Below are 72,089 nucleotides of genomic sequence, written 5' to 3' on the forward strand. Positions count from 1 at the left end.
TGGTTCTAATGCTGAGGTTTTGTTCCTCAGTTGGTTCTTGATCAATCAATAAAGATGCCACGGGCCGATTGCTGGGCGGAGGGAAAGAGATTGGACTTACGGGGCCCTGCAGACGGTGTACAAGGTGCAGGAAGAGGAGAAATAGATTCACCACTCTTTGGAGGGAGAAGTAGCCACGAGTTACGTGAGATCTAAGGTGGAGTAGCCATGCATAGTTTCGCCGACTGGGCCTGGGGTAACAGGCAGGATATTAGAAACCTAACTAAGCTGAGGGCAGATTTAGGAGGCTGAACAAGAAGGTAACTGAACAACTGAAGTTGAGGGCAGATTTAGGAGGCCGAGCTGGGAGTGAAAAGAAGGGCGTGAGATAGCCAAGGAAGGCTTAGAGGAGCCTGGCAATTGTGCCAAGAAGGCAGGGTGAAATTGAGCTCTGTGTGCGTCTGTGCTTCTCATCCAAGGATCCAAGATTCTTCGTGCGGGGACCGGTAGGGCGGTACACCCAGAGCTTAAAGCCAGGTAGAAGGAACTACACACTACGGCTTTATGTTTATTTCCCCACTGTTCTGTCCAGCTGGAAGTCTGCTGTAATCGTTTTACAATCGCATGCATCTTCCCATAATAAAACTATTTAGTTTCCCTGAAAGCCTTTTGTGTTCTCTCCTACAGAACATTCTGTCCTACAGAAACAGACTCCAGAAACTTCTCTGTGCTTTCCATCACAAGCTCCTGGTTGACCAACCTCATTTCTTAACGTTTGTGCTGATATATCATCCTCCAATGAGAGAAAAGAAATGAACTCTGGTTATATTATTTTTAATGGACAGTTGCTATTTAAAATTTGTGATTCGAGATCATGGTTAGACAGGGTTCAGGGCCTCATGGGTAATAGTAAAATGTTGTTATGAGTGGATAAGAATCTATGTGTCCCAAGGACTGCACATGGAGGGGTCTGATTGTTCTGGCAGCATGTGTATAGTAGAGGATTGCAAATTCAATCATCAATAGGAGGAGAGGACCTCGGCCCTGTGAAGGTTCTGTGCCCCAGTGCAGGGGAATGCCAGGGCCAATAAGTGGGAGAGGGTGGGGTGGCAGGCATGGGGAGGGGGGAGGCAACAGGGGTCTGTTTTTGTTGTTTTTGTTTGTTTCTTTGTTTTTTTGGAGGGGAAACTGTGAAAGGAGAAATTTATATGTAAATAAAAAATATCTAATAAAAAAAAGAATCTATGTGTCTATGAAGACTGAATAGGGAGTTTACATATTCAGGGGGATGGTATGGGGACTGCGGAACTTGGGTATGGAAGACGTGGGTCACATGATTTTCATGTTTCACTACTGTGCTATGCTTCGTAACCTCCAGAAGTCATCAAAGAAAGAGACAGAGGAGAAAAACGAAGCAAGTAATTCTCACAAAGCCCCCTCCCTTAGCAAACCTTCACGGCTCTGTAACCTCAGAGTAGGCCCTGTGCATCTTAGTAACTTTCTTGTGAGCTTTTGCAATGTGAGTAGTATATTATTATTATTATTATTATTATTATTATTATTATTATTATTATTATTATTATTATTGCAATTCTGACTCTCTCTGGTTCCCTACAGGAAATGGCTACACCTAAACGATAGAATGCTGTCAGTCCACCGCTGTCCCGGAGAAAGTCCAGGTCACAGCAGGTAGAGCAGAGGAGCCCTGAGTGGTTCCTCTCTAACCTACCATCATGCTGGACAATGCAAGCCACCTTTTCCTGAGCTTGTCTCACAGCAATACACCAATGTAGGTGGATGAAGTTAACGAGGTCAATTGCCACCAAATAATAATTCCCTTCAATTGATTTGTAATCTGATTGGAAATCAAAACAGCCTTCCAAAGGAAGTTTTGGTTCTCAGGAAAATAATCTTAGTTTTTTTCTCAATTACTATACCTGACAGAAGAGATCTGAGAGCAGCTGGGTGTGAGGAATGAGAGCCGGGGAGTGTTCTGCACAATTTGCACTCAAGTTACTTCCAGTTGCATCTACAAAGCTGAGTTTTCACACAAAAGGTGAAGGGTTTGTATACATAAAACATGAAAATGTTTCAATTTCAAATAGCATCACAAATTATAACCTACATTAAGCACTTCATTCAACAAATATACTGAATAACTCCAAATGTACTATAATGTTTTATTCTACGTATTTGCTGCAGAAAGTTTTAGTACAGTATACTCTGCAAATGGACATTTTTAAGGTGTATACCACCAAACTTTGATATAGGTTTATTATGTATTGATTACCATATTCAAACTTAGCATCCAACCACTGCATATCAACCACACCATGACTTTGTGGTATAGTGAGAACACTGAAGATCAAATCTCTCAGCAAATTTTAACCATATAATACAGGATTATGATATTAATTATTACTATGTTAATCATTATGTATTAGTCCTACAGTTTTTTTTATCTTTTAGATAGAGTTTTTGACTTTTGACACCAACTCTTCTTCCCACCACCTCAGGCCTAGTAGGTGACAAGTGCATAATATTTGTATTTCTGGGCACAGCTATTTTCATTTAACATTCAGTTTCCTAATGACAACTGTGTGTTTTCAAATATACATGACACATTTAATAAAAAGTCAAGCATCCTAACACCTCTCACATGTTAGAATGGCTCCTAACAAAAAGAAAGTGACGATGATAGATGTTGGTAAGAATGTGGAGAAAGAGGAAGCCTAGAGACATATTGATGGGAAGGTAAATGATTGTGGCTCTGTAGACAGAAAAAAAAATAAAATTCCTCAAAAAACCTGAGTTGCCATATAACCCAGCAATCCCATTTTTTTTTGAGTGCAAATGGTTCCTCTGCTGTGATGTTCAGCGCAGGGCTTTTGACTTTGCAACAATGTGAGAGCAGGTGGCATTTAGTACAATCCACCTTGACCCTTGTCCTGGTGAAATGACACTGGAACAGTGCACAATTTCTGCCATTGCTCCTGGTCAGCCAGGCTACCATGAACACAAATGGCAGCGTTCTTTTAATATGGTGCTCGTTCATTATGTTCTGATTTGCAATCTTTTAAAAGTGTAATAGTTGCCGGGCAGTGGTGGCGCACACCTTTAATCCTTTAATTGTGAGGCAGAGGCAGGTGGATTTCTGAGCTCGAGGCCAGCCTGGTCTACAGAGTGAGTTCCAGGACAAGCCAGGACTATACAGAGAAACCCTGTCTCAAAAAAACAAAAAAAGAAAAAAAAGTGTAATAGTTAAGTAAGATTGTAATCTCACCACAAATCAAATAACCTTGTGTCCTTGTGTATATGCCCAAATGTCCGGTGGAAATGTAATTAGCATCTCAAAGGGGCATTATCTCCTGCCTCAATTATAGTGTTTTTCATAACTAGAAATAACAGAAACATCATTTGGTGGACAAATGTGATCTCTTGACTCAGTCTTTTACCCCTGCACATCCTGTAGGCAGGATAAATCATGGGTCTAAGGTTTTGTGGCTGAATTGGTGACCCAGTCCCTCCATTAGAAGTCTTACCTGATTATGTGAGATAATGATTTCTGCCTCCATATTCCCCACTGTTAGGAGTCTTAGTTACTAGGGTCACTCTCATAGAATCCTGGGTGTTTCCATTGTCCTAGCTGTCTAGCTTGTCCCTGAAATGTCCCTCCACCAATCCAGTTGTCTCTCTCAGCACTCTCTCCCTCTGTCCTCCCCCACCTCATCACTCTGCTTACCATCTCCACCCCTCCTGGATCCACTCCAGATGCCTAATCTATTTCCCCTTCTCAGTGAGATTCAAGTGTCCCCCTTCTGGCTCTCCTTGTTGCTTAGTTTTCTTCAGGTCTTTGTTTTGTAGCATGATTATCCTGTACTTGTTCAACTATGTTCATAGCAACTTCATGGGTAATTGCCAGAAACTGGAAACAAGCTAGATGTCCCTCAACCAAAGAGTGGATAAAGAAAATGTGATACATCTACACAATTGAGTATTACTCAGTCATTAGAAGCAATGACATCATGAAGTTTGCAGGCACAAAGATGGAACTACAAAAGATTGTTGGGAGTGAGGTAACCCAGACCCAGAAAGAATAACAGGGTATACACTCACAAATGGACATTAGCCCTAAAGCACAGTTCCCCTCCTTATAGAGTCCGCTGAGACCACATTACACAAACAGCTCTTATTGTCTAGACAGTAGGGAACAATCTCTGTGCCCTTAACTGTTTTAATTGCAAGGTGTCCACACCACGGAGCCTGCAAAGCCCAGCCAACTCTGGAGTGCTCCCCATAAATAAGTTGCTGTTTAGGGAGCTGTGGCAGCACTAAGGAGATAAATCTGGCCAACTGTCCTTTATCAGTCAATTAGAGAAACAAATGATGGTGACAGTGGGGGATTTATTTCCTGTGGCCACATTGGGAACAGGCACAAAGTGCCTAAGGAGCCATCCTTTCTGTCTTTCTGGTCCTGAAATGAGTGAGTTTAAAGGGCTAGAGGCATGCAGAGTTAAGCAGGCACTCTTCTTCCAGTTACTGTCAGTCATGGAGTCTACTTCTCATCCAGCCACATGCTCCTATGACGCTCTTCCACTGAAAGAGCCTTGGAACTGCATGAAGCTCCTCACTAGGGGTTGCTTACATGATCCGCATATGGACCAAGCAGTGGGAAACCCTTTCTGCCTGCAGCTTTACCTCTTGTGAAATTCAAACAGGACCATGACTAGGGAGACTTAGGGATATTTTCTGTCTTAATTTATATGAAATATATGTATGAAAACTAACAGATATCCCACAAATACTCTAAAAGACAACTGATGCCAGCAAAGAATGTTAGTGGACAGAGTGAAATATGAAAAATTAAAAATCACAGGAATGTGAAGAAACTATTATAAATGGAAGTGTTTATGTTTAACTTTTTGTTTTAGCTGAACTGCCCATGATAATAACACACACATACACACATACATATACACATATACACACACATACATACCCACATACACACACATACATACACATACACACACATATACACATACATGCATACACACACATATACACACATATACTTACACACATACATATGCATACACACATACACACATATACACATACACACATATACACACATACATACACACATATTCACACACATATACACACATATACACACATATACACATGCATACACACATTCATACACACATATTCACACACATATACACACATATACACACATACATACACACATATATACACATACACACATATACACATGCATACACACATTCATACACACACACATACACACCCATATACACACATACATACACACACAAGCAAACATACAAGCACATACATACATATACATGCATGCACAAAACATACAATCACATACACACACATACACGGACATACACACACAAACACATACAAAATACATTTACACATACACGTACACACATATATACACACACAGACACACATACAAAACATATACTCGCATGTACACACACATACATACACACACATGCACACATATTCATGCACACATACATATACACACTAATGGTATAATAGGGGTTTTCATTGTTATTGTTTGTTTTAAAATGTTTAAATTACAGGAGCAAATTTTATACCAACTGCCCTTCCTTCATTTTACTCAAAACACACTGAGAATAAAAAAATAATTCGAAAAAAATGTGGATTTCCAGTTCATAAGGTTAGTACACTCAGGACAGACACAGGACACTGCTCTCTGTATACCTCCCTGACACTGAAATACATGTAGCATTGATCACTGTGGTACAGCATGAAACTCAACTGGAATTCATATTTACTATGAGATATTGTTTTCCACTGCTCATTGCCCTGGTAATTACACTATTGACTGAAAGCTTAGTTTAATTTGTATCAATTACTGCCCCCTCCAACCATTTCAATATACCTCGCTTAGCCTTCTGAATCAAAGCTTGTTTGAGAACCTGTTAAGTGCGACTCTACCCTTGGGCTTTGTCTGTTAAGCCCATTGAAGTTGTGAGCTGTGTGTGAAGCAAGTCCTGCTGATGGGTCCTGGCTTGTGTGCAAGGGCTTCACTTCCCAAGGCTCCCATGGGCTTCACTTCCCAAGGCTCCCATGAGTCTCCCCTTTGCTGAGAACAGGCTCATTCCCCAGAATCTAACATATACAGGGAATACAAACATCACAGCAGGTATGCTTAGAATTAGAAACTACTTTTTTTCTACAAAGAACTGTGGATCTTTAAAACCATCTCTTTAATTTGTTTAATTCTCCAAAAGCAAGGATTCAGTCAGTAAAAACATTTGTATTGGTATCATGGACAATTGAGTTGTTTGACAATCTCTTAAAGCCTTTGTTTACACTGCAGAAGAAGGCATGGCACTTTATGAATGTAGAAAGAGAGGATTAGATTCGTTAGCTCCTACCACTGGCACTGTATAAGTTAGTAAGTGACAGATGAAGAATAGTATCTGTCTGCAAGCCCAATCATCCGGTCTTTTATAAAATATTTAAAAATGTTTATTTTCATTTTCATGCATATGGATGTTTTACTGCATATATGTAACGTGTGCATGCAGTGCTTGTGGACACCAAAAGAACGTTTGGATGCCCTGGTAATGGCAGTACAAGCAGTTGTGAGCAGCCACATAGGTGCAGGAATTGAACCCAGGTTTCCTGAAAGAGCGGCTAGTGCTCTTACGTACTGAGCCATCTCTGCAGACCCTAGTCTGGAAAACTGTCAAGCACCTATTCATAAGACAGGAAAAAAATCAAGCCTTTCAGACAATGGAACAAACCAATAAGAATTTCTCAATCTGGAGAGCTCTGTACTGAGGTCATAAAGTGCAAGGCAGCACTAGAGGACACACGCGTCTAAGGCTTTAGTTACAAGGCCTGTGCATTGTTGTTAGACAAGCTGAACACAACGGAGCCTTGATTGAGCCTGGACTCATGAATGACCCTCATTTCATGGAGAGAACCATCCTCTATGGGAGAAGTGGAAATGGGCCAAGGAGATTTTAGATGGAAGCCACTCACTGAAAGGACACTCATTAAGTGACCACTCTGCAGTCAAGGTTCGAGCTCCGTGATGAACTTCCCCTTCCTGTTTTCAAATCTCTGACCATATCTTTGATGTCCGCTTGGGAACTACTTCAGGACCAAGTCATGAGAATAATCCAAGCAAGCTCTTGCTTGTTTTATACTTAATCCTAGCCTGTCAATCCTATTCATTCACAGTGAAGATGCATCTCTTAAACCAGAACCTCGATGTTCCATCCAGAGGCCAGACATGACATGCACTTGTACTTAGCCCTTTTCATTCTTGCCTAGGAATCGGATCCATTCTCCTCATAGTTTTCCAACCTAGAATTTCCCTCACTACCTAGATATACCTTAATATTCTAAATCCATCCCTAACTCTGAACACCCATCAATATCCCTTATAGAGATCATTTAGTATACTTTATTAATGTGTGTCTTGAAGACAGACTACTGGTATTTGTAACTGACTTCTTCCACACTGTGCAATGTGAAACTCAATAGTGTCCAGTGCTCATTTGTTTCATGAATGAAAGAATGTCAAACATGTACAGGTCGGTCTCGTGGCTTTTTATCGATGTATATAAATCCCCTCTCCTTCCAGAGTTACAAGGACTACTCAGGAGAGTCAGTGAGCATGCCTGAGTTGCTCACTTAGACAACATTGTTTCCTGGTAAGACTCAGGGTTGTAATCTCCATCTCATATGCTGAGCTTCTGGGAGGCGTGGCTATGTTGGTCTTGTGTGGCTGCGCTGGTCGTCTTTGGTAGTTCCAAATCCAGCTCGGCGCTGCCTGCCTTTGCACAGGGCTGCTACCACTGTATAAAAGCTCTATATTTCGTGACTGTAAAGCACCCAAACTGTTATGTACTTGGTTGTGAGTCTAGCCTCTAATGGCTGAGAAAAGACAACTATGCTACGGTCCACCGACCCAGAGAGGCTACGTAATAAGAAGGGCTTGGGTGAGGGGTAGTGTTACTGGCTTACCTGGAATATGAAGTTAGAAAGAGGTAAGAGGAGATAGAAGGAGAGAGGAAGAGATAAGATGGCCAACACTATACCTACCCACGAGGAAGGTACCTTAGAACATTAGACAGGAGCCTTTATCACTCAGACAACTTGAATCTTTAATGAATCCCTTTGTTCCCACCAACAGGTAGAATAAGTCAGGCAAAACCACACCCCAAAAGTACGTCAGCACGTCAGTCCAATCAGCGACTTCCTCTTTTTCTCTGCAGAGGTGGAGTTTCCGAACATAACAGGAACCTGGTTAGAGGCGTGGCAAATAGCAGGAGATGGGCAGAGAGGTGTGGCTATGAAAGGCAGGCCTCAAACCAGGAGGGTAACAGGGCAGGCACAGGGATCTCCTTGGGAAGGGGAAATAAAATAGAGTTTGCAGGTAGGGCAGGTGGGGTTGAGAACAGAAGGATCGGGGCCGCGAGGAGGGAGAGAGAAAATCCTGGGAGAATCCAGCAGAATCATCATCAGAGATACCAGAGAGATTTCATCCAGCAACTGATGGGAGTAGAGGCAGATCCCCACAGCCAACATCAGGCAGAGCTTGGGGAGTTCTGTGGAGAATCGGGAGAAAGGATCGGAGGAAGCAGAGGGGTCAGGGAAACATCAAGAGAACGCACCCCACGGAGTCGGCTCACAGGGTCTCGTGGGAATCCGCAGAGATCAGGGAGCCTGTAAGGGTAGGACCTCATTGCTCTGCACATATGTACGGCTGAGTAGCGTCGTGGTCTTGTGGAAACCCTAGCAGTGGGAGCAGGGGCTGTCCCCGACTCTCTTGCTTACTTATGGGAGGGACCCATTTCCTCCCACCTGGTTGCTTTGTCCAGCCTTGATGTGATGGCATATGCTTGGTCTTATTTAAGCTAATGGTTTGCTGTGTTTGGTTGATGCCCTGGGAGGCCTGCTCTTTTCTGAGGAGGGGCAGAAGTGGGGTGGATCTAGGGGAGAGGAGAGGTATAAAGGAGACTGGGGTGAGAGGAGGGAGAGATAACTGTCGCTGGGGATGTAATATATAAGAGAATCATGATGATGATGACGATGATGATGACGTCAATGATGATGACGATGACCATGATGATGATGATGGCGACGGTGATGATGATGGTGGTACTACTTATAATAATGCACCCTCTTTGGGAGATGCCATAGGAAATTGGATGATGTCTTTTCTTTCTTATTTCTGCTCTGATTGAGGTCATCAAATAAGAGACTCTTGAAAGAGTTTTTCAGATTTTTTTCTTCTTCCTAGTTTCTGCAGAATTTAGACATTTGTCCACAGGGACATGAGCTAGAGAACAGATCTAAGAAGAGCTTCTCCTTTCTCATAGTCACCCCTCTTTCATAAGCTGTGTTCTCCTTGGAGCTCCCTGATCATGCCTTGCTACTTCTGCCGGGAGGGTCTGTTCTCTTCACGAGGGTCTGCATGCTTCCTACTCCAGCACCTCTCTCAGTATAGTGGAGGCAAACTCAGAAAGGGTCTCTGACCTTTATTTCACTTGAATTAGCCATTTTAATAAAGTGTAGGATAGAGCAGGGATCCTGAACAGGTGAGGCCCTGGCCAGCAGCATCAACATGGACAGGTTCAGGCGCCATCTGCCCCTCTTAGACAGGAGCCCAACTGCAGATGGGTGGAGTTCAACTTCACAGCTAGCTGCATTTGAGCAGGTATGCATGCCTGATGGGTCTCAACCGTGCTACAGTTCAGAACAGCTTGCTGGACAATGCTCCAGCCGTATGGACAAGCATCGGCCTTTCTAGTTAGCTTCTGAGACTTGGCCCTGTTATTCAATTTTTCTGAACTGCCTCTCCATCCATGTAAGATGATGACGGCAAAGCTTCAATTCAATTTAATACAGTGCACAGTACTGCAGTCAGCCCATGCCAATTGTGCTTGATCTCCTGGGGCACTCACTAGACCCCACCACGTGTCTGTGCCACAGATGCTGGTGACAGAACGGATGTCCTCATTGCTGTCCATCAGAGACATACAGAGAAATCATTGTTCCTCCATGAGGAATAGAGCCTGCCATTCTCTTCTTTTTCTTCTTGTCTCTAATCATAGCACCAAAAAGCTCTGTAACTTTTTGGTAAGGTGAAGGATTACAAGAATGAGTAATTATTTTTCATAAAAATACATGAAAGTTGATATTAAAGGATCATATCTCAGCATGTTGTGCTTTTATATATGAAAGGGATGGACGGGTCCAGCGCTAGAAAGAGCAATGATTCGTGAGGCCTGGACTTTGATTAGAGGAAGGGCTCCTGGAATCTAGTTAGGCAACCATCTTTTTTTTTTCCTTCTTTCAATTTCACTCTTAAAAGTTGTCCAGATCAGGCCAGCCCTGTTCACCAGCTCTCAAGTACAAAGAGATGGTGATAGTGCCTCAAGACAGCCCATCTTCTGCAAGCGCTTTGAAGGAAACTTTGGTGTTCAAAGCAGAGTTCTGAGCAGGTGGATTTTAATTCATAGTTAACAAAAGCCAAGTGCCAGGCCATTAAAAAAAAAATCTGTCAATGTGATGATAGGGGATGCTGGGCATGGCTGCATGCATGAGAAGAGAGCTGAATGGTTTGAAAAAATAAAAAAGCAAATTGAACACTAATGCTTTGCAAAAGTGGAACACAAATGAGCAAAGAATATAAAGTGCTGGAGATAATGGTTGCCATGGCAATTGTTTGTCTATAGCTTGAGCTGTAGGAACTCGGGTGAAAGTCCGTTGTGGGAGTTACCCATGATGCCCTGGCTGCTCCAGGCTTCCTTAGCATGCCTCAGTATCCCTTCCTGGTATCATGGGAGCCTCACCACAGTTGTAGTTTGCTAAATAAGGATGAGGGAGATAGCCTGATCTCCCACCAGGACCAGAGGGCCGTTTCTGAACTCCTTACTGTTTGCTGTGGGGTCTGGATGAGAAATGTCTGCCCCTCCCACAGTCTTGGGTATTTAAACCCTTGGTCCCCAGTTGGTAGTACTGTTTGGAGATGTTGAGGGTGTGCCTATCCGGAGGAGGCTTGTCACTGGAGGTGGCCTTTGAAGTTGGACACTGTATTCCTTCCAGGTTAGTCGCTCTGCTTCATACTTAAGGTTGAGGGTGCAAACTCTCTTGGCTTTCTCTTTGGCAGCCATGTTTGCTGCCATACCATCTAGTCCTGATGGATTCATCCCCCTGGCATCAAAACCCCCCAACAAAGCCTTCTTTCTCTTAAGTTGTCTTGATCATGGCATTTGATCTCAGGACTAGGAACGTCCTAAAGAGCCTTTAAGTGCAGACTGGTGGGATTTGGCACAATGTGTGGATGCCCCACCCCACCATAACGAGTGGTTTTCTTCTACCAAAAGCACATGATAATGTGATTTTAAAAAAAAAAAAAAGCCAGGGCTGCAAAATACTGGATGAGAATTGACAGCACCCCAGCAGCCCAGCGGCTCAGTCTTCTTCCCACGTGTGGCTGTCGATTGCCGTTTTTCTCCCTAATTACCCATCTGCTAGAGAGGAAAGTAACACCACATCATTTAGAAGAAATGCACCTGTTTATTGAAAGGCAAGGATAACCTAGTTTGCAAGGATCCTTGGCTCTCCAACTTGCCTCCACAGACTCAATATTGCTGCTGTTTTTCCAGGTGATCAAATGACTCCGACTCTAGACTTTCCAATTCCGTCTTTCAACCTTCATATATCATTCTCTGCATATGCTTTACAGGGTGAGAGGGATATTTGGGGCAGGGAAGCTAAAGAAAAGTACAGGGATCATGTAGGTAGAGAGAGATTTTTTAGGGAAGAGAGAACTGGAAAGTAAAGATGTCCACCATCCTAAATTCTTACAAGCATCTTTTAAGGGCTTTTCATCTTACCTAGTGGGTAGTCGAGAGAGGTGTCAACATTTGCATTTCAGGTTTAAACACAGGATATTCCTGATGGCCAGTAACCAGTACAACTTAATGAGAAGTTCTAGGGGCTGGATTCACAACTTGTTTTCTGTGGTAGCCAGGCAGCAGAAGGCTCTGCATACAAAGTGTACTGCTTGTTAGGTGCGGCTTCTAATTAGCTGGGACCCCCCAAAAAAAAAAAAAAAAAGAAAACAAAAAAATGCTTGTGCTAATGATATTTTCATGCCAGGAGAGTTTGAGAAGTTCCATAGCCAGTTGGTTTATTTTTTTACTATAGCCAGAAGTTATGCACACCAAATACAATAGATAACAGGGGCCCAAACCCAAGAGCTGTATGTTTTTGACATGCCTAGATTCTCAGCACGAAACTGTGAGATAGATCATTCATTATCCACGATTGCCCAATACATTACCACAAACTTTGGCTCAAGGCAACACTTACTTGGTCTCAATGGTCTGTGAGTCTGAAGTCCAGTACTGCATGGGTCTTGGTGGATTAAAATGTAGAAGCTGTTGGTTTGTCTTTCAGGATGGTTACAGGACCCAGCACCTGGGGTTATGGGACTAGACTGCAGGTCCTGTCCTGCCTCTCAGGGGGGATGCTTTCATTTCCGGAAGCATCTCTGCTTCTTTGACAGCCAACACACCACTGTGCGAGCTCCTGACAGTCAACACTTAACTCCTGCTCACAACCTTTCTGCAGCTTTGATTTTAAAGACCACATTACTTAGGACAAGTTTACTTACTTGAGCCAGAATCTTGTCCCTCAGTCCAGTTTGGCATGCCACTCAGTATATAGCCATGCTGGCTTCAATTCACGAGCCACCATTCTGCAACTGCCTCCCTATTAGCGCAGGCAAAATGGCCATGCACTCCCACACCCATTAACCGCATTATGTTGACATGATTAGTGAGTTAAATGTGTGATTTCTACGAAGCCCATTCTGATCCGTGGAATAACACATTTGCAGTTTCCAGGAATGAGAAAGCAGACTTCTACAGAAGACTGTTATTCTTCCCACAAAAGGTGGGTAATATTTTCTTTTGGTTTTTCTCCATTTTGCAGAAGACCACAGTTAAGGGTGCTTCGTTAGCCTGTTAGACACAGCACTGCTAATCAGTGGTCAAGCCTGGATATGAAGGATATTTGATTGCAGAAGACAAGTTTTCAAGCATTCTGCCAATGCTATATAGCAGTACATGTGACTGTAACTGTTGATCAGTGTACTCTCTTCCTGGTCTGGTATTTTTCTATGGGCAGTTCAGACTGTGATTTGCTGGACGCAATATTGTTAAGAGTATTCACTGAAGAGCTAATGTTGTGTTGCACTCTAGAGATGCCATACAGGTTTTGGCACCTCTCTGTCTGGCTATTTTGGTTGAATTGTTTTGGAAATGTGTGACTGTTTTCATCATGGCTTTCTGGGTTTATATTGGCAGGTTTTACTGTTTCTCCTACCATGACACTCTTGCTTTGTAGACTTATATTTCTTTTGCCATGACATTTTGTCAATGGGCATATTCTCATGCTATTTACCACTGGGTATAGCCAAGTGGTCTCCAGTGGTCATGGGTAGTAAAATTAGCATTTCTGATGATTTAAATATGCTTGCATAACTTGCATTTTTCTCCCATGTTATTATAATCTCTCAGGAAAAGATCTTATAGCTACCAGACCTTAAATAATGAAGACATACAAATTAGTGTGACTGCAACCCACAGACTAGAGTTTCAGCAAATGACAAGCCAGGCAAATGAGCCAACCCAGACAGACCTGAAAAATACATGAGTGAGAAAACCATACTAATGTTGATTTTTGCAAACTAGTAAAACTTTGGATGTAATATAGTCTAGAAAATTGCAGGAATCAAAAACATCCTCTCTTAAAATATAGCTTCCACCAATAATTTCAATCATATTAGAAAGCATTGTGATTTGGAAAAAAAAAATCTCTGTTGCTTTATTCACAACTTTACACTGTCTAAGAATCTTTCTATAATAATAATAGTCTATAAGGTTGGCTTGCGGAATTTGGTGACTAAAAAACTCAGTCAATTTCTGTGGAGGTCAGTGGTGGAAAGCAGGAAGCAGCTAGTATTATGGTATGGAACTCTAGCCACTTGTTACACAGTAGGCAGAGAAAGTATAAAGGCAAGACATTGTGATAGAGACATTCACTGTATTTGAAAAGCTGACTACATAACAAAATGGAGGACTCTGCCACAAAATTTAACTTGAAAGGAAGCTGATTTATATAGGAATGATTTAGATAGGTAGTTGATTGATGTTCCCTGGCCAGTGTGTGTTTTCCCAAAGTGGGTATACAAGATGGATATATCCAATACTCACTCCTTACCCACTCAGGACTTGCTTTTCCATTCTGTAAGTTATAAGAACAAAGGTCATTAGTTCCTTTGGGATTTTCTTACAACTAAGTAGGCCACTTGTGTACAGTTCCTGACACATTCCACAATGGAGGATCTAGAGTAGATGACAACATGAAGGAGTTTTGGTCACTTGTCAAGGCTATAGTCATGACAAAAGGCATCTCTAACACTTGTCTTCTGTAGTAATATCAAGCTCAGGTCAGAAATACACCTTTATTAATCTCTTGTAAAACATGCATTGGGATCATTATCTGCTAGTTACATATTTAGGCAAGTTCTTACTATGAATTTCAAGCTGTGTGAAGACTTCCCATACTCCTGCCTCAGCCTACTAAGTGCTGGGATTGGGAATGTGAGCTAACAAGGCTGGCTTAATTTTATTATTTAGCAAGTAAATTAATCTCTCTAACCTGAAGAATATTAAGCACTCACTTAGTTTGATTATTGTGAAGATTAAATTATAAAATGAACCACAAGGTGTAGAACATAGTAAGAGGCTGAGAAATGTTGGTTGTTAGCCTTGACCTTGGTAAGAAGGTGAACTCATTCAGCTATTCACTAACTCCTGACAAAGGTGGCATGGGGTTTATTTATTTAAAGAAAAGAATACTTGAAAACTTAAAATATTAAGGTATTATGATCACGCCTTTAATCCCAGCACTCGAGGTGGAAACATAGCCAGAGCTAGGCAGATGTCTGTGAGTCTGAGGCCAGCCCAGTCTATCTAGTAAAGTTCCAGGACATTAAGGACTAAATAATGAGACTTTGTCTCATAAAAACAAAACAAAAAAGAATTAAAATTAAATGATATATGAAACATCAGTCAGAGATGAAAGCTATTTCAACATCAAAATAGAAATTATTTTATTTAATAAAACTGTGTCTCTATGTGAAAAATCTCACAAAAATAATGAAAATATGAATAATTAGCAAAACCACCCAGAATATTTGTTTTAAGGAATGACCATTAAGGATTGTTGGGTAAATCAATTAATAGAAATTTGAATGTTTTAAATTTAAGAAACAACAGCTTAGAATTCCTGGATAGCAGAATTGTTAAAACTTGGATCAACATTTTAAGATTCACACAGTCCATCTAGCTTGTAAACCTATAGATAGGGTAAACTCAATGAATAACATTTGCACCAACAAATGCCTATCATTTAAGAAAAAAAAAAAAAACTGAGAAAGGAAAGATAGATCCATAAGCCAGCATTGGATCACAAGTCACTTGGAAACTGCAGATGAAATAGACATTCAGCCACGAGTGCCAGTGGTGGGTAGACTGGAAGAGATTCAAGCCACCCTTCCCCTGTCAGTTAGCTTCAGGGAGCTTGTCTCAGCTTTGCTAGGGTTAGGATGCAGATGTTAGCTGCAGCTGGGATTAGGATGAATCATCAATCCTGGCTATCTCCACGGGACCCTCATTCTCAGCAGGCTGTGAGGCATATGTCCACACGATACTATCAGCTATGCAAACCACAGCCAGACCCATGCTTCCTCCCACATGCCCTGCTGTCTAGTGAAAGATCTCCACACTCGCACTATTCGTGGGACGGGGACAGAAAAGAGGAGCATTGGAGCCATTTCTCTGAGAAAACCACCGAAGATGCAGGAGCAATGCTGTAGGTGCCGACTGTTGGCTGATTGAGGTGGTGTGGCTCATCCTTCCGCCTAGAGGAAAGCTTGGCTTGAGCTTTGGAAGGTGTCCCATAGGTGAATACAAACACTTTCCTAAATTAGCTCACATCCTTGCGCTGATTTCCTATCTGTATGAGAAAAATATGTCCAAAAGGGTGTAGAGAGTGTAGGTGGAGATGAACACCACAAAGCTTTGAAGTGCAGAGGCTGTGGGACACACCCAGTGTAGAACTCAGCGTACAGAGCTGGAGCCACTGGGGTGGGGCTTGCGTGCTGCTAGTTGCAAGATTCTATGGCTCGCATGTGGGCTCCCCAGCAGAAGCGCCCCAAGGCTAGTCGTCTGAGGTAGGATATGAGGGCTTGTTGGTTTAGGAATGTGGTTCTGGCCATGACTAACAGGTCATTTTAATATAAATCTATGTTAGAAATCTTCCTTAACACCCCAAAACACCTTTAAGGAAATTCACCAAAAGTGAATACAGAATTTGAAACTGTCGATAGTGCAGTGAATGGTGGTCATAGTGACGAGATTGCTAGAAGCTGGGTCCTCCCATTTTTTTTGTCTCCCGCCTTTCTTGGTCCACCTCTCATTTATTACTTTCTCCTTTTCTTTAACACATTTGCACTGAGAATTTAAAATAATCGCAAAGCCCAGAGATAAGCCATGACTATGTAAACTGAGGTGAGGTCAACAAGCCGAAGTTTCAATAATTTTAAATAGAGGAATAATGGATCGGTTATTGCATTTTTTTTTACATATGAAAGTAAATATAACTTTATTTGCAGGGAGGAGGGGTGGGAGATAGGTCTCAACATGTCATCCTTGATGCTTGATGACCTTAAATTGGTTAAGTAGACCAAGATGGCCTTGAACTAGCAGAGATCTGTTTGCCTCTGCCTGGACTGGAATGCTGAGATTAAAGTCGTGCACCCCCATGCTCAGTCAAGATGCTGCTTTTTATAACTCCATCTTGTAGTTGATAGGCTGATGAACATGAAAGACTGCAAGGTGGAGTTAATGGCCATGGTATATTCATGGTCAGTTATTAATCACAACCTAAGAAACCAGGGAGTCTAATAAACTGACCCTAGGCATCCATTTTTGTCTCTAATTTTATTTATTTATTCATTTATTCATTATTTTTCCTCCTCAAATGTATGTCATTTGTGTTCACGTGTGTGTTCACACCAACATGTTTGTGTGTGCACATCCACATGAAGACAGTCTTCTTTGACCTTTCTCCATCTTATCAAGGCAGACTTTCTCTCAGTTGAACCCATAGTTGACCTACATAACTAGTCTGTCCTGCCATCTTGCTTTGACGATTCCCTGCCTTTGTCTTCTGAGCACTGGAATTATAGGTGGGCATTTCCATGCATTCTGGAGATCTGAATTCAGGTCCTCTGGTGTGTGTGATCAGCATTGACCCACAGAGTCACCTTTTCAGAGTCACCTTTTCATTAATGTTAAATATATGTCCAAACATTGGGTAGAATACCTGTAGATCTTATTATGTTTTTAATCATCTTAATTGATATTCAACTTTAGTAGATGATGTTCTTGCTTTAGGAAAAAACTTTGAGACACACTACTGCTATCTCCACTGAAAATCCACTATAGGATACTCTATCAGCCACAGGATCTTTCCATATCTTGGTCTGTACAACTCTGTAATGGGACCATAAACATGAATAAATGATGAGATGGAAAACACAGAAAAATATATAAAATTTAAACTACCTAGAAAAGTCTCAGGGGACTTCTACTTTTGCCATAGCATGACCAGGCAGCCTACATTTAACTGCATGTCAATCTCCATGTCTACCCTTTAAGTGTTAATAAGGTTTCAACACAGAACATTCGAATCCCAGCAAGCCCGTGGTTCATGCTCCTGAAATGCTCAATAATCACCGTGTGATTTTATTCCTCCCTACTGGGTCCTTTTAAAACTAGAAAGAAAAACACCCCAGGTGAAAGTCTTTTTTTAATCTTAGCTTAAGCTTAATGGAGCAAGAGTCACCTGATTTTTGCATGAGATTGTTGACACAGAGAAAATAAGTTTCCACCTGGTGACTCAATTATTTTTAATGATTTACACAAAATAATTACTGCTGATAAATGTCCAGCTCCTGAGAAGAGGAAACAGCTATGCCCATGCCCAGTGTCTTCCGTCCATCATAGCTTTATAAACGGTTGGACATCAGTGACTGAGGACTGTGAGGACCGAGCTGCAAGCACCAGGCAGATGAAGCCTCTGACAAGCATGCAGAGAAGTGGGCCTTGAAGCATGGTGCCCAAATGGTAGAAAGTCAAATCATCTGAGTTCAGAGAGCCTTAGGCCAGGGAGGATTGGTTCACCACATGCACCAGGCGCCCAGTGTGACCCATTTCCGGTGGAGATGATTCCAAGGGCTTACCTGGCCTTGCTATCTGTTGATCTCTTCCATGCACTGGTTCTCTCCACATGCTCATGCCCTGGCCACCACAGATCTATATTATAGTGCAGTTCAAAATGCAGAAAAAGAGCTCTTTTGTTGGGGGGGGGGTGACTTCCTTTGAAGTCCTAAAACTATCTCACACTCCTGACGTATGCACTAATATTCACAAAGAACTCTATCTGGGCCTAGCAGGATGCCTCAGCAGGTAAAGAGACATGTGGCTAAGCTGGATAATCAGAATTTTTCTATCCAGGACCCACATGGTAGAAGGAAATAAAGGATTCTCCTGGGTTGTCTTTCACCTCTCTTCCACAACACACAAATAAGTAAATAAATATTTTTACAAACCAACAAAGATCTTCATCTTCATAAGAGATGTACTACTAGAGAAATCAGAAGCTTTTTGTGTATTCATCTCTATGCAGGGTGGTCTCCAGGTGGCCAGCAAAGACAGAGGAAGAATCTGAAGGTGGAAAACTCCTAGAGGCCTAGCTGTTACATTCTCTCTCTCTCTCTCTCTCTCTCTCTCTCTCTCTCTCTCTCTCTCTCTCTCTCTCTCTCTCTCTCTCTCTCTCATCTGTTTACTTTATCCCATTTGGTTTGTAGTCTCTAGAGAGTCACTTGATGCAACTGCTCTATTGCTGTGAGGAGACATCAGGACCAAGGCAATTTATAAGAGGAAGCGTTTAAGTGGGGGCTTTCAGTTTCAGGGGTGACTACATGGCCATCATGGCGGTGATCAGGCAGGCAGGCACGCTCTGAAGCAGGAGTTGAGAGCTACATTCTGATCTTCGGGTTGAGTCTCTGACTCAGCTTCCTGCTTGTGAATCAGAATAAGCTCTCAGTTCCGCTCCAGTGCCATGACTGCCTGCCCGCTGCAAAGCTCTGCACTGTGATGACCATAGACTCACCCTTTGAAACAGTAAGCAAGCCCTCACTTAGACAGTTGCTTTGGTCTTGGTATTTCATCCCAACAGTGGAATATTAACTGTGATGCATAGTTTTAGGATGATGAGAGAGCCCACAGCTTTGTTATGTGATATTTTCTCTCTCCCTTCCTCCTTCTCCCTTCCTCCACTCCCTCCTTTGCTTCTTTCTTTCCTCCTTGGGTCTCACACGGCCCAGGCTTGCCTTGAAATTATGATACAATTAAGGGTGACCTTAAACTTTTGATCCTTCTGCTCCTAAGGGTTGGGATGCTGGGTATCAAACACCTTGCCCTTTGCTTGCTAGAAAAACACTCTGCCAGTTGAACTATACCGGGCCTGCTGTTGTATCATCTTTCCCACATACTTTTGTGTTTGGCCTTGCACATGGCCATAGATTCTGTCTTTTCTTTGGATTAACCAGCAAGAATAGAGAAACGTATTTAAATTTTAAAGAGACAAAAATAACAGAAAGGAATCCTTGAAATCTATAACAGCTCTCACTATGCCCAGGGAGAGTTCCACAATGTTTCCTTTTTGGAACTTCCACCGGGTAAATGTTCCCTAAGTCCCAATCTACCACCCTCATTCTAGTTAAAGGTCTTGCTTGATTTATATCTCAGTTGCATGCTGTTTTTTCTTCCTTTTTTTCCAACCAGGGTTATATCACTGAGCACACCAACTCTTCCTTTGAAGCCTTCAGTGTGTATCGGAGCCATCTTTGTATTTACTTAGAGAACTGAGGGAGGCTGAAACCACAGAAACCGGAGAAACTTTGATGCACTGTAATAATAATAAGAAGAAAAAGTTAGGAACATGGTTCTTCCTAGAAACTTCTCTTGGGAAACAAATTTTTGGCCCACAGCTCCAAGACTCTCCAATCACATATCAAAATACATCAAGATCATCAGCGATTGAGGAGGCTGATTGGCAGGCACTTCGCCGCCCTGCTTAGATAGTTTAAGGGGGAAATGAAGCAATATCAATGCAAACATCTACAACACTCATCAGTTGAAAATTGCTCATCAGAAGCATTGTTTGTAAGGATAATATCGTGAAGCTGGACCCGTTGTCAGGAAGGGACATTGCCACTGAGACAGGAAAGCTAAGCCCTTTGTTGAGAAGAATAAAGGGAGAGTCAGGGGAGACCCCGAAATCTTACCTAATACCTGGCATTTTCAGCTCTTTCAGGCCTGGTTCAGTCACACTCTGTGAAGTTCAGAACAAATTCTACCTCAGTCTTATCTCTAGCCTAAAATATGTAATTGTAATTCAACATAAAATATCCATGAGTTCTTGATTGCCAGGAAGATCTGACTCCCCTGCTAGGGATGTGTGAGATTTTTTGCATTTTGCATCTTACTGATATTGTAAGCAGCTTTTGATGCCACTGTTAAATGAGGATACACGTTCTCAATCAGAGAACAAAAAGTTTGGAAACGTCTTGAGGAACTTGTAATGTTTTCTTCAGTCAACTATTGTAACATGGGAAAGAGAGTCCTCTAGCCTTTTCTTAATGAATATATGCTTCCTTTGAAAATTACTTTTGTTTTCATTAATGTGTATACATCAGCATGCTAGGTGTATTCAGGTGGCTGCAGAAGTGAGAAGAAGGCACTGGTCCCCTGGAACTAGAGTTATGGACAACTGTGAGCTGCCTTGTGAGTTCAGAATAAAACCCAGCTCTTCTGCAAGAGAAGCCAGTGCTCTTGACTATTGAACTACTTCTGCAGCCACATGTGTATGTGACTATGTGTTCATGCTAAAACACAATACAGATTATGTTGTAACATGCTATTCATGTGCTCAATTGTATTAATAAACAGTATTAATAATTTTATTATTTTATTTTTATTCACACTCTAAATTTTATTAACGTTTTTGGCAAGTGCTTTTTTGTCGATACTGGCATTTGTTGGTTGATTAATGGCTGGCAAATTAATTATATAATTAGAATTATATATTATGAGGCTGGAGAGATGGCTCATTAGTTAAGAGAATTGGCTTCTCTCCTAGAGGATTCTAGTTCAGTTCCCAGCACTACAATGATGCTCACAACTATAACTCTAGCTCTAGGGGATCAGATAGCCTCCTCTGGTCTCCTCTGACCTCTGTGGGTATCACATTTATGTGGTACACAGACATTCATGAAGGTAAACATTTATATATATAAAATTTAAAATAGAATTCTTTTTTATTTTCAGTGTTTTCTATTTTCCAACATGGCGCATGCTATTGTTGAAGCAGGAACTAGTCTTCCCTGGAAGAAATGCATCCTTGCAGGGAATGTTAGGTATGTACTTAAACCTTTTGGAATGAAAATACAGTTGTTTGGCAAGACTTGATAAGAAAGAAATAATTACAAACAAGTCACAAATAAGTTAAGAACAAAATTTTGTTATTTGGTTGGTTTGGTCAATCCTCAATTTAGTTAGAGTTCAATAGGTGGACACAATTTTTTCTTAAGATTTTATGTTTCCTCTTCCACAGAGGCAAGCGTCATTCACAACTGAAGTGAGTAGTTGGGTCTTCTATGTAGATGTGTTGTCTGTGCCCCATTTTCTCCCTTTGCTTCTGACTGGTGCCATTGGTATTCAGGCTTGTGTCTAGCAGGCTACCAGAGCCAACTTACTGCAAATTATTATTATGATTATTGATTTAAAAAAAAACATATGAAGATAGAATGTCAAAAAAGAACGACAAAGTCCCCATGTGACACGCTCCTGCAGGAGACTCTCAGAGAGGCAGAATCTTGTCTGCAGGACCATATTTACTAAGAGAGAAATTTGTGTTATGCTAAAAGTAAAATCATCAAGTAGTTTTAGGCATATGTGTTCTGGACATTTATGAATGATTAAAATAGAAAATATGACAGTCCCTGCTATGTAATGGGAACTGAACATAATAAGGAAAGAACACCACATTCTTTAGTCATTGTATGAACTGCTATTTTGTTTACCAAATCTCTTCAGCAAGCATGCGCTTCGATGCTGACACTCTAACTTCTCTTCAGCTCGTGCATAGGGAGAAATGCTTGTGGATTTTACTGCCTGGGGGAGGCAAGCTACTGCAGCCTTAAAAATGACCACGTTCTTTCAGAAAAAAAGGATTTAGGTATAAATTGGTACTGAATTGTAAAATATTCTTGGGATATAAAACATTTTCATAAAAATGAATAACTGTGTTAGGAACCTCAGAATTTAATTAAAATGTCCTGAATTACAACTGTCTCCACTGGCCGTAAATATCCACAGCCCCCCTCCCTTCTGCAATCTCTGGCTATCTCTCTGCCCTATTTCATCTTGTGAATTTAGATGTACATCGTACTTCTTGGAAATCAGGGCAACACGTATTTATCAGACACGCATTAAACTTAGTTGCCAGGGCATTGTGTATGTGATGGTATGGACTCACACACATGAGAATAAGCCCTGTGGCCTAGGTTCATATGCCTGTCACTGTCCCACACTACCAGCATGTACCGTTCCCCTCAGATTTGCTGGACATCTCTCTGCACACACAGGGCCATTTCAGGAAGCCTGACGCTGATCGTTTTGACCATGTCCACTGACATTAGGGCTACTTTAGAAGCTGCCCTAGAGGTATTGCTTAGAAATTTCAGAGACCCTCCTTTCTGCCAGAACAATTTCTTCAAGATGAAATCGAAATCTGGCTTGATACTGAGAAGGACACTTGTGCTTAATGCCCATGGAAAATTCACTGCTCACTCACCTAACATAACGTAAGAGTTTATTTTCCGATCAGCTGCGGAAGGGACATAGCACTGCTAGCCAAGATCAGCAAAGATGTGACATTTATGTATGGATTGGGAGCATCTGACAAGGGGATGCACACCTGTAGTCTCAGAATCTTGGAGTCTGAAGCAGGTGGATCATGGAGGGTTGGTGGAAAGTCTAATGTCTGGGCCAAATTTAGCTTCCCACCTGCTTTTTGCTTGTGAACTGAAACCAGTTTGTCTAATTAGTAATTAATTGATTTTGTACTATGAAGGATTAGATACAAGGTCTCAGACTACCATGAAAGCAGCCCTACTGCTGGTTTATATCCTCTGCCCTTGATTCTTTCTTATTTTAAAAATATTTACTTACTTTATTGTATGTGTATGTGTTTGCCTGCACTTATGTAAGGCATTGAACTTGTTCCTACCTCAGCCATCCCACATACTAGGCTTACAGACATGTACCGTCACACATGGCTGAATATGTTTTTTAATATTATGAATCTTTCTCTGTATGTACAAAAAAGGCTTGGGAAACGTGGCAGAAGAGAAGGAGCAAAGAATGTAAGAGATGAAGGACAGACATGTGGGTGTGGCATGGTCACTACATTCATGAGACGCCATCTTGTGGGCGTGGCATGGGTCACTGAGCTTATGAACTCATAGTAGCTGTCGTTTCTGCACAAGATCTCAACAGGTCCAAGCTGGTCAGATCCATGTTTTAACATGGATGTGAAAGGGCTTGGACCCTGCCCTTGCCAGAGAAGCTATTGGCAGTAGATATCCATGTGGGAAGGAAACTCACTCTTCTCTGAGAGGATGGACAGTGGTAGTTTGCCCATGCTCTGAAGGATGGGCCTACACCCATGTGCACATGGGCATCACTAATTTGATTTATGAGATGTTAAAAAAAAAAAGAAGAGGACATGAAGTTGTAAAGGGGTGTGTTTGGAGAAATCTGGGGGAAGCTTGAGGGAAGAATGAGGGGGTGATATGATTGTATTTAGTCCCATATAGGCATGATATTCTTAATGAATTTTAAGAAATAAAGTAACCAAATGTCTAACAATATTATTATGTCATCCATATACTAGAATGGGATGTAATTGATGATGGAACCCTTTACGGAGGTTGCTGGATGGTGTGAAATTGGCAGGCTGATGCCCTCACCCCATCGTCAGCTAATTCAGTGATTGACTAGTTCACATTCAGCTTTTGATTCAGATGCCACCTGAATGGTTGTCTCTGGAGACCCAAGTCATGTCCTACCCAAATGGCTGCTTTACCTTGCGACTCTGTTTTACTGTAAATAGATATTTATTTATGTCATAGTATGTCTGGTTATTATTTCTGTGTATTTGCCTATGTCAGTTGATGTGTATGCAGATGCCTACAGAGGCCAGAAGAGGGCATCGGATCTCATAGAATTGGAGCTATGGAAGCTAGGAGTCAATGGTTGAATGCTGGGGACTGAACTTAGGTCCTGTGCAAGAACGTTAATTAATTGTTCTTGACAATTAAGCCATCTCTTGAAATCCTTATGGGCTTTTCCCCAATTTTTGTGTGTTTCCTCTCTTTTTGGAATATAATCACCTATTGAGGAAGAAGCTGTCTTGCCTACTGTCTTTTAGCATCTATGATAGTGCCTAAAATGTATTATGTACAACAAACAGTTGTTGAGTAAATAATAGAGTCCATGGATGTTTGAACACATTTCTGAGTGCCTTACACGCTGACTCTCAGTTAAGGAGACTATTGCCAATCATGCCCAGGTGAAGGCCATAGTTCAAGAAGGAAAGATGATGGATTTGCACTTAGAGTGTACAGCCCAAGGTCATAGATGTTTGGGGGATTAAAATGGTGGACATTAATACTTTTGGAAATGATCATTTTCTTTAAAATATTGCAGCTAACAAAAGGATAAGGACACATTTTGAAGGTGTATTGATAAAGAAGCTATGTCACTAAAGTTACCTATCTGCCTTGCTGACTAACGTTACCACAATTTCAGAAATTTATTTCAGCATTTAACATGACAACGTTGGTCTCTCCTAGTTATTTGTCTGAGCCAATATAATATTTCTCACAGATCATGACAGAAAACCTCCCCATGGACAGCTGTCTCTATGCCTCTGACATCCCAAGCTCTTACAAAGCATAAATCAGGACAGGGGTAAATCACTCAGTCTATGAAACACTTGCCATGCACTGATGAAAACCTGAATTGATCCTACAGCCTATGGGCCCAGGGATGTGCGCGTAAGCCCAGTGCTCACCACCCAGGCCAGTTTGCTCATTATGTTTCAGGCCAGTGAGAAATCCCCAGGCTATGAGAAATACAAGGGCTGACACTTGAAGTTGTCCTCTGACTTCCCCATCTCCATATTAACATACATCTGTATCCATACAAGAACACATATTCACATATGCACACACATATAAGTATATACATGTGTAGCTGGATATACATGAAAATACGTACAAATACTGAGTTTAAAAATGTAAGTCAGCTTATTCTTTGCACAGGAGCTTGTGTGTCCTAATGATTTTCCAATATATTGACATAAACTCCCAACTGTTTAGCACTTCCTGCGAGGCTGTGTGTGGTGTGGTTGTTAATTTTGACAGTAGCCTCTCGGTACCAGCCTCCTTTGTGGCCTTGACATAGGTCAGAATGGTGTTCCCGCTTACCAGATTCTGTTTGTTATTATGTGAAATGATCTCTGCCTCAAATGTTCCTTTTTCTAATACTTTTAATAAACCCCCTTCGATGTGTACCTCTCTACTCAGACATCTTCCTTTGGCCATACTTGCCTCCTTCACAGAATTCTGCTCTGCACTTTCCTCATGGTCCTCAGCACAGGCAGCCATATTTGATGCGCACATCTCTTTATTTACTGTCCTGGTGACACTGTAGGCTGTGGTCTTTATAAAAAGAAGGGCTCTGTTCAGCTCAGGGTTGGTTATGTTCCCGGTGCCTAGAACTGTGTTGGAAATTCAATATTTATTTTCAGGTTAAATAGTTCTCTGCCTGTGACAGGAACCTCAGGGTTTGCAGCCAAGTCTGAGCTGCTGGCCCATGTCTGATTGGATTTCTTTTGTCAATACAGACTGAGGGTAATTGTGCCTGTCACAAGCTTCCTATTGACATAGGCACCAGAAATATCATCATTTGGCCTCAAAAATTGCTTTGTTGGGTTGTATTGGCTTAATGGCTTCAGATCTGGTATATTATGTCTTCCTAGGTGTGAGTCAATCCATCCAATAATGGGTTGTTCTTTTAAAAACTCTATCTGTAGGCTTTTATTTGTTACAGAAATCCATACTATCAGGATATTCAGGTATGAATGTCCGTCTGTCCACACATGTATTCATCTTTTGTCTGTTCATCGGGAAGGCTGGATATTGAACCCAGAACCTCCTTTGTGACATAACACTGCTCTGCCAACAAGCTCTGGCTTACCCACCCTTGCCCTTGTGGGTGTCAGCTGTTGTGGTCGCAAGTCATCTCAGTGGTCCCATTGGCTTTGCTCTTTGTTGTTATTCTCTGTGTTTATGTCATGTGATCAAAGAAGTTCACTGATGCCACCAAGTGATCAGGGGAGTTTAAAAAGAGTTCAGTGGTACTATCTAAGATCCAGGCAAGTAAAGTGATTTTCTCTAGCTGGCAGCAGAAGAGAAAATAAGAGATATATCTAGAATATTAGAAAAGGAGATTGTGTGATTTCTGGGATGGAAAATGCTGGGGGTGGGGAGTGAGGCCTTAGGAGAATGGTCTGTGGCCAACGTCAGCTGGAATGCAAGTCCTACAGCCCAGAGGAACTGGATTCTGCAGGCAAACTGGAGGAGCATTCCTGGAATAGAGCAAACTGGAGTAGATGCAGATTCCACTCCAGAATAAAAAAAGTTCTTTGGCCTTAGGGGACCCTACATAGGGAACTTGTCAAGGCTATCTGTACTTTGAGACAGGACAAGTGGGATTGAAGCGACTAAGTTCATGGTGACCTTTTATGCCTCAATAGCCAACCAATCCAAACAGGAACTTAAGCTATACTTAAGACATATGTAATTGTTTTATACTTCTTCAAGTATTTTTGAAATAAAGATATTTCCCAATGGTTACTTTTAATTGTCAGCTTGACTCAGCCTAGAATCATAGAGTCACTTAGGAAAAAAGTTTCAATGAGGTTGCCCCGTGTGTGTGTCTATGGGGGATGGTTTGATTGCTTTAGTCTAGGTAGAAAGATCCAACCTAGACGTGGACAGTGCTGTTCCCTGGATCATGTAAGAGCAGAGAAAGCAAGCGGAGGGAATGTGTGAGCATCCATTTCTCTCCGCTGACTGGACGCGTGAGCCTAGCGGCTTGACATGCGTCTGCCTTGACTTCTGCAACAAGAGTCTTGACCCTGGAATTGTGAGCGAAAATAACTCCTTGATTTTGGCTGGAGGGAGGAGGGATGATGACTAGAGGCAGGAGCACAGGTCATGGTATCTTGCCACAGCAAAAGAGGTGAGAGTGGGTATCTGCCTTAATGTCATGACAGCTGCCTGCTTTTTAAACAGCGTTTGCTGTGGTTCTATAGCCAGGCCAAGGGCCACTATGTTGTGTTGTTGGAATGAGTTGTGGTGATCAGAACGGATGGGGGTGGAGGTGAGGGTGGGAGTGGCGGGAGCTGTTGCTGACTTGTGAAGTCCCCATGGCTTCCTGAACTCAGCCTCACTGTGCCTTTGTTTCAAGCTGAAGCTTCAGGTTTGACGTCTCTCTATGGCTTCCCTTTCATTGTCCATTTGCGTCATCACTGACCCACTCGCCTTCGGGTCCTGCTTTTGCTCCTGTTGGTTATTATAACAGGTCTGAGACCAGCTCCTAGAAGATGCTTTCCTCCCCACGTAACAGCGAGTTGTTATTGAACCACGGGTCCTTTTAAAGTCTACGGAAGAAAGGAAGTTCAGCAGGTGTTTTGTTCCCATGGCAGAAAAGAAAACTGGTTCACGATTCTGTTACTATTTAAAAACAAACAAACAAAAAAAAATTCTAGACTCTATTTGGTTCCTGAAAACCTCAAGCAAGGCAAGGTGTATAGGAGGAAATAGAGGCCCTTCACTAGACACGCCTGTGGGTGAGCCCTTTATCTTCCCTAGACACGCCTGTGGGTGGGTGAGCCCTTTATCTTCACTAGACACGCCTGTGGGTGAGCCCTCATCTTCCCTAGACGCGCCTGTGGGTGAGCCCTCATCTTCCCTAGACATGCCTGTGGGTGAGCCCTCATCTTCCCTAGACACGCCTGTGGGTGAGCCCTTTATCTTCACTAGACACGCCTGTGGGTGAGCCCTCATCTTCCCTAGACACGCCTGTGGGTGAGCCCTTTATCTTCCTGTGGTCTGGCTTTCTCTTCTATGCTATGATGCAAACCCGGAGTTATGTGGAAATCTAATTGTTGTTACAGTTTTCATCCAAGGACTGACTTTCAAAGTGTATTCCCTGGACCCACTGTGGCACCAGCTGATAAGGGAATGAGAATTCTAAAGTAGAAACTCCAAGGGTAGGTGGGGTCAGCATTCTTTTCCCAGCGAGACATCCAGGTTAAGGGTCGCTTCTCTGTAATGCCTGGCATAATATTAGCATTGGGTCTGACACAAAGTTACACATTAGTTGAGCTGAAAGATGCATATATGAATAAAAGAAGTATGTTATGAATGGCAGAGATCACATGAGGATTCAGGCTCCAAGGGGTTCTTAGATACTCATATCATTTTAGTATTTTTTTTTTACCTCATAAAAATTTATTTTGCACCTTGATTTGTTTCAATAGTGAAATACTTCTAAAATTACTTTTAAAATGAACGCACAGCAGAAGTGTTAATGAAGTTATATGAAACGATCCAGGCAGAAGGTATTATATTACCCCTACGGCTTGGATGAACTCTGGCCAATTGAAGGTTCTCCTCAGAGCGACACTGCTTTGGGGTGCCCTTCTGTGATAAGTATGGCTGGTGAGTCAGTCAACTGAGGTCTGCCTGGCCAGATGAGGTCTGTCTTCTGGATGTATCGTTCTGTGTCCATACGCCTACCGTTATCCTACCATTATGTGTGTTAGTTTTATTTCTAAGCTAACTTCTTCCTCTGTCTTTGCATTTGTAGACAGTGCTGTTGGTATTTCGGTGGGATCTGCAAGGATAGGTATGTACTGCTGTCATGCTGCTCTGATGGTGGAGCTCGCCTGTCTGTGCGAGCTCATCCTGCTGCGCTGTGGCCTGTTTAGTCTGTGCGGAGGGAAGGAGTGCAGACAACACATTGGTAGAAATACTTTTTCTTCTGGAGTCTGAGTGAAAACTCAGAACCGGTTCTCAGTTCCTTTCTTATATGCCATAATATAATTTAATGTATTCTACTGAATATGGTAATGCAATATAAAGCCATGCATATGCGTCAGCGCATATATTTGTGCGAGTGCATTCATATACACATTTACATATATTTTCTAGATATTGATGTACAATCTCATGCAGGTTGTCTAGTCATAGAATTTTCTCTTGGTTTTCTTTGTTCCTTTTAATAGCTAATGTCTAGTGAACCACTGGAACCTTGTCAAAGAAACTAAACAGAGTAAGCTTTTTTTTTTTTCCTGATAGAGCATCACATGTAGCCCAGGTTAGCTTCAAATTCTGTAAGTGACTAGGACTAGCCTTGAACTCCCAATCCTCCTGAGCAATACAGATGTGCACTGTCATGCAAGCCTAAGTTAAGCTTTTGTTTCATCTTTTTCTTGACCACACTGGTTCTTTGACAGTTTCATACATGCACTCAGTGTGTTTGATCTGCATTCACTCCCACACTCGCATCGGCTGCCCACCCCTTTCTGTATGCCCCAAACCCCAGGCACTTTATAGTTCTAAAGTCACATCAAACAGGTGATGCTGTTTAAAATCAGTGGGTAGCAAAGCAAACAAACCAAGAAGACGTGGATGTAGGACAGGAAAGGAGGTTAAGCCTTTGAAGCAAGTTAAGTCCCTCGACTCTGAGTAGAAGACAATTAACCACTCAGTGGAGAGTTTCAAGGGAAGAACTCACATCTCGCTTGTTTCCATATGCTAAACACGTTCCTGCAGCCATCTATTTAAAGGGTCAGAGATTTGAACCCAGGTCCACTCACTAGCCAGCTCAGTCATATACCAGTTCACAGAGCAAAAGCTTTCTTCCTCTACAGAAAGCAAACGGGGAATCCTTTGCATCGGTTGCCAAAGAAGCCTCACCTCTGTAGTTTCACTGAATTATAGCTACTTGTTTTGAACGTTACACACCAGAATCGAAACCTTTGTTGACCGAGGGGTGTGACTATTCAGACATGACAGGGCAGGGCAAGAAGGGCACTCTGCCTGGCTGTATTGCTTTTTGTCACTTATCAGACAGGCCAAACCTTGCAGTGCCCTGCCTCTGCCTGCCATAGCTCCGTGCTTAGCGCTATTTTACTTTTTTACTAAGACGTTTGCTTAGTTGCTTCCTGAGCAGAGGCCCTTCCCTGAACCAGTGCCTACACAGTAATCCACCTACACAGTTTCCCTTCAATATTTATTTTGCTTTATTTTTATTACAGCAATTATCCACAGCCAGATTTATCTATTGATGTGGTTACTCACTTCTGCCCCCAATGTCTGGTTTTGATTCTCCTGAGACAAGCTCATGTGCTTCTTGAGGGCAAAGGGTTATTTATCATTTTCCTTAGTCATGGTTATCAACCAAAACAGGGTCCAGCAGAGAACAGAAGGCCAATTAAATTTGTTAAGAAAATAAAAGTATGTAGTGACTAAATGGATGACCGAAGTGATTCAGCATGCCACGGCTATGAATCTGAGGCTGTCTTCACCATAGCCAGGTTTCATAAACTCTGTAAAGGGCTCCAATCAACTGCAAATCAGATTTGTTTATGTATGGATTTGTTTAATGTCTTTTTTTTCAGAAAGTTCATTCAATAAGTTAGAAGTTGAAAATAATGTCTATATAACACCAATAAGCAGGTCCATATTGTAGCATGCAGGATCTCAACAAGAAAGGTGTGCCATGTAGTTATCATGGTTAACCACTATCAATAGCAATAGAGAGTGAAGGTTTGGAGAACTTGGGGGCCTCCCTGATGAATAATCACATGGAATGATCCATGAGAAACCAATTTTCCTTTAATAAGACGTCTTCTGGAATCACAGGGTACATGTGTACAAACTCTTTTTGTTTAAATTATACTTTGAAATGGACCTTAGTGCCCCCACTCCTTTCCTCCACATTACATATGCTCTATTGCTCCCACAATTATACTTATTGTATTAATGGCAACACCAGTTAAACATTTTACTCATCATTTGTAGATCAACGTTCCAATGCCGATGACCTTGTTTCAAGGTTACTTATACTTTCCAATGACTCACCATGGTTTTCTCAAAATCTTCAGAGCATAAGGCTCCAATCAACCACAAATCAGATTTGTGTATGAATTTGTTTGCATCATTATGCCAGATTTAAGAATATTTATGTGACCATAAATGTTTTTTTAACTTTGGTAACACAATTATCTGAAGGATCATTAATAATATGAGGCATTTCAGAACCTACCACATGGCATGGGAGGTCTGTATCTGGTTAAGAGCTGTTAGCAACTTGAGGACAGTTGTGAACTGATAGGAACAGTGACTGGGGTATGGTGTGAATGAAGCTCAGCCTTTGCAGATCCAGGCCATATTGACCAATTCACTGACATGGGAAAGACTTTTGGAATCACAGGGTTACCCCCAAACACCTAGCTACTCAGGGCAAAGGATGCAGATAAAACAAGTTAATTTTAATAACAGAAATAAACTCATGGTAGGAAATCCCCTGATTAGACATCTTCAAATTATGTTTGGAAAGACCCAAGTATGAATCATAAAAATGTATAGCTCTAGTTTTAATATTTAACTCTAATATTTGATACATTTTGATGTTGGGAAAAACCACTCATAACTTTCCAGTGTCCATGATTCTTCCTCTGTAAAGTAGAGACAGTAACCTCTACTGTGGGGATCACAGAAGCAAGGCATGAGGCCATTGAGAAGCGCGTACGCCTGCTCCATACGTCCAGCTACTTGTGGACTTCTAACTAAACATTGTCAACGGTTGGAAGTAACTGCATTCATATAATTGCATGGAGGCTAAGAGCTCAGGATGGGTACATGTAGATTGCTTTATTTCATGATTACTCAAAGTCAGACAAGACATTAGATGGCGTTGTGTCAGCTGACACTTAACAAAGGGTGGGGTATCTCATTTCAACATGGGTGGCAAGTTGGGGTGACTGCTGAAGAAGACTTAGGTTCTTTTTATGTAGATCCCTACACAGGACTATAAAGTCTCCCAGTCACACAGTGGCCAGTTTCCCCCAAACAATATATACAAGAATTGGTATCTTTGCCCTAGATCTAGATAATTTATTCACTTCCACCATATTCTTCTGGTCATCTAGACTCTGCCAAATTAGTGTTTTATGGGGAGTATTAATCTGGATGTGTGGAACTCAGTTACGGGTAGGACATCAGTGGGCAATAGTACTCACTGGGCAAATATGATGACTAGAGTTGAGAACTCCAGCAACCATTAAATACCTGGTGAGTGTAGAGGTCCATCAGTAATCCCAGAGGTCAGATAGCAGAGATAATGTTTCACTAATTAGGCTAGGAAGATTGGTCAAATCAGTGACCTCTACAGTCAAGTGAGAGATCCTGATTCAATAGATAAGGTGGAGATTGATAGAAGATGATGTGAGATATCACCCTCAGGAATCCACACACATAGACACACATGAGTACCCACCACACACAAGAACATGCACGTATACATTCATGCATACAGCATGCACATACAATAAAAAAAAAAGAGTTAATCCTTTTGGGGGGAAAGTACATGAAGACCAACATACAAGGAGTTTTAAGGGTCATCTTAAAGAAGTGTTGTATATTATAACAATATACATTTTTTTCAAGAGTTGATTATAATCAGTCTATCCTAGTTAGAATATATAATTTGAAGAAATAGTGATGGATTGAGGTTATAGAAAAATCCCATCCATGAGAATCTGGTGAAGTGTGTTATAATGAATTTGGACACTTGTCCATGGGCAGTCAGAAACCACTGAGGTGACTTTAGCTGGAGGGTAAAGGTCAGATTAAATCATTCTCATGAGTAGAGGACAAACTTAGAAACAAACAAACAAATCACCAACAGTTAACACTGCTTTTGGACAAGACATAAATGGACGCAATAGAGAAACCTTCATTTTGATTGAATTGGGGGAGGGGGATGAGTTTTCTAGAATTCTTGCTGGTTATTGGGAATACAAGATGATGAGCCAAAAAATGAAAACAAGATTACAATTTTAAGAACAATGTCTTATCTTGGCTCCCATTACATTTTAGGAAATGAAGAGAGCTCTAACTGAGAGACTGTGTCCACAGATGTAATCAGGTTTACAGATCCATCCTTTTCAGAGCTTTCCTATTTAAGGCAGGGAGGGAGCCACCAAGGTTAGCTAATAAAACTGAACTTGCCAATGACACCAACGTCTTTGCATAAGTGATATATGGATCCTTTGCTCACTGGCTTTGGAAAGCATGCTGACTATACAGTCTCTTTATGGTTTCCGATTCTTTTTAAGCAGAGAATCCATCTGGTTCCTAAGTCTAGAGGTGACTCACTTACCCTTGAGACCTTCATCAAATGAAGCATTCCTTGCCTACAATCTTATGACCAAGAAGGCAGGGTCAAGGGCCTCGGCATGAGGAGCCAAGGAGGGAAGGACACACTTGGAGACATCTTCTGTGTTGGGGAGGTCACGGAGGTGTGGCAAGTTGCCCCCACCATCTGGTGGTAGCCTCAGCAAGACAGAAATGAAGTCCCAGTCACAGATGGGACAGTGAGACAGCAACGCAGTCACTCTTGCTGTGTGGACAAAACCTGTGAAGGATTTCTGTAAGGTATCTCTCTGACAGCTCTTGGCATTAGAAGACAGGATTCTCCACACTCAGCTCTTTTAAACTTCCATTTCAGTTGTCAGTGCTGTTATTTTTCTCCAGCAGGCACCATTGCCCTGCTGTAGAGGTGAAAAATGTCTTCTCTCTTTCTTTTTTCCTTCTTTCCTTTTTCTTTTTTTTCTTTTCTTTAATTTTTTTCTACCTGAGAGTTTTGCTTCTTTAGTGAAGATTTCCAGGATAGCTTATCACAGGATATATAAAAAGAGCCAGACACCATGAAGTCTCTCTGGGTCTACAGACACAGAACAGAAGAGAATGCGTTTGCTAATGACATTCTAGGGACAAGCTACTTACTGATTGTGCAGACATTTCTTGGCATGCTCTGTGCTCAGCTTTGCCACATGGTCACCTCACAACAGTGACCACATGCATGAGAAGCACAAGACTTTGACAAGTGCTCTTTAGTACTAGCTGCACCACTCTCTGTGTCACAGCACTAGCTGCACCACTCTCTGTGTCACAGCACTAGCTGCACCACTCTCTGTGTCACTCAGCATGTTTCTCTTCAGCCCTTTTCATTGTTGTGACTGTTGTGATTCTCATACCCACTGCTCTTCCAATCAATCATCGACACCATCTGTCTGCTTGACTAGGACACAGATCACATTTAGTTTTTGATCTTAATCACTTGGGTTCTATGTGTAAACCCAGCTTTAAGAGGAAAATACTTTATGCATAAAAATCAGTCAGTCAGTCAATCAGTCAGTCAGTCAATCAGTCAGTCAGTCAGTCAGTCAGTCAGTCAGTCAATCAATCAATCCTTCACCCAACTGTGTCAAGACAGTGAATGTCACTTTTATACTACTGAAGAACTAAAGAAAATTTGCTAATTGATTTTTTTTAACTCTAAAAGCTTATACATCAGCAGATTTTCCTAAACAAAATGGCCGATTTTAACCTCACATTGTTTCATAGACAATTTGGTCCACACAAATTTTTTTATGACTACTAAGGGATATCAATTTCAATGGGGGAGAACTCATAGATCATCATATACAGAATGGATTTCTGGAAAGATACCGTAAAAAACCAAAATGGCCACCTTTGTCTCATATTTTGACCAAGAAATAACTTCCCCATTCTGTGGATCAGCACAGGCAGCCAGACTCTTTATTCAGTCTACCACATCTGCTTAGAGCCTATAAGCATTTCAGCTAGTGGGCTGAAGAAATGCGCAACAGTTATGCACTGCTCAGCTCCATAAAGTTAATAAGCTTGAGGGCTCAGAAGTATCAGGGCTGGGGCAAAGCAGCAGAGGGTCAGAGTGAGTCAGCTGTGTGATTCTGAAACTCTGGCAATAAATGATGGGAGTCTAGGTCTAAGACACACTGATGTTCTAGGTGCAGGTGAATCGAGTGGAATGCGCTGCACTTGAGGATGATTGAAGACTGTAGACTGTGGGTCAAGTCTGACATGACCAAATGGTGATTGTCTTACATGTCTGCTGCCAGTGTCAGACTGACTACAGAATGTAGCCCCAAGTGAGAGGTCCACCAACATTCAGCAAAGGCACTGCTGTGGAGAATCAGTAGTCACCAAAATCGTATTGATCCTGGGACGTACAATGTTCTGAGTGTCTACTGGGGAAAGTTGGCAGACTTGAGACCCTGAGATGACCTATGGCTAATTAACACCACAAAGGCACGGAAGAAAACACCTGGAGAGCCATGTGCAGCCACACAGGAATGGATTCCACTTGCTGGTGCAGAATCAAAAGGAATCTCTTTTGATTCCTGATGCTCCTAGTGGGAGGCAGGCTACAGCATAATTGGCAATTCCAAAGGCTCTGCCAATTACAGCCAGTTCCATAGACACCTCAGGCAGGCATATGAAGTTTCTCACATATCCTACCCGGAGCCCACCATGGGCTGAAGGTGTCACGAAGCAGACAATGTTACCTCCAAAATCTCAGGGTTAAATTTCCAATACCATTAGCCACAGGGGCTCTGCCTGTTGTCTTCAGTTTGTCACTGTCAGCCAGAATGTCTGTCTCCTTTCTACTGCACCAAAACACAAGTGTTGAGTGGAATGTTTGGAGCCATCTATTATTTGAGTCCTTTGTGTAATCTGGAGCTTGGTTGTATACAGATGGAGGGGTCACTGTCTATGCAAGTGCACATGTGTGAATGTGCATGGGTCACTGTCTACGCAAGTGCACATGTGTGAATGTGCATGGGTCACTGTCTATGCAAGTGCACATGTGTGAATGTGCATGGGTCACTGTCTATGCAAGTGCACATGTGTGAATGTGCACGGCACAGCCAGATGTCAACTTTGAGTTGCTCCCCAGTGTGCCATCCATCTTGAGTTTTGAGACAAGCTACCTCACTTGCCTGGAATTCACCAATTCAGTTAGGTGGGCTGGCCAGGGAACCCATCTCTGCCTTTGGAATCCTAGGATTGCAAACATTTGAGACCTTGTCTTGGTTTGGTTTGGTTTTTTGTTTGTTTGTTTGTTTAATTTTAGGATAATGAGGGATAGAATTCAGGTCTTCATTCTTGCATAATAATTGAGTGCCTTACAAACTAAGTCCCTCTGGAGTGCTCGTGGCTTGATTCCTAAACCATTCACTCTTGATCTCTGTATCGTGAGGAAAGTAGCTGGTGAAAGATTGAGTAAGGCCAGGCAGGTAAGGCATTCAGAGCAGGGTCTAGCCCACAGTAAGTCCTTTCAACCTACTTGGACACTGTTCTTCTGCCCAGCTGTGTCACTCCAGAAATGTGAGAGGAAGCATTCCTCTCTGGGCTTCAGCAAGCCAGAGGTAACAATGTTCTTGACAAGTGTGAATGGTTTGCCCAGCACCTGGAAAGCGCGGAGTGTGAACCCACTCCACAGTGAGGTGAAGTGCCCAGGGGTGAGCACAGGTGCGAATGGAACTAGAGACCCATTAATTCCTGCCTAATTCATGGCGGCAGGAGCAACACCGGGCTAATTGCCTTCCTGGACCATCTTCTCTCTGCTTGTCCACATTTATAGCATCAAGCTGCTTCCTGTGACCCCCAGAAAGGGTCCTGGTGGCAGACAGCCCTCTAAAGCACACAGGATGCTTCTAGCAGCCTAATAATCCTTTCCAGCATAGTGCACCATTACATGGGTCTGCCAGGATGCTGTGAATCGGTTATTCACTGCAACACCAAATTATGGGGACTGTCCATCAAAGGGGACTTCATTAACAAACACCGAAAACAGGAGACCCCTCCAAGGCTCTCCTCCTCAGTGGTCAAGCGCAGGAAGCACCCCTGGTCTTTGTCAGTTTGCATGGTTTACACGCCCAGCAAGTGGCTTGTTCTTGTTTTGTCTGTGATTCTTGGACTGTTGGATTGTGGGGAAGGGGAATGGACTGAAGAGCTTAGAGGTGTTCTTTTCCTGCCTTTATTTGGGAGATTCAACATCCTCCCAGAGACAGCATGACTGAGCTCAAAATGTCTCACATAACTCCTCCCAGACATTGGCTGAGACTGAGGTCACCTCAAGAGGTTTACATGAGGAGACATGGTACCAGGGTTGGGAAGAACTCAACTTCTGGACAGGAACATCTGGGGCACTTGGGCATCAGATTCTCCTCTACAGGGCCTTCCCGGGTGAGCTCTAGGGGCTGGCAGCTGCTCCTGACATGGCTGCAGAGGGCATTTCAGTCAAGAAAGCAGTCAGCAGACGCTTCAGAGCCATTTCTAAACCTCAGAGGCCAGGGGCCTCACCTCTGCAGCCATTTCTAAACCTCAGAGGCCAGGAGCCTCACCTCTGCAGCCATTTCTAAACCTCAGAGGCCAGGGGCCTCACCTCTGCAGCCATTTCTAAACCTCAGAGGCCAGAGCCATTTCTAAACCTCAGAGGCCAGAGGCCTCACCTCTGCAGCCATTTCTAAATCTCAGAGGCCAGAGGCCTCACCTCTGCAGCCATTTCTAAATCTCAGAGGCCAGAGCCTCACCTCTGCAGCCATTTCTAAACCTCAGAGGCCAGGGGCCTCACCTCTGCAGCCATTTCTAAACCTCAGAGGCCAGAGCCATTTCTAATCCTCAGAGGCCAGGAGCTCACCTCTACCACCTCCTATTCATTACAGCAGTCAAACAGACCCACAGGGTCAAAGGTCAGAAAGACCCACAGGTCAAAGGTCAAGGCAAAGACACTCTCTGTTGGGGGAACCATCGATGATTTTTTTCAGATAGCTCTTCACATAAATTATCAACTCAAGAAAGTTCAAAACAACAGCAGCAACAAAAGAAACAGAAACAGAAAAACAACACAGTATCCCAGGCACCCTTTATTCTCACACCCAGAATGTGGGATCTTATATAACTGCAGAATAATGTCAAAACCAGGACGTTGGTATTTTTTTATTGGATGTTTTCTTTATTTATATTTCAAATGTTATCCTCCTGGAGACACCCTATCCCATCTTCCCTCCCCCTGTGACAGTGTTCCTCCACTCACCAACCCACTCCTACCTCCCTACCCTGGATTCTCCTACACTGGGGCATCTACTGAGCCTTCACAGGACCAAGGACCTCTCCTTCCGTTGGTGCATGACAAGGCCCTCCTCTGCTACCTATGCAGCTGGAGCCATGTGAAGTCCTTTGTTGTTGGCTTAGTTCTTGGGAGTTCTGGGGGGTCTGGTTGGTTGATATTGTTGTTCTTCCTATGGGGTTGCAAACCCCTTCAACTTCTTCAGTTCCACTCTAACTCCTCTATTAGGGACCTGGTGCTTCAGTCCAATGATTGGCTGGTAACATCCACTTCTGTATTTCCCAGGTACTGGCAGATCTTCTCAGGAGACAGCCATATCAGAATCCTTTCAGCATGCACTTCTTGGCATCTACAATAGTGTTTGGATTTGGTAACTGTATATCGGATGAATCCCCAGGTGGGACAGTCTCTGGGTGGCCTTTCTTTTAGTCTCTGCTCCACACTTTATCTCCATATTTGCTCCCGTGAGCATTTTGTTCTCCTTATAAGAAGGACTAAAGCACCCACACTTTGGTCTTCTTTCATATTGAGCTTCATATGGTCTATGAATTGTATCCTGGTTATTTGAAGCTTTTGGGCTAGTATCCACTTATCAGTGAGTGCATACCACGCGTTTTCTTTTGCGATTGGGTTACCTCACTCAGGATGATATTTTCAAATTTCATCCATTTGCCTAAGAATTTCATGAATTCATAGTATTTAATAGCTGAGTAGTACTCCATTGTGTAAATGTACCACAATTTCTGTATCTATTCCTCTGTTGAAGTATATCTGGGTCTTTTCCAGCTCCTGGTTATTATAAATAAGACTGCTATGAACATAGTGAAACATATGTCCATATTACCTGTTGGAGTATCTTCTGAGTACATGCCCAGGAGTGGTATAACTAGGTCCTCAGGTAATATTATGTCCAAGTTTTTGAGTACCACCAAACTGATTTCCAGAGGGGTTGTACCAACTTGAAATCCCACCAGCAGTGGAGGAGTATTCCTCTTTCTCCACATCCTCACCAGTATCTGCTGTCACCTGAGTTTTTGATTTTAGTCATTCTGACTGGTGTGAGGTTGAATCCCCAGGTTTATTTGATTTGCATTTCCCTGATGACTAAGGATGTTGAACATTTCTTTAGGTGCTTCTCAGCCATTCGATATTCCTCAGTTGAAAATTCTTTTTTTAGCTCTGTACCCCATTTTAATAGGGTTATTTGGTTCTCTGGAGTCTAACTTCTAGAGTTCTTTGTATATATTGGATATTAGCCCTGTATAGGATGTAGAGTTGGTAAAGATCTTTTCCCAATCTGTTGGTTGCCTTTTTGTCTTATTGACAGTGTTCTTTGCCTTACAGAAGCTTTGCAATTTTATGAGGTCCCATTTGTGGATTCTTGATCTTTCAGCACAAGCCATTGGTGTTCTGTTCAGGAATTTTTCTCCTGTGACCATACGTTGGAGGCTCTTCCACACTTTCTCCTCTATCAGTTTCAGTGTTTCTGGTTTTATGTGGAGGTCTTTGATCCACCTGGACTTGAGCTTTGTACAAGGAGATAAGAATGAGTCAATTTGAATTCTTCTATATGCTGATGACGTTGAAACAGCACCACTTGTTAAAAACTCTGTCTTTTTTCCACTGGGTGGTTTTAGCTCCTTTGTCAAAGATCAAGTGACCATAGGTGTGTGGGTTCATTTCTGGGTCTTCAATTCTATTCCATTGATCTACATGCCTGTCTCTGTACCAATACCATTCAGTTTTTATCACTATTGCTCTGTAGTACAGCTTAAGGTCAGGGATGCTGATTACCCCAGAATTATTTTATTGTTGAGAATAGTTTTTACTATCCTGGGTTTTTTTGTTATTCCAAATGAATTTGCAATTTGCTCTTTCTAACTCTATGAAGAATTAATTTGGAATTTTGATGGGGATTGCATTGAATCTGTAGATTGCTTTTGGGAAGATGGCTATTTTTACTATATTAAACCTGCCAATCCATGAACATGTGAGATCTTTCCATCTTCTGAGATCTTTGATTTCTTTCTTCAGAGACTTGAAGTTCTTATCATATAGACCTTTCATTTGCTTGGTTAGAGTCACACCAAAGTACGTAATATTATTTGTGGCTATTGTGAAGGGTGTCATTTCCCTAATTTCTTTCTCAGCCTGTTTATCCTTTGAGTAGAGGAAGGCTACTGATTTGTTTGAGTTAATTTTATATCCAGCCACTTTGCTGAAGTTGTTTATCAGATTTAAGAGTTCTCTGGTGGAATTTTGATCATATCATCTGCAAACAGTGAAATTTGACTTCTTCCTTTGCAATTTGTATCCCTCTGACCTTTTTTTTTTTGTTGTTGTTGTCTAACTGCCCTAACTAGAACTTCAAGCACTATGTTGAATAGCTAGGGAGAGAATGGACAGCCTTGTCTAGTCCCTGATTTTAGTGGGATTGCTTCAAGTTTCTCTCCATTCAGTTTGATGTTGGCTACTGGTTTGCTGTATATTGCTTTTACTATGTTTAGGTATGAGCCTTGAATTCCTGATCTTTCCAAGACTTTTAACATGAAGGGGTGTTGCATTTTGTCAAATGCTTTTTCAGCATCTAATGAAATGATCATGTATTTTTTTCCTTTGAGTTTGTAGTGGATTGCGTTGAAGGATTTCCGTATATTGAACCATCCCAGCATCCCTGGGATGAAGCCTACTTGATCGTGGTGAATGATCATTTTGATGTGTTCTTGGATTCGGTTGGCAAGAGTTTTGTTGAGTATTTTTACATCAATGTTCATTAGGGAGATTGGTCTGACGTTCTCCTTCTTCGTTTGGTCATTGTGTGGTTTAGGTATAAGAGTAATTGTGGCTTCATAGAATGAATTGGGTAGTGTACTGTCAGTTTCTATTTTATGGAGTAGTTTGAAGACTTTGGGTATTAGGTCTTCTTTAATGGTATGATAGAATTCTCCACTGAACCCATCTGGTCCTGGGCTTTTTTTAGTTGGGAGACTAGTAATGACTGCTTGCATTTCTTTAGAGGTTATGGGGCTGCTAAGATGTTTTATCTGTTCCTGTTTTAACTTCGGCAATTTGTATGTGTCTAGAAAATTGTCCATTTTATCCAGATTTTCCAATTTAGTTGAGTATAAACTTTTGTAGTCAAATCTGGTGATTTTTTTGAATTTCCACGGTTTCTGTTGTTATGTCTACCTTTTCATTACTGATCTTATTAATTTGGATACTGTATCTGTGCCCTCTAGTTAGTTTGGCTAAGGGTTTATATATATTGTTGATTTTCTGAAGAATTAGCTCCTGGTTTTGTTGATTCATTGTATAGCTCTTTTTGTTTCTATTTGGTTGATTTCAGCCCTGAATTTGATTATTTCCCACCATCTACTCCTCTTGTGTATATTTTCTTCTTTTTGTTCTAGAGCTTTCAGATGTACTGTCAAGCTGCTAGTGTAAGCTCTCTCCAGTTCCTTTTTGGAGGCACTTAAAGCTATGAGTTTTCCTCTTACCACTGCTTTCATTGTGTCCCATAAGTTTTGGTATGATGTGTCTTTATTTTCATTAAATCCTAAAAGGTCTTTAATTTATTTATTTATTTATTCCTTGACCAAGTTATCATTGAGCAGAATGTTGTTCAGTTTTCATGTGAATGTGTGTTTTTTGTTGTTTTTGTTGGTATCTAAGACCAGCCTTAGTTGTAGTGATCTAATAGGGTGTATGAGATTATTTCAAACTTCTTGTATTGGTTGAGGCCCGTTTTGTGGCCAATTATATGATCAGTTTTAGAGAAGGTACCATGAGGTGCTGAGAAGAAAGTATATTCTTTTGCTTTAGGGTGAAATGTTCTATAAATCCATTAGATTCAGTTGGTTCATAACTTCTGTGAGTTTCACTCTGTCTCTGTTTAGTTTGTTTCCATGACCTGTCCACTTCTGAGAGTGGGGTGTTGAAGTCTTCCACTATTATTGTGTGGGGTGTGATGTGTGCTTTGACCTTTAGTAAAGTTTCTTTTATGAATGCCCTTGCATTTGGAGTGTAGATATTCATAATTGAGAGTTTATCTTGGTAGATTCTTCCTTTGACCAGTATGAAGTGCCCTTCCTTATCCTTTTTGATAACTTTTAGTTGAAAGTCAATTTTATTTGATATTAGAATGACTACTCCAGCTTGTTTCTTGGGACCATTGGCTTGGAAAATTGTATTCCAACCTTTTACTCTGAGGTAGTGTCTGTCTTTGTCACTGAGGTGAATTTCCTGTATGCAGCAAAATGCTGGGTCCTGTTTACGTATCCAATCTGTTAGTCTATGTCTTTTTATCTGGGAATTAAGTCCATTGATGTTAAGAGATATTAAGGAAAAAAATGATTGTTACTCACTGTTATTTTTGTTGTTAGAGGTGGCATTATGTTTGTGTGCCTATCTTCTTTTGGATTTGTTGAAAGATTACTTTCTTGCTTTTTCTAGGGTGTAGTTTCCCTCCTTGTATTGGTATTTTTCATCTATTATCCTTTGTAGGGCTGGATTTATGGAAAGATATTGTGTTAATTTGGTTTTGTAGTGGAATATCCTGTTTCCTCCATCTATGGTAATTGAGAGTTTTGCTGAGTATAGTAGTTTGGGCTGGCATTTATGTTCTCTTAGGGTCTATATGACATCAGCCCAGGATCTTCTGGCTTTCATAGTCTCTGGCGATAATTCTGGTGTAATTCTGATAGGCCTGCCTTTATATATTACTTGACCTTTCTTCCTTATTGCTTTAAATATTCTTTCTTTATTTAATGTATTTTGTGTTTTGATTATTGAATGGAGGAATTTCTTTTCTGGTCCAGTCTATTTGGAGTTCTGTAGGCTTCTTGTATGTTCATGGGCATCTCCTTCTTTAGGTTAGGGAAGTTTTCTTCTATAATTTTGTCAAAGATATTTACTGGCCTTTTAAGTTGGGAATCTTCACTCTCTTCTATATCTATTACCCTTAGGTTTGGTCTTCTCATTGTGTCCTGGATTTCCTGGATTGGATTAGGAGCTTTCTGCCTTTTGCATTTTCTTTGACTGTTGTGTCAATGTTTTCTAAGGTATTTTCTTCCCCTGAGATTTTCTCTTCTATCTCTTGTAGTCTGTAGGTGATGCTTGTTTCTATGACTCCTGATCTCTTTCCTAGGTTTTCTAACTCCAGGGTTTTCTCCCTTTGCGATTTCTTTATTGTTCCTATTTCTATTTTTAGATCTTGGATGGTTTTGTTCATTTCCTTTGCTCGTTGAATTGTGTTTTCCTGTAGTTCTTTAAGGGACTTTTGTGTTTCCATTTTAAGGGCTTCTACCTGTTTACCTGTGTTCTCCTGTATTTATTTAAGGGAGTTATTTATGTCCTTCTTAAATTCCTCCATCATCACAATGAAAAGTGATTTTAGATCCAATTTGTGCTTTTTCAATGTGATGGTGTATCCAGGACTTGCTTTGGTGGGAGAATTGGATTCTGATGATGCCAAGTAACCTTGGTTTCTGTTGCTTATGTTCTTACACTTGCCTCCTGCCATCTGATTATCTCTAGTGCTCCCTGCCCTCACTATATCTGATTGGAGCCTGTCCTTCCTTTAATTCTGTTTGAGTCAGAACTCCTCAGAGTCCAGCTGTCTCTGTGATCCTGTGATTCCGGGATCCACATAACATGAGCTCTGGAAATTGAACCCCTGTCCTCTGTAGGATGAATATGGGATCCTTGCCATGAAGCCATCTATCCAGCTCCAGGTAATTCCTTTCTTCTGCTGACTTTCAGTCTTTTCTATGGGTATCATGATATTTCTGACAGCCTTGTACATAGAAATACTTGGGTCATGTTCTTCTTTTGTGTCTGTTTTTAAATTCAGTCTGACAAACCTTTGTCTTATAATTGGTATGCTTAGCTGTCTCAATTATATTTTAGGGTCTAAGCCTGCTGTATTATAATTTATATTGAGTTTGTTCTTATTCTGCAATTTTATTTTTTTGTCATTTTATATCTTACTTGAGCATGTTGTAGTATTTGGTTTTTATTTGTCTCTCTTTTTAAAGGTTTTATATGTATAGGTTTTGTATGCTTACATTTGTTTCAAAACCTATCATGTTCTTATAAATTGAAGTTTGGTTTGTCAAGTTTTGAATAAGCTATACTACTCCAGTTCAGTGGATCTGTGGTAAATAGTAGACTCAAATCTTATTTCATTCTACATAGCTATGAACTAAAATCAAAATGGTTCACACTGTATGAATGACAACTTATTTGAATTCTGAATTCTAAGTTAAAACCCCAACTCTAAGTATCTGGAGTTTGGACTCAGTGATTGAACATTTGTTTAACATATATGAGGATCTCAGTTCTGGCTCTTGCTCCACAGGGAATCCATTGTCAAAGCAAGATACAAAAAGGAGATTATAAAATCTAATAATAATGTGATGGTTTGAATATCCTTGTCCTAGGGAGTGGCACTATTAGGAGATGTTGGAATGGGTGGGGCCTTGTCAGAGTGGGTGTGGCCTTGTTAGAGTGGGTATGGCCTTGTTGGAGAAAGTATGTCACTGTGGCTGTGGGTTTTGAGACCCTCCTCCTAGCCACCTGGAATGCAGTCTTCTCCTAGCAACCTTCAGATGAAGATGCAGAACTCTCAGCTCTGCCTGCACCATGCCTGCCTGGATGCTGCCCTGCTCCCACCTTGATGATAACAGACTGAACCTCTGAACCTGTAAGCCAGCCCCAATTAAATGTTGTCCTTATAAGACTTGCCTTAGTCATGGTGTCTGTTCACAGCAGTAAAACCCTAACTAAGATAAATAATAAAACACATATGTGGCCCATGTGTATGAGAGTGACACCTGGTTCTAGGGCTCATTGCGATGTTGCTCTCTGAAGGGAAAGAGTGAGAGAGCCATAGAGAGCAAGTAAGTGTATGCACGTATAGGAAAACAGATACACATTCAACTATAGAATATGTGCTGAATTCCCACTGTGTTCTAGGCTCTGCACATTCAACAAAATGGCCATTTTTATTCTGTGAAGATAGAAAATCTATTAACACAAACTGACACCGTATAGATTTAACAGCATTCCAAAAGTAGAGTGAGACTTCATACCAGACAGGAACCTATTGGAAGCCACAGTTCTACCGGATTCACCTCTGAGGACGGTGAGAGCACTCAGACTCTATAGGCTGGATGTTGCTTTTGTTTATTTTGGTCTAACTTTATAAGAGAGGTTTTCAACTTGTGAGTTGCAACCCCTTTGGGTTCAAACAGCCCTTTCACAGGGGTTGCCTGAAACCATCAGAAAACATAGATATTTACATTACAATTCACAGCAGTAGCAAAGTTATAGTTTAAAGTAGCAACAAAAATAATTTTATGTTGGGGGGGTCACTACAGCGCAAGGAACTATATTAAAGGGTGTAAGGACTCTATTAGAGGATGCAAGAATGCTGAAGAAATGACTGTATTGTACATGCATATTTGTTGTATATACACATACCACTCTTAATGGACCACAAAATACTTTTAATATTGGAGGAAGCCAGAGCTAGCCCAGGGCACTGCATACACAGGTATATCACATGTCCCACAAATATGGTGAAGCCATGGGCACTATACTAGAATCAGAGTCAGGAAATCAATCTGACATTTGAAAATAGGGTTCAATAAAGAGGTATAGTCACTGAAGAAAGCCTCTCTTGAAATGATGATGTAAACTCAATAAGCCAGATAAAGAGCTCAGAGGACAACTTTACTAATAGATATGATCACATAAGAAACAGAATCGACAGGGGTTGGTTTTGGTTGTTTTTGTTTGTTTCTTTGTTTTTTGGAGGGGAAACTGGGAATGGAGAAATTTACATGTAAATAAAGAAAATATCTAAAAAAAAAGAAAAAAGAAAGAAACAGAATCGAACCTGGAAGACAAAGTAAAGGAATTGCATCATTATTAAAGGTCAATGATAAATTAAAAATACATACAAGCAGAACATAAATAAGCTTTGGACACCAAAGAAAAGACCAAATCCTTGAATTATGGGCATAGAAGAGTACCAAACCAAAAGCATAGAAAATACTTTCAATGTAACCATAAAATAAAATTTCCTAATCTTGGAAAAAGAGATAGTAGTCCAGATTTAACAGTAGTAGATACACAGGAACAGACAAGAAACCCCACATGGCATGTTTTGGTTTAAACAAAGAATAAAGAAAGGGTCCTGAGAGCTGCAAGATGCAAGAGAGGGGGTTTGAGTTGCTCGTGAAGGCAGACCCATCAGAGTAATAGAAAACTACACAACAGGAAGATTTGTTCACTGAGAAGCCTGGAAAGATATAGTTTATACTCAGAAGTAAAACTGCCGACTGAAAACTGTTGTAATTGAAGGAGAAATAAACATTTGAATGGTTAGAAAGGACAATGAACTTCAGTAAAATGACAGGAATTGATACACATTTTAAAAATAACCCTGGATAATAAAACTCTTAAAGCTAATAAACACTTCCAGCAAAGTGACAGGATACAAAATTAACACATAAGAATCAGTAATGTGTTTAATATAACCTATGTCTCTGGGGCATCACTGCCCCCCCCCACTGGAGGCACCTCCATTGAAGTGTTTTTAAAATAATCAAAATTAGATTTTATAATTAGTGACTGAGTGTTGAGACCTAAATGGGATATCTATACTAAGCCTCTGCCATGGTTCAAGGACTGCCTTGGACAGGAAGCAGAAAGGATGACATCTGGACATGACATGGCTGTAGCACATGTGAACTCACATCACAAGATCTGCACAAAATCAAGTCAGTGAAAATTCCATCATGGAAATAGGAGGGGATCACCTGACCTCTCCCTAGGGGAGGAGCTAGGAGCAGCTAATGGTTGCTTGAAAGGGAATCATTTTTCTTCTGAGACGTGGCCAGCGGTAGGTTTGCTCAAGCTGTGGTGGCTGGTTCCACATCCGAGCACCTGACGTGGGCATTAATGGGAATCACTGGATTATAAAAATGTGGAGACATGAATTTGGGAGAGGGAGGTGTTGTGACGGAGTCTGTGGGGTAGTTTAAGGCCAGAAGGGAGGTGGATATGCTTAAAATACATTGTATATAGGTATGAAGTTTTCAAAGAAATCAAATACTATTACAATATTAAAAAGTATTTTTAATGTAAACATTTTATCATTGATAAGGGGCACTTTTTCTCCTATTGTCAGTTTTCACATCTACAAAGGTTTATTATAAACCTTTTATGTCATCTTGCATTAAGAGGCTTAATGATTGTGATAATCCACAGCTTTCATTTCTTCTTCAATAATAACCTTACACAGTCCTCTACTTTATAAGAGGTGAGCAGACTCTAATAAGGAAAATAAGAACAATATGAGTGAAGGGAAGTCTAGAGGAAACATGTCATTGAGAGTTGGCTGTGAGGCTGTGTGGTGTTCAGAGCAGGAAGGCACCTAGGTAGCTGCCGTGGTGTGTACAGAGAAGTCCTCTACTCTGTCAACCTGTCACACAGCTCTCTCCGGGCCTGCATCCAGTTTGCAATGATGGCATCCTCTGCAGAATCCTACCAAACGATGCTTCCGTTTCCTTAGGGAAACTGATGATACTTTATAGATGAGGCAAGAGGCTGCCAAAGAAAACAGGATTTTTGCCTCTAATTGTAACAACTTAATAACATAAGGGCTAGTGCAGAAAACTTTTTAAAATTCTGGGCTCATGCAAACTTGCTGCTGGGGCTCTGCCAGCTCAATGCACCTGCAATAATTCCCTGCCAATATTTCAAAGTGTCAGCTTAAGTGGCCTGCGCGCTGCCTGCATAGCTCTGCTAATTGCTGGGATGTGTCTAGACCAGTTGAGATAATGGGGCACCAAGATTCAGGGGAAATGTCAAGATCTGGAGTTCTGGCTACTCATGTTGTTTCCTTTAAACTTCATGGGGGTGACAAATTCTGGGAAGAGCTAGTGCGGGATTACACGGTTACTCTTTTCATTCTTTATCTTTGAACCCATGCAGGAAATACATGGAAAACAGACTTTTAAAAATCTCAGTATGCAAGGCTGAAGGGATGGCTCAGGTGTTAAAGGCACTGGCTGCCCTGGCAGAAGACACGGTTCAGGTTCCAAACACCTTTGTGGTGGCTCACAACCATTTGTAATTCCAGCTCTAAGGGATCGGATACCTCTGCTGTGTGTGTGCACTAGATACGCATAGTACACATATGTACATGCAGTCAAACACTTAGACACATAGAAAAAGAACAAATCTGTCTAATAAGTCTGAGAAAATTTTATATTTATACATTTATTTTATATAACATATAATTTATATATTATGAATATATATTTTTGTATATTTATATTTATACAACACACTATAGTGGGCCTCATGGGTCAGTCTCCAGCACAAGATTGACTGTCACCACTGAATTCTTTTCCATAGCAAGCCTTCCTTATATTATACATGCTGTATATAAAATATTATGTAATATATTTATTTTAATTATTCATCATCTATCATATGTCATACATGATACATATATGATACATCATATGCTACATATCACACATCACCTATATGTGTGTATATAATATGTAATATTTGCAGTGAGCTCACCCTTATCCTATCACTCTATGTTTTTAGAACAAAGCATGATGAGAGGAAGAAGGAATCTGCTCAAGCACATGGATGTTGTGATGGATGGTTGAACCACAGACACTTCACACATGCTGTCTGAGTCCAGGAATCTGTGTTCACAGAGGGATCTGCAAGAAGACCAGCAATAACAGTGGTGATACTCAACAGCACGGCGACTGTGTTACTTAATTCTTTACACAGGCTGCCTGGCCTCAAGTATATTTTGGACACTTCTGATTACAGCCTTCTGTTATTGGTTCCACATTACCAGCGGGGAAACTGAGTCTTAGAGAAGTTCAGAAAGCTGCCTGAGGTGCTGTTAGGCAATCTGAGCCCACTGCTTGCATTCCTGTTCTGTCCATAATGATGGATTCTTCTGATTGTGAAGAGAGGTTTGCCATTCTTAGATGACCATTACCTTCTCTGCAGATCATTGTAAAATACAGCAGCATGTTCATTTCTTTTTAGGCTTAAAATAATATAGTATGCGGTGTCACTACATATACATCAAATTCAGGGGCTGGAGAGAAAACCATCATCAGAAGATACCAGTAAGGACTTCAACAGATGGTCCCAAGAGGAAACTTCGGAGAACCCAGGATCCACAAGGAAAAGCAAGGCACTCTGGAAAATGATGTGATTTGGAGTCACTTCACAAACCAAAGACCCAATAGAATCCCGAGAAAGCAATCATTCCCTCATGGTCGTCCAAAGAATGAACTCCTGGAATGCTCATTCAATGACAGCAGATGTGCAAAGTATGGTTTCTGAGTGCTCCAAAGAGTAAACTCCTGGAATACTCATTCAGTGACAGCAGAGCCTTAGCAAAGGGCGTTTCCTTCGAGAATCTTTCAAGGAGCACCTGCATTACTAACCAGTCACAAATAAACCAGTAATCTAAGTCTGCTTAGGAAGTCAGGTGAGGTGCTGATTTTGAACTGAAGATGACCCTGGAATTTCAAATGCTCTAGAAAAATTATTTAGGTAGCTTGAAGCACTCATAGATTTCTTCTCTGTGTTCTATATTAGAAAACAGGTAGATGTTATGTATTTGCATATATATGTACATATATGCATATGTTTCCATGAGCACTATGTATATATAGCATATTACAAACTGTGTGTGTGTAATATATGTGCTTAATACATTATCAATAATTAATTCTGTAATAATATTTGTTAATATGTTTTCTTGGGTAGTACCTAGCTATGAGAAGAAGAAGAAAAAGCCTTTTGAGACTAGCAGATCCCCAGTAGCTTCTATGAAGCAGTAGGTCCTAGGGAGATGTCAGTGGATTAAACACTGGTGCTGTGGGACCTCAGGAATGGTACTCAGAAACCTAGAACCTATGTATAAAACCTGGGCAGCTATTGCGATCATGGATATTCTGTGTTCAGAAGGAGAGACAGTGTGGTCCATAGGCAAGCCGGACAGTTTGCGGATCCTGAATCAGTGAGAGTCAGCTCCAGGTTCAGTGAAAGCCCTTGTCTCAGTACACAACATATAGGGCAATCCAAAAAGACAGAAGATATCAACTTTGGGCCTCCACATACGCCCATGTCAGTGTATGCACACCAGTACATACATGGCTCCATGTAAATATGAACCTGTATGTAATCGCTCATGTATACATACACATGAAGAAGAAGAAAAAGAGGAGGAGGGGGGAGGAGGAGAGAAGAAAGAAAGAGAGAAAGAGAAAGAAAGAAAGAAAGAAAGAAAGAAAGAAAGAAAGAAGAAGAAAGGAAGGAAGAAAGAAAGGGGAAAAAGAGAAACCAACACAGAAAATCCCGTGGCAGTCAAGCCTGTCTTCTTTCTCAAGAGGTCGCCGCTTTGTATGAAGGATACAACTGAGATCTCAGAGCCTTCCTCTGTGAACTTGCTGTTGCTCAACTTCTGTCCCTTGCTGTGGATGATTCTAGAGCTCTCTCTCTCACTCTCTCTCTGTCTCTCTCTGTCTCTCTCTCTCTCTCTCTTTGTCTCTGTCTCTGTCTCTGTCTCTCTCTCTCTCTCTCTTTCTCTTTCTCTCTCTCTCTCACACACACACACTCTCACCCAGATTTTTTTCCTTCAGTTTTAAAATCACACAGTTAAATTGAAGTGGTTATAGAAAGATGGTATTATTTCTTTTTTGATAAAGTTCACCAGTGAGTTCTTGGGCCTGACACTTTCTCCTTTGTAAAGTTATTCTTTGTTGGTTCAAATTTTTAATAGATTTGAGGGCTATTCAGATTATCTATATTTTTTTATATCCTTAGGAAACCAGCTTAGTTCACATAGATTATCAAATTATCAATGACATAAAACTACCATGGTATCAATGGTGAAATCTTGTATATTATACTTGAAAAGGACTTACGTTATTTTTATTTATGCATGTGTATATACATTCAGATACTTATAGTTACAAGAAGAGACACTTGATCCCCTGCAACTGGAGTTATAGGCTCTTGTGAGCTGCCAAACATGCTTGCTAAGAGCCAAACTCCAGTGCTCTGAAAGAGCAGTAAGTGCTCTTAACGGCTGAGACATTTCTACAAGTCACCTGTCTTAGTTAGGGTTTCATTGCTCTGAAGGGACAACATGACCAAGGAAATGTTATAAAGGAAAACATTTAATTGGGGCTGGCTTACAGTTTCAGAGATTTAGTCCGTTTTCATCATGCCAGGAAGCATGGCAGCATGCAGGCATGGTGCTGCAGAAGCCCAGAGTTCTACATCTTGATCCGCAGGCCGCAGAGGAGGACTGTCTTCCACAGGTAGCCAGGAGGAGGCTCTGCTTCCACACTGGGTGGAGCTTGAGAATTGGAGACCTTAAAGCCCTACCCACGCAGTCAAAAAAATTGTTTTTGGTGAAAAGATCAATAAAATTCATATACTTTTAATAATGCTAGCACAGGAAAAAGGAGAGAAGACATGGTTTAATAATCTTAGAAAAGAAATAAGGGTGGTGTGGTAGTTTGACACACTTCCTCCAACAAGGCCACACCTACTCCAATAAAGCCACACCCACAACAAGACCACACCTACTACAATAAGGCCACACCTCCTAATAGTGCCACTTCCTATGTCCAAGCATTCACACATATGAATCTATGGGGCCAAACCTACTCAAAACACCACATGTCTTCTCTCCTTTTTCCTGTGCTAGCATAATTAAAAGTTTATGAATTTTATTGGTCTTTTCACCAAAAACAATTTTTTCGTTCCCTTGGTTTTCCCTGTTGCCTTCCTGTTTTGCATGGATTTCTGGTACAAGCTTCTGGTTTTTTTCCTCCTGTTGGCTTCTGGGTTTGGGCCCTGTCTTTCTTTACCATCCCAGGCTGCAAGGTCAGAGGTTGACCTTACTCTAGCTCCTCATGCATTTCTCATGCTGTGCATCTCTCGCAAAACACAGCTTTTGTTGCAAGGTACTCATTGTATTTCTTTAATCTGTTTTAGGCTTTCAAAGCAAAATTTCTCTGAGACCCCACCTCTTGGATTCATTCATAATCTAGCAGGTTAATCTCCTCGGTGCTTTATCATTCCCACGTATATTCATTTTATTGATTCAGAGTTTAAGCCCAATGAAGTCTAAGTCATATGTTATAGGACTTCTATTCTTTTAAATTGGGAGCGTGTGGGTTTTATGGTCCCAGATATGGTACATTTTGGAGAAAGTTCTAGGTTAGCCTTAGAACATTTTGTTGGTCACAGCCTTCTATGACTATGACTAGACTATGACTGTGGCTGACTGGTCCAACCTGCTTCTACTATCACTGACTGTCCATCATGTTACTGATGGGGTAGGGGGCATTACAGACATCTCCAACATGAGTGGTGGGTTCCTCTCTTTCTCCTTGCAGGCCACTACTGTTTCCTTAGATGTCACAGTGTTTCCTAAGTTCATAAATGTTAAAGATGACTCTGTCTTGGATAATTGACTCCTTTTATAGCTACGCAAATCCCTTTTATCCCTTATAATTTCTTCTGCTCTGAACCTTGTATTGTCTAAAATCAATACAGCAACTCAAGCTTCCCTTTGATTAGTGCCTGCATATTTTCTCCCTTCTTCAGCTCTTTACTTTCAATCTATATTTAATCTTTGTGGTTGAAGTGGGTTTTTAATAGACCGATTATTGTTGCGCCTTATTTATCCAGCCTCTTTTAAAGCATTTAATAAGAATAGTTAGGCCATTCTTGTTGAAAGGGTTTATTGATAGACAAAGAGATGGCTCTTTATTCCAGGTGATAACAGCAATCAATTTCATGATCACAGCTTATAGATTAATGAAATGAGTGGTAAATGTCATGAGGGAGTGGCAGTAGACTGATATCCACCATGTTTACAAACATTTTCAGTGTGTTACTTCATTCTTAATTTTAGTTATCTACTTCTATGCTGCTTTTTTGGATTCTGATTGAATGTTTTAGATGACTTGTTTTCATTTTATTTGTGAGTTTATCAATTATGCTTTTAAAAAATTAGTGGTCTCCTTATAGTTCAGAACATATATTTAAATTTGACTTAAGTCTTTATGCTAAATGACATGACTTTCTTTGGAAATAATGCAAGTACCTCTTAACAGAAGACCCTAAGCCTCTGACCAGCAGTTTGAGATGTTTGTCATTTATTTCATTGGTCCACAAGCTTTTAGCACCTGGTTAATACTGCTGTCACTAATTTGAGGAAAAGTACTCTATCAATTATTAGAAAATATATTTTATTTTGACTCTACTTCTTCCTTATTGTTCTTACATTCCATTTAGAGATATAGTTTGGCCTATATAATTTTCCTTTGTCCTGATGAGATTCCTTCAACACCCCTGGCAAGGCAGAGCTACTGACTACAGACGACCACAGAGCTTCTGTGTTGAGAAAGTATTTTCAGGTTTGAGCAGCGATTCTTCCAGATCTAATATTCTAAACCAGATCATGGCCCACTCCTGCTTCACTCAAACCTTTGAATATTTTATGTGATCTGCTTCTTTTTTGGTACAGTATAACACGGATCCTACGTGTTTGCGTTCTTGTTCTTCTAACAGAAAGATGATATTTTCCCCCTCTGACTTCTTTTTTAGAATTCTCTTTGTCTTTCTCAAGTTTGGATGTGTTAAGCCTGGATCTAGTTATCTGGGGACTCAACATAACTGCCTAGGAATGTACCCTGGCTCTGGAATTGATTTGAGAAGAAAACTTCATCAATGTTGCTTCAAATATTTGTTTTATGTCTTTTTGCACTTCCTGCTACCTCCAATGTTCTTATGTTTCACTATTTTGGAATTTGCCCAGATTATGGCCACGTGGCTTTCATTTCTATTTGTTTGTTCATTTCACTTTTGTGTCATCTTTGTTTTGCAGCCAAGGAAGTTCTTAACAGATGCCCGAGTCCACAGATTTTTGGCTGCAGGTGTATGAAGTCCAGCAATGAACACATCGGGGCATTGCTCAGCTCAGTTTGATTCCTAAAGCGTCCTTTTCATTCTACATTGGGTTTCCATATCTCTGCTTGCATTGCCGGCTCTCCTTACCCTTCAGAATTCTTGACATATCTAATTGTTTTAAATTTCATATTAATTAAATCCTCAAATAATTGTCATATGCAGGATCGATTCCAAAGGGTTTTCTCTTTTATTTCTTGTTTTAAAAAATTTCCTTCCTTTGCTGTCTGTTTTTTGGTCCATCAGTCTGGCTGAATCATAGGGGTGCTTGCATGGTCTGTTCACAGTTCCTGGAGAGAGCTGAAGAAAAGTAAGGGGTTCTCCTATGGCTGGTCCTCAGGACTTACTAGTCCTCAAACCTGTCTTGCTAGTCCTGTAAGGATGGACCAGTTGCCTTCTCAGTGACACTCACATTGTTGTATATGAGGTTTCTTCCCAATATAATCCTGTCACATATTTTAAACATCAGTATATTCACTGTATATACTGCAGATCTCCATAAATATGTCTATTAACTATTTAATACATTTTACATTCTTCATTTCCCCGTTCTCCATTTTTAGCACCCAACTTTCCCTTCTTCCTGCTAGTTCCCCTTTCTCCATTTTACATCCTCTCATGCATATATTTACACATACAGGTGTAGGGGTATGTGCATACATAAAACCCAAATACCCACAAATTAGAGGAAAACATGACATTTGCCTTTCTCTATGGTGTGTGCTATTTCTCTTACTATGTTAACCTTAGGATGCATCTATTTCCCAGATAACAGCACCACTTCATTTGTCCTTAAAGCTTAATAAAATTCAACTGTATTCTTTGTTTGTCTTTTGATGAGCAGCTAGACTGATAGTGAAACATAGGTGCTGTAGAGATCACAACAGTGAACATAGATGTGCAATTCTGTGGCACAATGGTTCAGTATTCTTTCTGTGTGTGACCACTGCCAGTAGAGCATGGTCACAATCTACTTCTAATATTTGGCTTTTTGGTTTTATTCTTGATGTTGAAGAGACTTTGTACTCACCCCATGGCAGCAGGACTAATTTATATTCCTCCTGATAGAGAATGCATTTCTCTTTCCATTACACCATCGTTCTATGAGTTGACTCATGAGCCACCCATATTTTTATAACTCTCGCTCAAAGGCAAGTCTGTAAACATGGTTGTATGGAGGCTCTGAGTTCTCAACAAATTCATTTTCAAGTATTTTTTTGTCCCGTTTATTTTTTCTATAATTCTTTGATCCAACTATGGAGTTTTTAATCCCCTCCTTTGGAAAGAAAGAAAGAAAGAAAAGAAAAGAAAGATAAAAGGAAGGAAGGAAGGAAGGAAGGAAGGAAGGAAGGAAGGAAGGAAGGGAGGAAGGAAGGAAGGAAGGAAGGAAGGAAGGGACAGACAAAGGAGATCCACCTGCTGGAATGTGGTTAGTTATTGTTCTACTGCTATGAAGAGAAATGACTATGAAGGCAACTAGGAGAGCATTTGATTGGGGCCTTGCTTACCATTTCAGAAGTTAATCCATTTTCTTCCTGACAGGAAGCAGGGAGGCATAATGCCTGAGCAGTAGTTGAGAGCTTTACATCCTGATCCAAGGGCAGCAGGAAGAAAGAGAGGGGGAGGGAAGGGAAGGGAGGGAAAGAGAGGGAAAGGGAGGGAAAGGGAGAGGGAGGGGGAGGGGGAGAGAGGGAGGGGGATAGGAGGGGGAGAGGAAAGGATGGGATCACGGTGGGGTTCGGGACCTGGAGTGAGCTTTCGAAACCTCAAAGCCCACTCCAGTAACCAATATACTCCCACAATCCTTTCAAACAGTTCATCAGCTGGGGACTAAGGATGCAAATCAGTGAACCTGTGGGGGTCATTCTCATTCAAACCAGCACAGGGGAAAATCACATAGACATTCCAGTGTATATTCTCAATGGCTAGCCAGGATATATACTAAGATGAAAGTCAAGATTCTTAAAGTGGAAATGAACACACGAAATTCTGGTTCAGCTGTTAAGAGTCAAGTCAGAGGAGTGAGGGACACAGCAGATTATAAATGTCAGAAGCTAAAAGACAAAAGCTAAAGCAGACAGAAGAGAGAGAAAGAGAGAGAGAGAGAGAGAGAGAGAGAGAGAGAGACAGAGACAGAGACAGAGACAGACAGAGACAGAGAGAGACACAGAGAGACAGAGAGAGACACAGAGAGACACAGAGAGACACAGAGAGAGAGAAACAGAGACAGAGAGACAGAGAGACAGAGAGAGGAAGAATGAGATATGTAGGGGCGAATTCAAGAGTTACAAAATACTTAGAAATTTGTAGTAAAAAAGCAGAAGTTGACGGAGAAGAATTATTGAATGAGAAGCGGGGGAGGGGTCTACCAGAGCACGAGAGACAAACTCCTATGTGAACCCGTAAGTAATTTGGGATATTTTAATGTGTATTTTATGAAACTAATACAGAATTTCTTCCCTTATCTTTTGCAAGGACCAGGGAGTATTTTTAAACCTTAATATTTTAAACTCAAAAGAAACTTCAATAAATCCACACACTTAGGTATTCTATAGATGACAGTTACAAGTCACACACAATACGACTCAAGTCAAGAATAAATACATAAATAAAACATCCCACCAGGAGGCTGGGCACGTAGCTCGGATGATAAAAATGCATGCGTAATATACATGTGGTCCTGAGTCTGAACCCCAGAGTCATATAAACTGGGCATGCCAGAGTGAGCCTGTGCTTGCAGCATGTGGGAGAGGGAGGCAGTAGGACCAGAAGTTCAAGGTCATCCTGGACTACATAGTGAGTTCTAGACCAGCCTGAGGTACATGAGACCCTCATCTCAAGTTTAAAAAAATCTAACCATACAATAGTTATCAAAAAATCTTCGGATTGAAGACTAAATTAGTAATATAGCAATGAACTATTTTGAAATGTATGAGAACTATATGTATTAAAATATCAAATGTAGTTAGCATTGTAGGCAAAAGACTACAACCTTAAATATCTGTATCACTTCACAGGAAACTATTAAAATGAACAGGCCAACAATAAGGAGAGCATTAAAAAGCCACAACTAAGCATACTTTAAAGTAAAACACAGCAGTGAGGGCTGGGCATGACAAGTGCCCTTGTGTGTTGTGACACAAAAATGAGGACACACACTAAATTGGGCAAAATAACATTTTAAAAATTTTGCCCGAGACAGAATTTTGCAATACCACCCGCACTGCCCTCAAACTGACCATGTTGCCTTTTGGAACCCTGAACCTCCATCTGTCTCTGCTTCCCAAGTTCAGGATGGAAACACATGCACCCATGCGCCTCTCTTACAAAATAGTCTTTAAAAAGGTGATGCAATGACCCAGTATATGTGAAATTATGACCGCCTTCAAATTACTTTATAGGGAAAGGTAAAAATATCAATGTAAGATTATTAAAATGATTCAAATAGTAGAAAATCAAATAAGTGTTTATGAATGATATTAAAATGCTCACATTTCAATTATTCCGGAGGACCACATAATTTTATGTTGTATTTAAAAAATATCCTTCACATACCATGTAATCCATGCAAAATTCTACGTATCAGAGATAAAAGAAGAGGCATTCATCATAGTTATTATTCAAGTCAAGCCACTGAAAGGAAAGTGGAATAGTCATATTCAGAATAAAGGGTTTTATGTAAAACACAGCAATTTTCCAATAATCGGCTTTCAAAGTAAGGTTGAGAGTTCACTTTTATTTGTTTCTGATTCTGATGCAGTGGGATTTAAGCTATGAAGCTTCTTGGCAGAGTTTCAGGAGATTTGGAAGGCTGGCAGGATACCGCGTGTGCACCTTGTCTTTTAGAACCTGATCGCTTATCTTTCCCTAGTGTCTGCCCACTGTTCTTAAGATCACTCTGGATCTGACTCTATAACTCAAATGTTCCTCAGTTTTGCCTTCAGATAGGTTGGTTTAATTGTTAACCATGTAATCACTGAGATGACTTAGTAGTGTCTTAAAAATATGTTGAGCAGTTACACTCAGCAAAGTTGGGTGAGTACCTTCAAGGCCCACTCTCCTGATTGTTACTGGGGAGAGGCTGCAGGTCTATGTCAACACCCACCAATGTTTCCTGATCCTCTGTACCTGGCCACCCACCGTGGAGAGGGGAAACCATAGTCAAACAAGACCTAGCTTGTAACACATGAAATTAAAATGATTTTAGCACCTCCCCTTGAAAACAAGTATATGCCGAGTCAATTCCACATGCCTGGTATGCCAGAATTGAGAAGGTAGAGGCAGGACGGTTGCTACAAGCTCCAGGTCTGTCTGGTCTACTTGGGGGGGGGGCTTACTTCTTCTTAAAAACTGGTAGTAGCAGCAGCAGTAACAACAACAACAACAACAACAACAACAAACCCAAACTGCAAAATGCAACAACATGAAGGATGGATGCTGGGATTGGTGTGCAGGCATGTGGTCCCAGCTGTGAGGCATGTGATCCCAGCTGTAAGGCATGTGATCCCAGCTGTTAAAGCATGTGATCCCAGCTGTAAGGCATGTGGTCCCAGCTGTGAGGCATGTGATCCCAGCTGTTAAAGCATGTGATCCCAGGTGTAGGGCATGTGATCCCAGCTATAAGGCATGTGATCCCAGCTGTAAGGCATGTGATCCCAGCTGTAAGGCATGTGATCCCAGGTGTAGGGCATGTGATCCCAGCTGTAAGGCATGTGATCCCAGCTGTAAGGCATGTGATCCCAGCTGTTAAAGCATGTGATCCCAGGTGTAAGGCATGTGATCCCAACTGTAAGACATGTGATCCCAGCTGTAAGACATGTGATCCCAGCTGTAAGACATGTGATCCCAGCTGTGAGGCATGTGATCCCAGCTGTGAGGCATGTGATCCCAGCTGTGAGGCATGTGATCCCAGCTGTAAGACATGTGATCCCAGCTGTAAGGCATGTGATCCCAGGTGTAAGGCATGTGATCCCAGCTGTGAGGCATGTGATCCCAACTGTTAAAGCATGTGATCCCAGCTGTGAGGCATGTAATCCCAGCTGCTAAAGCATGTGATCCCAGCTGTGAGGCATGTGATCCCAGCTGCTAAAGCATGTGATCCCAGCTGTGAGGCATGTGATCCCAGCTGTGAGGCATGTGATCCCAGCTGTAAGGCATGTGATCCCAGCTGTAAGGCATGTGATCCCAGCTGTGAGGCATGTGATCCCAGCTGTGAGGCATGTGATCCCAGCTGTGAGGCATGTGATCCCAGCTGTTAAAGCATGTGATCCCAGCTGTAAGACATGTGATCCCAGCTGTAAGGCATGTGATCCCAGCTGTAAGGCATGTGATCCCAGCTGTAAGACATGTGATCCCAGCTGTAAGGCATGTGATCCCAGCTGTTAAAGCATGTGATCCCAGCTGTGAGGCATGTGATCCCAGCTGCTAAAGCATGTGATCCCAGCTGTAAGACATGTGATCCCAGCTGCTAAAGCATGTGATCCCAGCTGTAAGGCATGTGATCCCAGCTGTGAGGCATGTGATCCCAGCTGTAAGGCATGTGATCCCAGCTGTTAAAGCATGTGATCCCAGCTGTAAGGCATGTGATCCCAACTGTAAGACATGTGATCCCAGCTGTAAGACATGTGATCCCAGCTGTAAGACATGTGATCCCAGCTGTGAGGCATGTGATCCCAGCTGTAAGGCATGTGGTCCCAGCTGTAAGACATGTGATCCCAGCTGTAAGGCATGTGATTCCAGCTGTAAGACATGTGATCCCAGCTGTAAGGCATGTGATCCCAGGTGTAAGGCATGTGATCCCAGCTGTAAAGCATGTGATCCCAGCTGTAAGGCATGTGATCCCAGCTGTGAGGCATGTGATCCCAGCTGTAAGGCATGTGATCCCAGCTGTAAAGCATGTGATCCCAGCTGTGAGGCATGTGATCCCAGCTGCTAAAGCATGTGATCCTAGCTGTAAGGCATGTGATCCCAGCTGTGAGGCATGTGATCCCAGCTGTAGGGCTGAGGAGGTTGATGCAGGAGGATTGAAGTTCAAGGTTTGCCTAGGAAACTTAACAAGAAAAGGACAGAAAGTAAAGGACTATGAGCTCACAGGGAGGGATTAAAACAGACAAACACAAAATAGAACAAAATAAAACGTCCTTTCTTTGTAAACCCAGTTTGCTCCAGGTATTTCCTTAAATTAGTGACCAGTCTAACATATCATGAGATATATTAAATTTCAGGAAGGTAATTCTTAGATGCCAGGTGTTGCTTGCTGGCTTCTCTTCCATTGTTTAGCCTGTTATCCATTAGCCATGGATTTTGGTGTCAAGCCCAGATGAACAGAGCCGTCTAGCCTTGACTTCAGACTTGCTGCATTTTAGTGAACAGCTTTTCTTTCTTTTACCACTAGGTGCGTTTTCTCCTTAAGCCAGGAAGTTCTTTATTCCTTGACATGGCCTTGAAAGTTTCCCAACCAGCTATCTATTATCCCCACTTCAGTTCTCAATTTGCATTTCCCCCTAGAAAACCGTCTCTCACCTCTTAGCTGAGATAAACGCCACGTGTACTTACACACATTCTGACTTTGATGATCCAGCCATGTCCACAGAAGCCCAAGTTCCTTGGTCCTTACAGAGCCTTCCATTCGCTCCCCTGTGCTCAGCACAAATGAGGAACACATATGAGAGACTGATTTCTTCAGATGAACACATATGAGAGACTGATTTCTTCAGAAGACTGTAGGCTCATGCACTGGCCCTCATCTGGACCAGCGTTAACCTATCTGGGACAGCTGCCAAGGTATGAAAATTTTTTGATTGGCATAAATGAAAGATACCGTTGGATGGCGTGTAGTATTTAGAAGCTGGGGAGGGATGCTGGTCAAAAATCTAAAATGTCCAAGATCGCTCAATCCTGGCAAATGTTAATAATAACAGAACCTTACAGAATAAACAGAGATTTTATATTTTCCATATAACAAAATATACTCTGTGCAGCTTTAGTCCACAAAGTCCAAGGACTCAGGGCTCTCCTTGTCTTTTCATTTCAGTCTGTGGCATTGGATGTGCAAGCCTCAGATGCCCGGATTTCAGCTCACCTCAAATCCTTTGTCTTAGACTTTAAAAAATGTGTCAACAAGGTTGCCATTGCTCTTGACTTTTGGTCTAGCAACGTGTTTCAGCTCGTAGGAAGACAAGCATAAGATCTTACTTTAGAATTAATTGAAATTTAACACCTCCTGACAAAGTTTTCTGTCTAAAGTTGTGAATGCAAAGAAGTTCACCACCAAGTCCACCTAATGTGATTAAGATCAGCTAACAATGCAAATCACGTCGCAGAATAAATCAATTAGAGACCAGCGCTCGCCTGTGTGCTTGTTGTTATTAATTACCCAGTCATACTCCCCAAACTGTGTTTTAGAAATAATTGAATTTTTAAAGCATTCTTGGAACACAAAGAAACTTCTCAAAGGACAGAGAAAAAAGGGGTAGGGGGGAAGGACTGAAACTCGGGGACTTTATTTACAATCATTAACTAAAACACAACAGTGTTGTAAGTGGGCACACAAACAACTGTGTATAAAGACTCCAGGAGAGCAAGCCGAGTGTGTGGGGGTGGGGAGTGGAGGTGTGTGTAGGTGTGTGTTCATCTTCTGCATCTGATAGCTGGACATAGGGATCTGGAGGTGGAATCCAGGCAGGCAGTGGAAGGTGACTATAAAGTGTTTATGCCAATAATACATGTCTTGATGTCTATACAAGCCCTGACCATATGTGCACAGCACATACAACCTGCTTACAATCAGCACACGCCCCGCACACGCCCCTGTCTAACTCTTAGAAGACAGAGTTACTCTTAGGTTTCCCAGTCATGCATGCTTGTTCTTCTGTCCTGTGAATTCATGCTATTTTTTTTCTTGATTCTCTCCTTTGTTATGTGGAGTCTCCCCAAATGTAGTATTCGGAATTATCAAACTGTATGGAAAATTAACTTGAAAATTAGATGGACTCCCAAAGTTAATAAAAATCAGGAAAAAATGAAAAGAAGATTAGTAAAGACACAAAATAAGAACATTCTGGGAAATGCAGTAAATTAGATCAGAAGACATCAAAAGGGAAACCACAAAATTTGACTGGCATGACAAGAAAGCAACTACAAGTGTTCACAGAGCAGTTGAGACAGGAATTCAGGGAAACTCAGCTATCCACTGCTTTAAAGTTTCTCATGAAACTAAGGAGGTTGTCACCACATGAACAAAGTGTGCCCCTAAAGTTTATCTCATAAGTGAACTGTGAGGCATGGGATATCATGTTTGTCATCAACTGGAAACCCAGGAGTCGTTTAATGAATAGCGAATCTGTGTCATGGAATGGGACTGTGGTAAAAGGAAGCCAGCGGTGCACATCTGTGTGTGGTTCTGCCTGTGTGAAATGGTAAAGAATCACTTCTGGCTATGAAGAATATAAAACCTTAAATTCCACACCCCCAAATCTTCTAATTGATCAGTAAACTAATGAATGGAATAGGCAGTTCTCAAAGAACGAAGTATACATTGTTGCCATCAGGGAACTGCCAATCAGCACAGCTTGGATGCTCTGTGCGCTGTAGCCAGAACAATGGCTTTCAGGAAGAGAACAAATAAGACTGGTGGGGCAGCAGTGGGGTGGGGGTGGGACAGAGGAGCCTGATGCTGGGAATGGAATCTGGTAGTCTCCATGGAAATGAGTGTGGAGGGTCCTCCAAAACAAAAACTGCATCTCCCATACAGTGATACGCCATGGCATGCACCCTAAGAACTTTAAGTCAGCACGCCACAGAGATGCCTGCACACCCATGATGATAACTGCACTGGCTGCTTTAGGTGAGGTATGGAACCAGATAACTGTGTCAGTACGTGGATATGCAAAGAAAATGGAGCACATACACAGTGGAATTTTATTGAGTGGTGAATATTAATGAAATTATGAGAGTCACAACAAAACAAATAGAACAAGCAATTGCTGTATTAAATGAAATAAGCCAAACACTGAAAAACAAACTCCAAGTTTTTCCTCATGTTTGAAGCTTACACTTGTTTGTGTGTGTGTGTGCGTGTGCATGTGTGTGTGTGTGTGTGTGTGTGTGTGTGTGTGTATGTATGTGTGTTGGACATGAAAGTAGAAAGGGGCCACACTGGGAGAGAAGGAAGAAATCTGAAGGAAGAAGAACATAAGAGAGAGAAATGCACAGATGTTTCAGGAAGGTGAATGTGGAACTCTGTAGGGAAGTGAGGGACCAGACAAAGGAGGAGGGGAGGGCCAAGGAGGGAGTGAACAGCAGAGATGTACAATAATATTACAAAATATACAAAATATAATATACTAATATAATTATATATAACATTATATATACATATTATGTGTTAATAGAATATGGAAATATATTAATTAATATATGAATACAATATGTGATACAATACATTCTATATGTATATATGGAATATCACAGTAATACCCATTTCTTAACATCCAAACAAAAAAATTAAAAATTAAGGGGAAAAACTAGAAGTAGAAGATTTTAGAGGCCCAAGGCCTTAGCTAAAGAGTGTGGAGAGGAGAGAGATGCTGTGGGAAGGAGGCAGGGCTTAGGGGGCAAGGTTATCAGATCTTAACAGGCAGCTTCTCTATAGAAGGAATGCCGTCTTGATCAGGTGCTGAACTCGTCCCTTCATGCGGTGACTCACAGGAGTCACACATTCAGCACAGAAGACAGCGAGTCCAGTTGCGGGTGTGTAAACAGATCCCAAGATTTTTAATTGAGCCACAATTCTGGTTGAGACTCTTCTGAAGACATTTCCTAACAAGACCAGAGGCCGAGCCTGACACAGGGTGCATAGCATCACTCAGTGCATGCACACTGATGATTGTCTCGAATTTTAAACCTTAACTTTAAGATGATCCCAGAAGATTTTGCGATGAATGCCAAGAGAGTAACATTAAAGTCCAAAGTAGCTTTTTGTCTAAAAATAACATGATAGACTACACTATGCTGCTTTTCAGTAATAATTATTTACGGACAAGATTGTTGGTCATACTTCAAAAGACAAAGTCCCCGTCAAATTGGTGTGCTGTGACGCACCATGAAAGTCAGGTTTCTATGATCTACGGACACCTTTTGCAGGATGTTTCTTTCTGAGGATCGCTCTTGCAGGCCAGTGCAGATCTCCGTGCAACTAAACCACAGCACTCTCTCAGTGACGTTACTATAGAGCTTGAATCTCCCATGGTGCTCTGGGAGGCAGAAGCCGGTGTCAGCACAGAGGGCGATGCGGGCAGTCCTGGGGTCCTGCTTGTTGTCAGTTGAAGGTTTCTGAGTAAATTGACAGGTACACGCAGGTGCCAAGCAGACACTGCCTCTGTTCGGGCTCCCAGTCTGTTCTTTCGTAAAGAACAAGCTTGTCTGCAGGGTCAGCTGCCACCCCTGTGTCTGTGTAAGTTAAATAAACCAGCAGAAAGCCCTTCTCAATTCTGGTAATGTATTCGCTGTCAGTCTCAAGTTTGGGCATTTTATCTTCTGTGGCTTCTAAGGTTTCCAAAGGGGGAGTTGGGGGAATCGCGATGGCGTAAGGTACCAGAGACTGCCGGGAGTCAGAAAGCTGCACATTGCCTCCAAACTTTACATGATTTTTTTTTTTTAATTAGAAAAGATTAGATATGAGATGTAAGAAATTGTACCGACTTTTCCCTAGTAGAGAATTTCTTGCATTTATGAAAATCAGATTAACACATCTTTATAGGTGCCAAAATATTGGCTACATTTATTTTGGTGTTTAATATGTCAATTGATCACATCTATCATTATTTTGGGGTAGAAATTAACATAAAACTTTGACCTTTTCTACTTTTAATTATGAGTGAGAGAGAGAGGAGAGAGAAGAGAGAAGAAAAAAGAGGGGAGGAGAGAGAGAGAAGAGAGGGAAGAGAGAAGAAAAAAGAGGAGAGGAGAGAGAGAAGAGAGAGGGAAGAGAGAGGTGTTTACACCAGAGAGTGTATTGAGTGCAGCAGTTGTAAGCGGCCTGGCATAGATGATGTGGTGCCAGGAACTGAACTCAGGTCCTCTGTAAGAGCAGCAGGTGTTTAACCACTGAGCACCCCTCTGGACCTATTTGAGCCGTTCTCACAAAATGAATTTAACTTTTTCAAAATACCTGAAATAAGCATATCATCATCATCATCATCATCACCAGCACCACCACCACCACCACCATCACCATCACCACCATCATATCACCTCCATCACCACCATCATCACCACCACCACCACCACCACCACCACCACCACCACCATCACCACCATCACCTACCACCCTTACTATTCTCATATGCTCCTGTCCACTCCAGCTTCAGCTCCATCACCTGCCCATGTCTGCTCCCACCAGACATGTGCCATCACTCCTTTGTAGATCTTGTCATTATGAAAGAATTCTTTGATGGTAATATCAATATTGGCATAATTTTTCCTGGACTATATTTGCACATTGGTGCTGATAAACTCATAAATTACTTTGCTAAGGTAAAAGAATTTTTTACTACATTTTAACTGCACCACATCAAACCCACACACTGATTTAGAGAGAAGATTCATTTTTCCTAACATATTCAGGGTGATGATGCATTTCTCCATTTATTTAAGTTTTCTTTTACGTCCATCAGTAAAGTTTTATGATTTTTTTCAGAGCAATCAGGTAATTACTGGTTACAGCTACTCCTAGAAAAATTTTTATAACTGCTTGCTACTTCAAATTGAATCATCAGCTCTGTTCTCCAAGAGGGTGTGTTGATTTACGTATGTGGCGTCTACGAGAATACATCTGCTTTTCTGCTTAGACCAGAGGCTTGGATTGCAGTTGGGACCCTTTGAGAAAGTTCTAACTGTAATGTTGATTATGCAGCACACCCAAACAATAGAAGCCTCCCATAGACTCATAGAGGGAAAAGAGTCACCCCTGGAGTTTATCCCATGGAAAATGTCTCATTAGTATATATTGTTATGTAAAGTGTATTTCTAACCAAACATTTCTGGCTTCATTTGTGGTTTTGTGAACACTGTCCAAAAGAAAGTATATTTAAACCCTTACTGCTGAATCTATTCATTATAGAGAACAAGGATCAAAATTTCCTTGAATCAGGGAAACTGAGGACACAATGTCTTGGGGCTGCTAACTTGCAGTTTCTGAATTTATCCCAAGTTTCTCTTATTAGCTCCTGGTGACTAAGGGAGTGTCTGACTGGGGTTTGTGGAGTACAACTAGCCTTTCGCCCTGGGGTCTTGTAAATCTGACAGTGGCTGTGCTGTGAGCAGGGAGTTCCCTGTGAAACGTTAATTATTGACATGAATTATCAATTGTTCCCCAGGCTCCCAGTATTTCCTCTGCAATGATAATCAGAGAGCTCAGGTTTCAGAGCTGTCTGATCAGAGTAAATGTAGCCAGTCCTAGTCAGGGGGTGAAGTGACTTCACATCAAGATCTTAGTGAAAGCTTTGGCAAGACCCAAAGTAGGTTTGCCTTATGTTTTTTTTTTTTGTTTGTTTTTGTTGTTGTTGTTGGTTTTGGGTTTTTTGTTTGTTTGGTTTGGTTTGGTTTTTTGGATTTTCTGAGACAGGGTTTCTCTGTGTAGCTCTGGCTGTCCTGGAACTCACTCTGTAATCCAGTCTGGCCTTGAACTCAGAAATCTACCTGCCTCTGCTTCCCACGTGCTGGGATTAAAGGCATGCGCCACCACTGCCCAGCTTTTTTTTTTTTAATCTATTTATTTATTATATGTAAGTACACTGTAGCTGTCTTCAGACACACCAGAAGAGGGCATCAGATCCCATTACAGATGGTTGTGAGACACCATGTGGTTGCTGGGATTTGAACTCAGGACCTTCAGAAGAAGAAGGCTGTGCTCTTAACTGCTGAGCCATCTCTCCAGCCTGGTTTGCCTTATGTTTACATTGCCAAATGTGACTTTGCCTTTTGCCACCACATACTTAGATCAAAACAAGGGTGGGTGGGACGAATTAAGTAGAAATTCAATGGCCTGCTCCTGGGTTAAAATCAAAATCCTACTAATATTGTCCTACGTAGTGTTTTGGTAACCATTGAAAGACATGAGGCTAATGCCAAGCTAAGTGGAAAAATCAAATTTAAAATTAATGCCAAGATGAGTTATCACATTAATAAAAAGAGATTCTTCATGGCCCAAGTGGATTCATCAGAGAAGTGATTATTCCAGCACAAAATTGAGGCCTTTACTACAGAAACGCCAACCAGGAAATGCCATATTTTTATCATTAGAAAAAAAAAAACCACTTTCTGCCAAAGAGTGGAGCAGGAGTGTCTGGAAGTGTTCGTGGGGCAGTGTTTGGTTCCTAATAAACATTCAGGCATAGTAGCCTCCTGGATTGGGATTGAAACATGTCTCCTGGAAGGAAGAGAGAGGATGAGCAGAGTCAGGGAGTAAAGCAAACAGACTAGTCTCAGGCAGCAAAACCTCAGAGGACTTACAAAGGCCACTCCCCACAGATCTGCATGCAGCGGTGAATCCTGGGACAGATGCCAGCAGGGAACTTCAGAGATGGAGCTTTGCAAGTTCCCCCAGAGTGAGCACTTTGGTGACGGGACTCCGGGTCACGGGTGTTCCTGCAAGTGACCCTAATGAACTCATTGGTTTAGGGCTGTGTACGTGGGAGGTGCTTGTCCTTTGGCCCGTTCTAGAACTCCAAGTCATGTGAGAGATGTTTGTTTGCAATGCCACAGAAAAAGCCACAAGGCGCTACTGCTTTTCTCTGTGTGTGTGTGGCGCCCCCCAGAAAAGAAAGAGAAAATGGCTACTCTGCCTACTACCTCTATCCTAACAGTTCACATGTTCTCTCCATTTGCTATTGGATGAACCCTGTCCTTCTAACAGGATCCACTTGAAGCCTTGACTTTCTGAGACCCTTAGGATGTGGTGGTTTGAGGGTGGGAGGTTGTGGATTGAGCCCCAATGCTAAATGACCAAGACTTCTTTAAAAGCAGATATTTTGACGGAGAGAGATTAGAGCAGACAGAAGGAGGATGGCATGTAAGAACAAAACCAGACAGACATGTAGAGGTATCCTTTGGGAAGGGGCAACTCAGGTCAGTTGTTCTGGGTATCTGACTAGCTATAGATCTTTAGAATGATCTCCACTGTGCTTCTCTTCCTAGTTCTCGTTGTTTTCTTATACATAGAGTATTTGGAATAGGAAAACATAAGAAGAAGAGGCACTACATCTAAACGAATTTCAAATTCCCATATCCACGCCGTAATTCCTGTTGTTGCATCATCATGTTGTAATATTAGCTGTGTTCGAGGCCGTGAGGGAGCATCCTCTTATGATGACCTTAACGTTCTATTCCCTCAATGAGTAAAGCTGGAGGAGACCATCATTGTGGCCTGCTTGGGCTGGGATTCACTCTCTTTGTGACTTGTCTCTGCTCAAGCATAATGTCCATTTTCAATTACCTTCTCTTCTTGTTTCTGAGGTAGGATTTGATCCCCATTTTCTGGGTCATTTCTCTTGACTCTCCCCAAAAGAGCTGGCTTGTATTAGGAAAAACCTACTCTGTGGAAGTGAAAGAGTGCATGCATTCAGAAGAGATATTTTTGTTGTGATGTTCTAAGCTGGTGGCTGTTGTCTTTTTATCTCGTTGGAGCCATTACATAAGTGGGTGTAACACTTCTGAGTAGGACAGTATCAATCAACAGCAGTCCAGTACTCCTCACCAACCTGATGTCTTTCTGTGATGCTCTGACAAGCTACTGATGACCCTGTCGTCTTTGCTTTGAATCAGTTATCCAAGGCCAAACCCAGAAGGCTGGCAGATTCCTGACCTCCTGTGTTTCTTCTTCATTAACTCAGTCCTTCTGTTCCAGGACTCAGATTTCTCTTACTAAATAATCTAATCATGACTCTAAGAGTTTAAAACAAACACAAGTTGTCTTAAAGCAATCTATGCTGCTTCTTCACGTCTGCATCTGACCCATTCAGCTTGATTTTTGCATCCTGCATCTTTTGCTTCTACTAATATCTCTGAGGCTAGCGAGATGACTCAGCACTTAAAAGCATCCAAGTTTGGTTCCCGGAACCCACTGCAGTAGCTTACCATCATGTATAACTTTTGGGATAAATAAGTATCTTCTTCTGGTCTCCATGGGAACCCATGCCCATATACACGCACACACAGACGTGCAGAAACTTAGAACCCATACCTGTATACATGCACACACATATGTGCAGAAACTTAGAACCCATACCTGTATACATGCACACACATACGTGCAGAAACTTAGAAGTCATCAAAATTTTAAAAGAATACTCTTACCAATTTAGTTTTTATTTTCCTCCATTTTGCCTGTTTTTCTTCTTGCCTAGATTGTATATTTTTTTTGAAGAATAAAACCAAATTTTAACTGTTCATCTAACCTGTATTTTGTGTAGAGCCAAGCTAACATAAATGAGATAGGCAGAAGGGCTTGAGATGAAGAAGAGCAGCAGCAGCACCAACAGCAGCAGCAGCAGCAGCAGACATTATACTCTAAAGCTTGAGGCTTCTCAGCCCTGGGCTATCCCTCCTATGCTGGTGTGTTGAGGCTTCTCAGCCCTGGGCTATCTCTCCTATGCTGGTGTGTTGAGGCTTCTCAGCCCTGGCTATCCCTCCTATGCTGGTGTGTTGAGGCTTCTCAGCCCTGGGCTATCTCTCCTATGCTGGTGTGTTGAGGCTTCTCAGCCCTGGCTATCCCTCCTATGCTGGTGTGTTGAGGCTTCTCAGCCCTGGGCTATCTCTCCTATGCTGGTGTGTTGAGGCTTCTCAGCCCTGGCTATCCCTCCTATGCTGGTGTGTTGAGGCTTCTCAGCCCTGGCTATCCCTCCAATGCTGGTGTGTTGAGGTTTCTCAGCCCTGGCTATCCCTCCAATGCTGGTGTGTTGAGGCTTCTCAGCCCTGGCTATCCCTCCAATGCTGGTATGTGTGCCTTTCCCCTCATGGTCTGCCTTGCTGACACCACTTTGGCACCTGGTGTCATCTAGTGAGTTCTAAGATGTTCTTTAAAAGGATCAGGTGATGGAGTCAGGCCACATGCTGTCTGAAGGTCTTTGTGGCACTCTGTCCTTGGACCCTCCAGGGGCAGCTGCCCTCCATCCATATGCAGGAGATGAGAGCTCCTCCACCATGCCTTGCTGTTCATTATTCAGCACCGAGGCAAATACTGTGTTTATCATTTATGGAGCACATCAGGTCATTGCTTTTGATTCCTGTCTGATCTCAAAGGGCATTAAACATTAAACTGAGAACAATATTCAGGCTGAATGCAGGGCACTGAATGGGGGAGAGCCATGTGCTCAAAGACATCTTGTCTTTATTAAATGACGCTTCCCTGCAAGGGGATGAAGCAATCTTATTTCATATCCCTTAATTCTGTTTCTTTAAGTGACAGAATATCAAATATTAGTTTATAACATTATCAGAGGCCTATATATTTAAAATTGTTTTCAGAGCTCTAATTCATTTCTACAAGTATTGATCAACTCCTTTCCACACCCCTCACTCTGTTCTATGTACACAAAGGGGCTACAAATGGAATCTGTGTTCTACAAATTATTCTCAAATGACTTAATGGGAGGATTAGAGAAAGGCCTGTTGATATACACGAAGCAATCAAAGAACAGGAATCTGAGGACTGAGAAGGCCCACAGAGGCTGCGCAGACTGTCTTTGACATGGATGTAGCATTGCCTGAGTGGTACTGAGTAATCATAAATGTCATCAATGCCCCATCAACTGTTGCCTCCAACCAAAAAAGTTTATCTTGGAAATGAAGTTATAGTGACGATAAGTCGATTAATAATTTCACTTGGATATCAGCTGTATCTTCCTGACAAACAGCACTAACATGATGTCACCGGGTCTATACACACAGGGGTTAAGTCACATGGCAAAACCTGATTATGACATGGTGGGAAACCAGGGACAAAGTCTTCCTGGCCGGTGAGAGGCATCGACAGTATTCTTTGTGCCTTTTGTCTTTTTCAGTTGCTCACAAAGCTCAAAATAAAAGCTTTGCCCTTTTCTGTTTGCCTTGATATTCAAAATGGCTACTGTGACTTCAGTCTCTGTAACCCCAGTCTCATATTTCAATTGTCATGGATGTCACAAAGCTTCACTTAGCTCCCCCTTCAGGAATGGAGTGCCAGAGAGCAAAGGAATGGCCTTACCTCAGAGTCACACCCTATTTCTCATGCGAGCCTCGTCTGATAACAGGCTGACATTGCTGACACAGACAGTGTGTGGATGGCCATGCCATCTTCGGTGGTCCTTGCAGCTTTGACTAACCCTTTTGCTCAGGGCTACCAATAACCTCTCTTTCTTCAGCCCTCAGTGTAGCTCCTTTCTCTGGGGTTCGTAAGCTTTGCTG

The 72,089-nt window shown here is 41.6% G+C and overlaps 1 long non-coding RNA gene across 1 annotated transcript; it reads left to right on the forward strand.

Annotated features, from left to right (window-relative positions):
• The first annotated feature begins 21,559 nt into the window (after positions 1 to 21,559).
• Positions 21,560 to 49,461, forward strand: LOC116092559. The gene is made up of 3 exons (XR_004119327.1): positions 21,560 to 21,637; positions 29,226 to 29,264; positions 49,233 to 49,461. It is a non-coding gene; the product is annotated as an uncharacterized LOC116092559 (long non-coding RNA).
• The last annotated feature ends 22,628 nt before the right edge of the window (positions 49,462 to 72,089 follow it).

The sequence above is a fragment of the Mastomys coucha genome, unplaced genomic scaffold (genome assembly GCF_008632895.1).
Source record: "Mastomys coucha isolate ucsf_1 unplaced genomic scaffold, UCSF_Mcou_1 pScaffold15, whole genome shotgun sequence".
NCBI lineage: Eukaryota > Metazoa > Chordata > Mammalia > Rodentia > Muridae > Mastomys > Mastomys coucha.